The sequence below is a fragment of the Manis pentadactyla genome, chromosome 4 (genome assembly GCF_030020395.1).
Source record: "Manis pentadactyla isolate mManPen7 chromosome 4, mManPen7.hap1, whole genome shotgun sequence".
Taxonomy (NCBI): domain Eukaryota; kingdom Metazoa; phylum Chordata; class Mammalia; order Pholidota; family Manidae; genus Manis; species Manis pentadactyla.
The window spans coordinates 185678628-185749953 of record NC_080022.1 but is presented as its reverse complement, the minus strand read 5'-3'; the positions used below and the strand labels follow the sequence as shown (position 1 = coordinate 185749953).

General features: G+C 49.5%; 2 long non-coding RNA genes and 1 other non-coding gene across 3 annotated transcripts; 2 read left to right on the top strand and 1 right to left on the bottom strand.

Moving 5' to 3' along the window:
* Nucleotides 1-25550: 25550 nt before the first annotated feature.
* Nucleotides 25551-25736, bottom strand: LOC118919916 (small Cajal body-specific RNA 16). Its single transcript, XR_005027716.2, has one exon. It is a non-coding gene; the product is annotated as a small Cajal body-specific RNA 16 (non-coding RNA).
* Nucleotides 25737-40538: 14802 nt separating this feature from the next.
* Nucleotides 40539-46645, top strand: LOC130683616 (uncharacterized). The gene is made up of 3 exons (XR_008997474.1): nt 40539-41268; nt 43237-43325; nt 43998-46645. It is a non-coding gene; the product is annotated as an uncharacterized LOC130683616 (long non-coding RNA).
* Nucleotides 46646-50783: 4138 nt separating this feature from the next.
* Nucleotides 50784-58503, top strand: LOC118919826 (uncharacterized). The gene is made up of 3 exons (XR_005027675.2): nt 50784-51048; nt 56530-56692; nt 56800-58503. It is a non-coding gene; the product is annotated as an uncharacterized LOC118919826 (long non-coding RNA).
* The last annotated feature ends 12823 nt before the right edge of the window (nt 58504-71326 follow it).

Sequence of the window (71326 nt, the reverse complement as noted above, 5' to 3'; positions counted from 1 at the left end):
AATACAGACAAGTAATAAAGGGGTGGGAGTAAGACGCCACCACTTAGAATCAGCATTCCTAACTTTTTCTTGTATGCCTGTGGTTGGCAGAATGACAGTCGCAAAGGTGCCCATGTCAGAAACCTGGCGCCTGTAAATGTTAGGTCACAGGATAAAGGGGATTAAGGTAGCAGATGGAATTAGGGTGCTGTCCCTAAAATAGGGAGAATAACCTGGAAGAACTAGGTGCCCAGTGGAACCACAAAGGTCCTGCCTGCACCTTGACTCCAGCTCAGTGAGACCCAGTCACACTTCTGACCTCCAGATCTCTAAGACAAGATATTTGTGTTGTTTTAGACCAGTAAGTGTGTGGTCATTTGTTACAGCAGCCCCAGGAGACTAATACAATGCCATTCCAGGTCTTTTTCTTTGCATATGCATTTTCAGCCAAAACAACAGGACCACACTGTAATTATTTTTTAATAATCTTTTATTGAAGTACAGCATCCAATCAGAAAATCACAAATCCTCAGCAGACCGCTGGACTACCACAAAGAGAATACACCTCTGTGACCACAGCCCTGACCATGACCTCAGCATGACTGCCGCCAGAAGCCCCCTTATTCTATTCCCAGCCACCCACGCCAAGAGGGAACCACTGGGCTTCTGCATTAGAGCCTAGTTTTCCTGCTCATGAACTTTATAAATGAAATCACACAATAGGTTTTCTTTTTCATTGAGGTATAGTTTACATATAGTGAAGAGCACAGATTTTAGGGGTGCTTTCACATTTGCATGTACTCCATCAACTGCCCTAAGGCACGAGACAAGGCCCCCTCATCCCATACCACCTTCCCCAAGTCAGTTTTCTGACCTCTGTCACCATAGAATTACTTTCGCCTGATTTTGGACTTTGTATAAATAGGATCATACATTAAGCTGAAGCCTGTTTTTTTCTCACTTGATCCAAGTCTCCTGTGCAGCTTTCAGCTATACAGTTTGCTTAATCAGTTTCCCCTTTGTCTCTGGTTGCTTGCAGGTTTTGGCTAATTTTGAGAATCAAGTATTAGAGACGTACCAGGCCTCTTTGCCTCACAGAGGCAGGTCCGTCACGGGTGAGAAACTATGTCCACACAGCCTCTGGCTGCAGCCTCACACTCCAGTATCACCCTGGGGACAAGGGGCTCTTCCAGAGTCACTTCCGAAACCGAGCAGCACCAAGGCTTCTGGAGGGCAGACTGAGGGCCACCCCTGCTGAAACAATTGTTCTCTTACGGTCCCAGGACACAGGCCACTTCCTTCCCATGAAGCCCAGCAACCAAGAAGGCATTTCCTCTTGGAGCACTTTTAGCTAGACAAGTCCCTGCACAGAGCTACGCGTTCCAAGACGGGAACTCTTCTCGTGTATTCCTTGGAAGACAAAGAATGTTCCTCAGTGAGAACCAAGTAAACAAGTCCACACCTCTATTCTGGATAACATGTCAAAAATTAAAAAGAAAGCAGTTTGCCTGCAGTTGGCTCCAACTATTGCGTTTTTGCACAGAGAGTACAGAATTAAGAAGCACAGGGGAGCCCTGGGTACTCCAAGGAAACTGCTTGCAAGCTGGCAAATTATGATGAATTACGACACCACTTTCAAGAGATGTGCATATTAGGGTTATCATTTTGTGCATTTAGTTAATGAAGTGGGGAACAGTCTGCTAAACTGAAGTGAAACAGGGGACTTACGGTTGGAAATGAGTAGATGCTAAGTACTTGTGGGTTATTTTGTTCCCTTTAGAATATGTGGGACTGTCTATACTTTCAATGCCAGATACAAAAAATAAATGCTACAGAAAGTAAATAGAAAGCATACCTTTGAACAGTTGGTTTCAGTTTATTCTTTCTGAGGGAGGCAGTTAAAAAATCTGATGGAACATCCTTTATTGCCGTGTCATAAGCATTTTTTTCTTGGGATGACCACAATTTTAACAACTGAGACAAGAAATCATTGAGAACACGAAATGACATGGGCAGACCCAGTAGTCTTATCAAACTGGGGTTCCCTGCCTATGGCCGTTTCATCTTATGTACCCAGGGGAGGAGCTGAGAGCAGCTCAGGGTCAGGCTGACCCCAGCCCAGGACACACACTGAGGACCCCCGTCTAGGCCTCGGGCTGTGACGACCATTTATCTCGGAAGCACAGTGGGTGGATGACAGTGCTGAAAGAGCTCAGCGGGGTTGCCTGTCACCAGGAGATTTTAGTGAAAACATTTATGTTGCCCCCACTACACACGTATGCAGCGAGCTGGAGGGAAGCTGCTTAAGTGGGGGAAACGTGTGTGTGCATGTGGAAGAGCGTGGCGGGGAGGGGGGCTGAACACAATTACGGAAATGCCAACCTCACGTTGTTGTGTTCAGAAATTGTGGAATGAAATCCATCAGCCAAGGCTCTTAGCCAAAGGGACTTTCTGGTGCTGCTGATGGAGCTGGCAACCTCCAAGGTGAAGCGTAAAAACCAACTTAACTGCTGGCCTGTGAAAACCCTGTAGGGCCCCTGGAAAATAAGCCTGCTGCTGGTGCTGGTAGCAAGACAGTCGAGGACAGACCCTGTCGTCACTAGGGACCATCCCAGGCCCTCAACCTGTCCACAGTGGGTGTGGGGTGGCCCTCTGGCCTGCCTACAGAGTGCTCTTCTCTTTCTGCTCCCTTGGACCCCGTCAACCTCCCTCTCTCTCCTTCTGTTGTCAGGCAGCTGCATCTGGGGAGGTCGCTCCCTGCACACTAGGTGAAACCTCAACCCAGACAGGGGAGGATTCTTGACTCTGATTGAGAAAGAATTCTCAACCAGGTCGGACAGGTGTAGGTAAGGAATTCATTAAAGTGAGAGAAGCGGCGAATGGCAGCATTGTGCAGGCAGCAGAGAGCAAGGAAGGACAGAGGGAAGAAAGGGAAGCTCACTGAACTCCTGCTTAGGGCAGGGCAGATCGCTTGCCAACTCCTGGAGCCAGGGCCACCGGGCGTCCACTTGAATCTGCACAGTGTGGGAACTAAGCCACTACCCCTCAGGATTCGGAGAAGCTGCAGAGCACTACAAGTAAGACTATGTTGGAGAACTTCCCAAAGGCAAAGAAAGGAGATTTCCAGGCAGGCTACTAAAGAGCATGATGGTGCAGCTGCGGTCCTGTCCGGGTCACCCAGGTGATGGGACCTTGCAAGCCTAAATCCGAGATCTCAGTGGCCCTTCCCTACTTGTCTGATATAGGACAGAGACGGTGAAGACTTATGCTAAAGCCTGGAAAATTGAATGAGATAACGAAGTAACAAAGATGCTTAGCACTGCAGGAGTTCAGAGACAAAATGCAGTTAAGTAGAGCAGTGAGAAGTCCTTGAGGCAAAGCACACACTTGAAGAAAGGGGAGGGTGGGCAGCCTCAGAGGAGGTGTGCTTAATGTTATAGGGCCTTTTGGGTGTTATGCCCAAAGTCGCGAATCCCAGAAAACCACTGAGGAGCCAACACCGATGCAAAAGCAAAGAGCCTTTATTCCAGCCAGTTTGAGCTCAATCTCCCATCTGCTACCGACACAGCGGCGGCGAGATGCCAGAGACGGAGAGGGAGTTTCAAAAACACAAAGGTTTTATGGGGCTCTAAGGGCGGTTGGTGGGGTGAGGGGTGCAGTCTTCGCTGATTGGCTGGGTCTAGGGGTAGTCGGTGGGGTGATGGTCGTGGCTCTGGTGGATTGGCTGGGGAGTTGGCGGGCATCTTGCTGACTGGTGTGGGGAGAGCCCGAGCCCCGATTGGCTGAAATAGGATCTGGGAGCTTGCCCTTTCATTTCCCCCTTTCTCTGGATCCTAAGAAGGGATCCAATCATGGGTCTAATGAGGTTTCCCAGTTGTGAGTGGATAAAGGCTGATACTGTTGTCTTAGTACCATTAGCTGGACTGTATTAATTCTATCTTTGACAAAAGTCATCAGTCTATTGAGGATACATGGTCCAAAGGTCAAAATTATTATTAGCACTACTAAGGGTCCTAGCAGGGTGGAGATTAGGGTAGTTAGCCAGGGTGAGCTATTGAACCAGGATTCGAACCAGCTTTGTTGCTGCCCTTTTTCTTTGTCAGACCTTCTCTGACTTTTTCCATATTTTCTCTGACTACCCCGCTGTGATTAACATAAAAGCAACATTCTTCTTTTAAGGCTGCACAGGGACCCCCCTGCTGTAGGAACAGTAAGTCTAACCCTCTTTTATTCTGTAAGACCACTTCAGATAGTGAGACTAGAGATTTCTCTAGACTGGTGATGGAGGCTTCTATTCTTTCTGTATCTTCATCTACAGCAGCCCTTAGGCTTGCCAGGTGTCGGTTATTGGTGACCAGGGAAGCAGTTCTGGTTCCTAGTCTGGCTACCCCTAGTCCAAATAAGGTAGCAATAGTTATGGCAGTGAGAGGTTCTCGCTTTTTCCTGTGCCTATTTGCATCTGACAATCCTTTTTATAAGTAGGTATATACTTCTTCTTCAGGATGGTACAAAATCCTGAGAAAGACATACACTAAGACACAATATTCCTTAGCTAAATCAGAGACAGCACTATTTACACATGGGGTCAACCCAGACTCAGAGTAGACTCACCATCCGTTTTCAGGGGGAACATACCAGGAAGAAGAATTGGTTAAACTTTTATCTGTCTGCTGACTGCAAAGCCTTTGTTGGGTAGAAGGCACTTCCCCTATATAAGTGCTGGTGCCTTCCACTGACTGTAGAGTGAGGCCTTTCTGACCAGATCCCCATTTACTGTTACTGTATAGGTCCCATTGAAGTCTACTGCCTCATAAAAAGGGGGTTTTATATCATAACAGAGCCAGCAGGCGTTGGTAACATTTGGGTTGGTAGCATTTAAAGTCTGATATGAAGCAAGAAGTAGTTCTCATAAAGGGTCTTCATTTTTAGGATGTGGAGGTGTATATGTATTTACCATCCCTGGCCTGGGTGTCCCACTGGACGGTGGAGGTGCTATGATTTTGGGTTCCTTAGGGCTCTCTTCTGTTAATATCTTATTTGGACCTACGGCCGCCTTAACTATTGGCTCAGCTTTTAATTTGATCTGGATAACAGTTCCAAAAATAGGTCTCTGATAGAGATATAGGCCCCAAGTTAACCCTGACAGCCATCGCTTATCTCTTTTTCCCTTCTCCGTGAACTGGAGCCTGATTAGATTGCAGTTATAATTGTACCAAGTTCGGGTGCACGGCCTAATAAATGAGAGAGTGATGAGCTGGGGAGTCACTTGCCACTTCCACTCTCCATCATTGGTGGTAACACAACTCCACTGTGCACAGTAAAGGGACTCAACTCCTCCGCACTGAAGTCTCTCTGATCCTTTTCGAAACCCAGGGCACGCATAAAACCCATTTCGACTCACGGAGACCCGGCGCTGTACTTTACGCCAGTTTCCCCCTTCCATTCTTTCAATGTCTGCCACCTTGTCTAGGTTAAAGTACAAGTCAGGGAACCATGTGTTTACTGGGGCTTCTTGGGAAGTGCTGTTATATACTTCATGCGTTTCCCAGTTCACCACCTCCCATGTGAGTTGATAGGGGGTATGGGGCTTAGGGTTGCTGGTTTTGATATGAGGAAGGCATAGTATAAGTAACATTAGTGGGATAAGTGAGAACGGTGCAGTCTTAGCTTTAGAGGATTGTCTTTGTCCGGCTGACTTTTCCATTTTGGAACAAAGTTCTTGAGAATGGCGTATGGGTCAGCTGGTCGGATGTGGGTGCAGTGGACCCAGGGAGTAATTCCGTTGACCTTGAGAGTGGTGGGAGTGGTCAGGATCACGATGTAGGGTCCCTTCTAGCGTGGTTGAAGTGTCTGGTTTTGGTGTCTTCGGACGTACACCCAGTCACCTGGACGATAGCAGTGTGGTTCTGGAGGGGGTCCAGTCTCATAAAGAGCTTTCAGCTTAGGCCAGACCTGCTCATGGGTTCGTTGCAACATTTGGAGGGAAAAAAGGAATTGGTGATCATCAAGTTCAGCAAGTACTTTGGGTTTGAGAGTGGGAATAATAGGTGGAGGAATGCCATACATGATGTCAAAGGGAGTAAGTCCCATCTTATATGGGGAGTTATGCACCCGATAAAGGGCAAAGAGGAGGAGAGTCACCCAGTCTCCGCCAGTCTCTAAGGCTAATTTAGTCAAGGTCTCTTTTAAAGTTCTGTTCATTCTTTCTACCTGTCCTGAACTTTGGGGCCTATACGCACAATGTAATTTCCAATCTGCCCCAAAAACCTGTGCTACTCCCTGTGTTACCTTGGAAGCAAATCCTGGTCCACTGTCTGAGCTTATCCTGGCAGGAAAACCATACCTTGGCAGGATGTCTTCTAACAGTTTCTTGGCCACGGTCTGCGCTGTCTCATGCTTGGTGGGAAACGCCTTGATCCAACATGAAAAAGTGCCTACAAACACTAGCAAATACCTGTACCCATATTTTCCGGGCTTTACCTACATGAAGTCCACTTCCTAGTAGGCGCTTGGCCTGTCTCCTTGGAGTCTGGCACCAGGGTTGGGCACATGGGCAGTTGCATTTGTCAGTTGGCAAGCCTTGCAGCTTGCTACAATCTGTCCAATTTTTGATTGAGAGTCCTTGATAGTGATGCAAGCATGTCGTACCAAGTCTTCCATTTTTCTCGTCCCCATGTGCGTAGCCCAATGCATTTTGGTTAGGACGCATTGTCCTAACTCTTCCGGTAGAATGATGCAGTCGGCGGCTCTCCATCACTCATCTAGGTAGTTGGTCATGGGCAGCTGCTTGATCCATTTTGTCTTCATCAGTGTAGGAGGGGGTGTCTGGCAGATTGGGAGCCCCTAGGTCTGGCAATGTGGTCACTAGGGCATGGTCCACAGAAAGGGCTGCCTGTTCGGTACATTGGTCAGCCAATTTATTTCCTTTGGCAACCGGGTGTCAGACTTTTGATGGCCTGGGCAATGAATTATTGCCAGTGCTTTGGGTAGCCAAAGGGCAGGTAGGAGGTCAAGAATTTCTTCTTTATTTTTTATGGTTTTTCCTTTGGCAGTCAATAGCCTCCTCTCTCTACAGATGGCTCCATGTATGTGGGCAGTGGCAAATGCATACCTACTGTCCGTATAGACATTAAGGCGTTTGTCTTTGGCCATAGTCAATGCTCTGGTCAGCACGATCAGCTCTGCCTGCTGTGCTGAAGTCCCTGGAGCCAGTGGCTCAGCCCAGACAGTTTCTATCTCGGCCCTGCATATCTTACTCCGTCTTGCATGAAGTTGCTTCCATCGGTGTACCAGGTGGCATCTGCTTCTGCCAGTGGCTGATCTCACAGGTCAGTTCTGACTCTGTGAACATGAGCCAGGACCTCCCCACAGTCATGGAATGGTGCCTCCCAGTCCAGGTCGGGGAGGAGGGTGGCTGGGTTCAGCGACGCGGGTGTCTGGAACAGAATTCTGGCAGGATTTAAGAGCAGTCCTTGGTAATGCATTAGTCGGGCATTACTTATCCATCTGTCTGGTGGCTGTTTGAGCACCCCTTCAATTGCGTGTGGGGTGATAACATTTAATTCTTGTCCTAGTGTTAGTTTGTCTGCATTTTTTACCATGGTAGCTACCGCAGTGATGATTTGCAGACAGGGGGGCCATCCAGTGGCAACAGTGTCTAGCAGCTTGGAGAAATAAGCTATGGGCCTTTTCCATGGGCCAATGTACTGTATTAGCACCCCTGTATCTGCTCCCTTACTTTCATCTACGTATAGGTAGAAAGGTTTGGTTAAATCAGGGAGCCCCAGTGCAGGTGCAGAGAGTAAGGCCTGCTTAAGACTAGTGAATGAGTTCTCCATGGTCTCTGTCCATGTAAACTCCTGTTTTTCTTTGGTGGCTCCATGAAGGGGTCTAGCTATTTCCACAAAACCTGGGATCCACAATCGGCAGTATCCTGCAGATCCCAGGAATTCATGCACTTGGCAGACATTTTGTGGGCGTGGCATTCTTAAGACAGTCTCTTTTCTTGCTTCCGTGAGCCATCTCTGTCCCCCTTTTAATTTATAACCTAAATAGCTTACCTCTATCTTGCAGATTTGGGCCTTTCTGGCCGAGGCTCGGTAACCCAAGGCTTCTAGTGTAGAAAGCATGTCCTTGGTGCCTCGCAGGCATATCTCCTGGTCTTCAGTGGCTACCAGGATATCATATATGTACTGTAAAAGAGTTAATTCTGGGTGGTTAGATCAGAACTCACTTAGATCTTCATGTAGGGCCTCAATGAAGATGGTGAGTTCTTAAATCCTTGGGGGAGCCTGGTCCAGGTGAGCTGGCTGCTAATTCCTTTTTCGGGTCTGTCCACTTGAAGGCAAAGATGTTCTGGCTCTTAGGTGCCAGGGGCAAGCTGAAAAAGGCATCTTTTAAATCTAGGACTATATACCAGGTTCAGGTAGGAGGCAATGACCTGAGGAGGGTGTACATCTGTCACCCGCTTCTTTACCTCACGCAAGTCTTGGACTGGTCAGTAGTCAGTTGAATTTGGTTTTCGGACTGGTAATGGGGGGTATTCCATGCAGACTGGCAAGGTCTCAGCATGCCTAACTCGAGTAATCTTCTAATGTGTGGAGTGATTCCAGCTTTTGCCTCGAGTGGCATCAGGTATTGCTGGACCCTGACTGGATCTGCACCTGATTTCAGTTCTATAAATATTTCTGGCCTATGTTGAGCTAATCCCACTCCCCCTGTCTCGGCCCAGGCTTGGGGAAATGTCTGTAGCCAGTATTTTAAGTCATGCATTGGTGATAAGAGTACCTGGTGCAGGTGGTACTCATCCTTGAGGCTTATAGTGAGCACCTGTATTGGATGTCCTTCTTTGTTTAGAATTTTTGTCCCTTCGGGGTATAAGCTCATTTGTGCCCCCACCTTGGTGAGCAAATCTCAGCCTAATAAGGGGTAGGGGCATTCTGGGATGACCATGAACAAGTGGGATACCCGGCCCACGCTGAGGTCCACCGTTCTTCGGGTAGTCCATGAATATTGTTTCACCCCCGTAGCTCCCTACACCCACGAGGTTTTATCTGCCAATTTTCCTTGGGGTTGTAATAGGATGGAGTGTTGAGCTCCGGTGTCCACAAGGAATTCTATAGGTTGCCCCTCCACTTTTAGAGTTACCCTGGGCTCGGGGAGGGGTGCCAAACACAGTCACCCCTAGTCATCAATGCTTTCGGTACCCAGGATAGCAATGAGGGTCTTTTTGGGTCTCCTGTTAGGACAGTCCTTGATCCAGTGGCCTTCCTCTTTGCAATATGCACACTGGTTCTTATTTAACTTAGGGCAGTTCCCTCGGGTGGGGTCTTCCTTACCTTGTCCAGTGGCCAGTTTCTTAAGGTGTCTCTGTCACTCCTGAGGGCTATCTGCAGTCGTAGCCAGCAGTATTTTAGCTAAGTTTCATGTCTGGCGGTTGTTTATTCTTGGCTGTTGTTCCTCTGGGCTCTCTCGATTATTAAAAACTCTTTCTGCCACAACTACCAGGTCCTGCAAGCTCCTTTCTCCTAATCTCTCTACTCTGTAATTTTCTCTTTATGTCTGGAGCGGCTTGGTTAACAACAGCCATAACTATAGCGGCTCTATTCTCTGGAGCTTCAGGATCCATGGGGATGTACTGTCTAAAGGCCTTCATGATCCTTTCTAGAAATGCCGCTGGGCTTTTGTCCCTGCCTTGTTGAACATTATATACCTTAGCCAAATTAGTGGGCTTTCGTGCAGCCGCCCTGAGACCTGACAACAGAGTCTGGCGATAGACCCGGAGTCTCTCCTTACCTTCTGCTGAATTGTAGTCCCAGTTTGGACGAGAGAGAGGAAAAGCAGCATTTATGAGATCTGGGTTCTGGGTGGGCTATCTGCTGTCACCCAGAACCAACTTCTGGGCTTCCACCTGGCTTTCTCTCTCCTCAGTGGTAAAAAGAACCTGTAAGAGCTGTTGGCAATCATCCCAAGTGGGCTGATGGGTAAAAAGAACGGTGTCTAAAAGGTTAAGAAGATCTCTGGGGTTTTCTGAAAACTTAGCATTCTGAGTTCTCCAGTTATAGAGGTCGCTAGTGGAGAATGGCCAATAGTGCATTGGCTGTCCTCCTGTTTCATCAGGGGGGGCCCTGCGGCATGCAGGGGGAGGACAGTTGAGTCAGCGGGTCCTTGGCTGAGGGCTGCCGATTGACTCACCCCATGTCCCCGCCACAGGTCCGCGCGTGGGCATTCCTCCTTCAGGAACAGGAACTGGTTCTCCTCCACCAGGTTCTACTGGCTCTGCCAGGCGGGGCTGTTGGGAGGGACTGATAGGGTGGTGGAAAGAGTAACTCCTCTGAGATGGTGTCCTGCAGGACCAGGTAAAGGGAGGGTTTGGTTTCTTTAAGTTCTGAGTCTCTGAGACTTTGGGACCGGATCCTGTAGGGCCAAGACTTTGGGCGTGGAACCTGTCCTAGATGGAAGGAAAGGTTTAAGCCATGAGGGAGAATTCTCAATCAGGTCCTGCCAGACTAAGATGTAGGGAATTTGGCCTGGGCGGCCCTGGGCTCCTTTCCTGAAGATAACATCTTTAACCTGTAAAAGAGTGGTTAGATCAAAAGTTCCCTCCAGCGGCCAGCCAACATTAAAGGACAGCCACTCGGAGGTGCAGAAAACACGAAGTTTTCCCTTTTTGACATCCGTGCTCAAATTGTGAGCTCTCTCTCCCTAACGTCTGAAAAATGGTCTGTCATGAGAGACAAGGAGGTCATCTGCATCTGTCCCATTTCTTCTGTCAACAAGACTAAGATAGACACAACAACTAACAAACAGGCACCTACAGAGAAGACTCTGCCGCAGCCGCGGAGGCAAAGCCGAAAGTGAGTTGAGGGTCTGTCAGACTGCAGCGGCAGCTGACTTTCCTCACAGATGAGGACTTTGTCCTCCAGACGGGGGCAAGGGACATCTCCCAAGACCCCCAGTCGGCGACCTGCCAGCGCGTCCACCCAAGTCAATGCCGACCCGGATACAGATTGGAGCTCCTACAGGCTTATACAGGCTTGTTGGAGAACAAAAACAGTGAGACACAAACACAGACAGATATCTGAGTGCACTCACCAGCAGGCACTGGGCCCTCCGGGTCGGGGGTCTTGGGGGCCTCTGGGATCCCGGACCAGCCCCCAAATGTTATGTCCAAAGTCGCGAATCCCAGAAGACCACCGAGGAGCCAACACCAATGCAAAAGCAAAGAGCCTGTATTCTAGCCAGTTCGAGCTCAATCTCCCATCTGCTACCGACGCAGTGGCGAGATGCCAGAAAGAGAGCGCAAGTTTCAAAAACAGAAAGGTTTTATGGGGCTCTAAGGGCAGTTGGTGGGGCGAGGGGCGCGGTCTTGGCTGATAGGCTGGGTCTAGGGGTAGCCGGTGGGGTGATGGTCGTGGCTCTGGTGGATTGGCTGGGGAGTTGGCGGACATCTTGCTGACTGGTGTGGGAGAGCCCGAGCCCCGATGGGTTGAAATAGGATCTAGGCCCTGATTGGCTGAAATAGGATCTGGGAGCTTGCCCTTTCATTGGGTAGGGGTCAGCATAAGGCATAATGTATACAGGTGATTCATAATTCCTTTGAAGTTTTGTCTTAAGATTAGGGTTATTTAGGGGACTGTATTGATCTAGATCTTGACATTCTTTATCCATATAGGTTCATTTACACTTTGGAGGTCTTGTCCTGGTTACAAAGTTACTTAAGGGAATGGAGAAAGAGGAACAGCATATAGATTAAGTTAAAGAATAAATTGGGCTTTTTTTGCAGGCTAAGCAGACTTCACAGTGGCATGACCCTTGTACCATTTTCCTGCTCTCTCTCACTTCCATGTCTTCAATAAATGTACATGATAACAGGGAATGGAAATATATCACAGACAATTGTATTTAAAATATTTCCGATAATTTTGTATTTTGTTAGCTTAAAAAAAGATGAATGAGACGACTCCTCACATCACATCACTGTGAGGGTCAGGCCCTGCCCATGTTCAAATCCTAGCACTTGCTAGATGTAGGATTCTGTCCCTGCACCTCTCTCCCACTTTCTGTAAGGGGGAGAAAAGATCTGGCCTCAGAAACCAGGTCAAAGGAGCAGACAGACAGTGAAGCACCAGCCTCTGCCTGACAGCCGGCCCAGGTGAGCAGGCCTCAGGCTGCAGCTATTATCTGTTTGCTCGTTCCCTGTGGGTCTACAGCGTGGTTGGCCAAATAAGTACAATTCTTCCCTGCCCCAGAATCTGAAGTCATTAAACTCCACAATGAGCTGCTGTTTTACTCCAGGACAGAAGCAATTCCTTGATTGGAAATTACACGCCGGGGGCGGGGGCAGAACCGAGCTTTTGAAGGTGATGTGCAAACTAATGCCCTTGTGGGCAGATAGGACACACACATTCAGGGGAAGTTGGCGGGGCGGGGAGGGGTACTGGCGCCTGCCCAGGACCGGAGGCCAGAGCCTGCTTTTCTCCAGACTAGGGCGGATCTGAGCAATTTCAACTTCCCCTCACTCTGGAGGCAGGAAGTAGAGGTGATTTCCTTGATTCACAGCAGAATAAAATTTTAAAAAGGCAGGTGAAGGGATCCAGAATAAGTTTTGCTGTTGTTTCCTTGATTTTCTCAACTCCCCTTATCTGCCTAAAAGCAGAGCCTCCCCAAAGAATTCCACTGTTACAAATCCCCTCCCCAGAGGCGAGGCTGTCTGGAAGGTGGCTCTTTTCCCTGGAGAAGGCCCACACCCAGATAAGCAGCTGACAATAGTTACAGCTACCCTGCCTCCTATGTATTCTAAAGGTTCCTTTTCTTTCCTAAAAGTCCTTTGTTTCTCTTAAGTGTCCTCTCCTCCTTCCCTTATTCAGATGTTATGTAAGCTCCAAATTCAGCTTGGCAAGTCACATTTTTCTGTGAACTCCTACGTCCCTCCTTTCTCTTGCCCCTGTTGTCAGTTTAATACGCAGGCCAAAAAGCATACATGAGGAGGTAGGGGAAATTTTTTCCTCCCTGACACAGGAGTTTGCATCGCTTTACCGTGATTGCTGAAGATGAATTCAGTGACACTATTCAAGACACTAAGGCCGCCTTGGGTATAGGAACCACTGCAGTGGGATTCCACAATTGGCAGGGGAGAACAGTCTCCCTTGGGAGCACAGGTGGGGATTTACAGCCTAGGAACAGGGTGGTTAAGGTAGCAGATGGAACATCACTGGGAGGAAACCTCAAGAGTAAAGGGGGGTCTGGCTAAATCCACCAAACAGGGTTCTTGCTGACAGCAGGCCAGCATGGTCAGACCTCCCCTGGCAGGTGGAGGATTAGGAGCCTGACAAGACGTCCAGAGGGGTGGGTGGGGGTTCTGTTTAAACTGACCTAGCAGGGTTCTTGCCAAAACTGGATTTTACCAGGATAGGCATAGATGGGCCTGGCAGAAGGTCCAGGAGGCTGACTAAAGTTTGGTCAAGCAAAGAATCTTTGTCATAATCTTACCTTCATTTAATCCTTTTGAGGTTAATTTGAAACTTCTCTAAAAGTTAGGAGAAATGGAAATATATAGTGGAAAAAGGATGGTAAGCAAAATTTATTACAGGCCTAGAAGGTGTCAAGTAACTTGCAAATGCTACCTCCTTGAACCTCCCATTTTATAAGGGGAATGGGCTCACAATCACAGGCTAGCATCCACTTTCTAGTCACAGACATGGGCTGCACACTTGGGCACTATGCTAGGCACCGGGGACATGCGGGAGCAAGACAGTCACCACAGCCCTGGAGCCAACCTTCTAGTTGACAGAAGACCTCACCCAAGAAAGTAAAACACACAGAAGATGCCAGGGAAAGTCCCGGCTGTGAGCGCTGATAGGCTTCCTGCTTGGCTTGGAGGGAAGGCCTCGGCCTGGTATCTGCACTGAGAGCTGAATCACAAGAGGCAGTGAGGCCAGAAGGATGAGGGAAGGGCACGGGAGGTGGCAGGAACAGCAAATGCAAAGGTCACATGGCTGGGCAGAACCAGTGGTGGCATCAGGACCCAAACCCGATGCTGCCCAACTCCCAAGTCCCTGCTGCTGTCGGGAAATCCAATCTGGAGGGATCTCCCTATGCGCTGAGACCTCAGTCCGGGCGGGAGAGGGTTCTTGGTTCTGAGGGAGAAAGAATTCACCATCAAGTTTAGCAGGCACAGGCAGAAGAGTTAAATAAGACAGGACACACTCAAGAGGGCCATGCCAGAGGTGAACAGCACAGTGGGGTCTTATAGCTGGACACCACAGTGGGTGGTCTTAGAGCTAGAGTTTAAGCAGGGGTGGAATATTCATCAGGATAGGTAGGTTTTCTTGGAATTACGAGGGGATTTCCAGGAAATAGGGTGACACCCTCTTTTTGTCCTTAGATGGTCGGCCTCGGGAATGTGATGGTGCCAAGGGGTGTGACTTTCAGTATGCTAGTGAGCGTGTAATGCATTTGGAGGTGAAGCCAGGGTCAGCTTCTCCTCCCTGCTGGAACCAGCCAGTTTTGGCAGGTCTGGTATCTATATCCTCCACCCCTACATCCCCTGAGAACAGTCTACAGGGAATGTTGAGAATATAAACAAGCATCAAACCTAATGTTAACACCTGCCAAAGTACCCAACCCCCTCCCTGCTCACGTCTGGCTATCTACCTACTGTAACATCCCCACCAAGACCCTGCATACCTGAAACCCCAGAACCGGGCCTTTGTGCTGCCCAGCATCAGACAGACAACAAATCCAGACTTAGGAAATAGAGACCTTAATGGAAAGGATGCTTGTCAGGGAGGTGGGGGTGGGGGGGCCAGCTGCAGGGGGGAGAGGCTGGGCGCACAGTCTGCGTGGAGGGTGTGGGGGGGTGTGGACCAGAGACAGTTCAGCTACGTCAACCTGTTCTTGGGGCAGGGGTGGGAAAGCGCTTTCTCCCCAGCCAGGTTCTCTTGCTGGTCTAATAATTAAACTGATATAAGACAGATTAACTGGAGAAAAACAAACAAAAATTTAGTGACATACATGCATGCCTCCAGTACACATGGGAGAGACCCAGGAAAACTCTTAACTCCCCATACGGGGAATCCACCACCTTCAACACACTCTAGGGCTAAAGACAAAAGCAGATGTTGGGGTGAGGAGTCCGTTATGGGGGGGGCAACCAGGACAGCCCAATAACCGGGGTCAAGTTGCTGTGCGGACTTCAGTCCATGTTTCCTCCACTGATAAGAGTTTCTAGAGATTTCGGTAACCCCTCTCCCTGGCACGAGGGAGACACCCTTACAAAAGGAGATTTCCCCTGTAAATGTAAATGTCTCTCACAAAAGGGTGACTTCTGTTTTCAGAGTTTCTCCTGTGTCTGCAGGTTCTCCAAAATAACCAGCTTAAAATAATAAAACAAAGAGGCATATTTTGGGGTGGCATACTTTGCTCCCCTTCACAGCCACTTCAACTCAAGGCAATACATGTTCCTGAGCCAAGGCTGGGCCCACAGGGACAAACGAGGCAGGCAGGCTCTGAGGACAGGTGCCTCCTTGCTACTGGGAACAACTTCAAGTTACCAATTAGTTGATTAGCATACCGAGTATGTGGTGCCCCATGCCCTCTGGCAGATGTCGCACATATCTGATCCATCTTAGTTCTCAGCAGTAACTGCAGAAGGCAGAGGTTGAGCCCAGTGCAAAATGAGGAAAATGGAGATGCAAACTCATTAACTGCTTAAGGTCTCTTACCTGGTTCTCTGGCAATACCAAGATTTGACTTCTGTACTTAAGATTGCAGTCATAATTTGGTAGAATTGACATATGGACGGGCTTTGCAAAGTCGCTGTCCTTTTCCTGGCTGAGGAACTATGTGTGCAGGCTCAGCAAGCTGCCCTCCTTCCTACCAGGGTATACTTAGACATATCTGATCTACAGCCTTGATGCCAGAGGCATCACATTTGGGAACTGAACTTCCCAGGGGAAAGCATCTTTCCAGAGTCCCAGCCTTCAAGGTACTTAGGTCACTTCTGGGTGGCCAGGCACCCCAGCAAGGTTTGGGAATCTCAAGAAAAGAGGGGCAGCTCCCTACACTGCCCCCCTGCCAACCCCCAAGCTGGGCACTGCAGGAAAAACCTGGTGGGGGCGGTTTAGATGGTCCTCTGTCCTGTGATCTCAGAGACAATGGGTGCTTAAATGCAGTTGGAAAAGAAGAATTCTAGGACATTGTTCTAGTTTTTTGACTCTCCACAGAAATTAACTTTGGCTTTAGTAATCATCTGCCGTAAGGGCAAACACAAATGAAAAATCAGAGGCTAGTTTTCCCTGTTGAAGGCAAGGTAAGAGTGACGGATGTTAACTGGACTTACTGTGTTCATTTTGCAGTACATACAAAGATCCAGTCATTACGGTGCACACCTGAAACTAATGTGATGTGGTATGTCAATTATATCTCAATAAAACAGTGGATCTGAAATCTCGTAAAAATCAACAAGCTGTTGTTTAAAAGTAAATAAATAAAAAAGGGGACACCCCCATCTTTTCTTTCTTTCAGAATTCCTTTCTCTGTCCTTCTCAGGGGCATGTAAATCTCTTTACCAGCTAGGTCTCTGGCAGGTCTCACGACTCGGGGTGTACCTGCCCAGGACATGAGAGCCATCTCTTTGAAGTGGGGGGCTATGAAGCTCTCAGCTTCCTGGGCAGAAGTGGTCTGAATCAGTAGTCACTTTATCGACGGCAAACCCACACGAGGACTGGGTTGGGGTCACTTAGCTTTCTGTCTCTGCAACTCCTTTAGCAGCTGCCCTTGATGATCCTCACATGCTGGTTTAATGCTCAGTCAGCAAAAACATTGTTTTCTTTCGTTTCTACCTTTGTATTGAGGTTTTCTGGGTTATAACAAAGATTCTTTGCTTAACCAAACTTTAGTCAGGCTCCTGGACCTTCTCCAGTTTTGGCAAGAACCCTGCTAGGTCAGCTTGAACCCCAATCCTGGACGTCTGGTCAGGCTCCTGATCCTCCACCCCCCAGGTGAGGTCTGACCACACTGGCCTGCCTTCAGCAAGAACCCTGTTTGAGGGGTTTGGCCAGAATCCCCCCCTTACTCCTGAGGTTTCCTCACCATAAAGCCCCACTTGTCCATGCTGGATTTGGATCTGAACCAAAGGTCTCTTTTCCTCTAGTGTAAGTTCTGAATAAAATCTATTTTTACCACTCTATCCAGCTCTGATTTTTCTTTGACAGGTGGGAGGTTTGTCTTTTTTGTTGTATTTCCTCAATTTACGACTTGAGTTTTATTAAACAAACCGCAAGGAAGAATTTATCATTCCCTCTTGCTGCACCTACGTAAGAGGCATCACAGAACCCAGTTCACATAATGCAGAGGCTTAGGTGCTGACTACAAGACATTGTTGCTGTGACGGGCTGTGCTAGGAAATGGTAGTGTCATGGTGTAACACTTTGTATGTGAGTCCTTTTCACAGAAGACAGAAAATAAGCTTAGGGTAAGACAAGATGGACTCACAGTTGCCAATGCGAACCCCTGCTGCTAGTTGTTTGTCAATGTCTGAAGTAGGACATCGAGTGAGCCCCTATAGACAAGCTGTGTGACATGAGTAAAACTTGTTTGGAAATGTCTGCAGACTCCAGTGAGATCAAGAGGACTGAGCCAATATGGGAAGGTTCCTTGGTATAACCACTACAGACCCTTAAGAGGGGCTAACAGTGACTCGAAGGCTGACTGATCCCCCGTGCTACATGTGTCAGAGGCTGCTCCAGATGGAGGCTGCTGAGGCTGTTGGCACAGAAGGCATCCTGACAGAACCCCAGGCCAGAGCCTGTTGTGGAACCAATGACCAGGCCGCACTCATGCTGAGGGGTCTCCTTCCTGGATCCTCTTCGGAGGGGTTCATTAACTGTCCTTCTAACCTTGTGTGACCAACTTGTGTGATAGGCTGTGCAATAAACCGAGTGATTCGGGAACTGAACATTGGCTACTTTGGCCGTTTGAAATGTGCCTCAATCCCTTGACTCCTATCTGGCCTTGCCATTCACATAGACATATAAGACACGGGCTCAAAGGAGTACCATCAATGTGGATTACTGTTCGTAATCACAACTGTGCACATGTCATACAAATTAAGCCTACACCCAAATCTACCACCTGCAAAAAATGTACAAAGCAACTGACAAAGCCCTCGCCCCTCCTCAAAGTGTGGCCCCCAGACCAGCAGCACCTCTGAACTGGTGAGAAATGCAGAGTCCCAGGTCCCACCCCAAGCCTGCTGCACAGAACCTGCATTCGACAAACCCCCAGGGCATTTGTGCACACTTTGTTTGGGAAGCACTGAACTAGAAAACACTTTTATCTATGTTCTTAGAACCAAAAGGCAACAAGATGGGCCTTCTTGGGCAAGTCAGATATTTAACCAAGACACATATGATATGTATATCAAAAAGAGGAACTATAAAAAAAAAATCGGCCTAAACCAGGCTTGGGACAGAGCCTTTTTTGTGTGACTTAATTCATAACTTCCTTGGGAAGAGATTGTGTTGGCAGGGGGGAGTTTTCTGCTGCCTTCAGGGTTCTCCCTGGCCTAAGAATTAAATTGATACGAGGCAGATTAACAGGACACAATTAATTTAATTTGGTATTTATGGGAACCCTGCACACATGAGAGGTTCAAAGACAGAAAGGAAAAGGAGGTATATGTCATCTGGAGCTAAGGAATGGGCTGGGGCCTGGGCTTCATGAAGAGGGGAGGAGGGCAAGTCACAGGGCAGTAAGTAGGGGATGTGTGATGACTATGTTCCCTTGCCATATGGAGAAGCCACTCAGATAAAATGTACTTCCAGTACGAACTCTCATTCTGGGAAAGACCCCCCAGTTCAGATTCTTCTAGGTAGTTAAGGGAGGAACAAAAGCTTCTCTTGAGCCCATGGGATGATTTGGGGATCCCCTTCAACTAGTATTCCTGATACAATTTCTAAGGAGTTTGCTAGGAAGGCAGTTACCCACCATCCAGCTGACTGTCAGGATCTTTAGCCAGAGATTTTTTGTATTTAGCCTAAAAATGACAACGCAACCTTTCCACTCCCTATAAAGTATCTCTACCTAAAAATGAACTTCTGAACTGGTCTACTGGGCTCTGCATACAAGATTCTAACAAAACTTTAACATATACTCATAACTAAGCTGTCTGAAAAGTCTTCTTTCACTCACCTAAGAAAAAAATTGGAATGGACAGATTACTTTCTGTGGTTGACATTGTAAAGTTACGTGGACAGCTACTGGGACAGGTGGGAAAAACAGCCATCAGAGAAAGCTCCACCAAAGAAACAGTAAGACGAGCAAGGGAAACAAGAGGGGATGCACAGGGCAGCGCAAAGCCCGGGGGAGAGAAATCTCTGCTGGTGTGCGGAAACATAAACACAGACTGTGATTTGACTACATTCTATAGGATGACTGTATCAGGACGATGGGGAACAGGAAGCAGAGGCCGACTGGGGAGAGCTCTGCCTGAATTCACCAGAAAGGAAGTCAGCAGGCAAGGACCAAGACGATGAGTCAAAAGGGGCAAAGCACTTTACTCAGACACAGGCAGGGAGTGAACTTGGAAGAAAGCTCAGCAGACTAACACGATTGCCCTTGGGGAGGACCCAGGCCAGAGTGGCCAGATGGGGGCAGGGAACTGCTGTTCAGTACCTTTTAATCCTGTGAGCTTTCAAAACTAACGGAATTAGAAAATATTTAAAAATACAAACACCAAGCAGTGTTCACACGTCCAAAACGACCAGAAGCAGCGGAGACCTTTGACTTCTTAGTATCTTCTTTTTATCTCCCCCATTAACTTTCAAAGGGGAGAAGTAATTTGGAACAAAGATGGCACATTAGTGAAGGGGATTTATGGGAGCGTCACCCGTAACTCCTCATAGAAGATGACAAGTCAAGTTTTCAAATGGGCACGCGTCGCAAGTTTGACTTAAGTAAGTGTCCTCCTGGGGCAGCCAGCATGGGTGGAATACGGCTTACGGAGCCTCTGGTGGAAGTCAGTATTAATAACCCAAGTCTCGGGCTTTGTTAACAAAGAATTTCTTGTTCAGTCTTACTTTAATTCCATACAATAATCTAAATGTCTGCTGACAGTGGCTGCCACAGTGTGGTACAACCATTACACAACTGCACGCCTGACAGGCCAGACACGTGACCTTCCAACAACTCACTAGGCACCACTCTTAATTCAATGTGCAATAAAAAACTAGTTTTCTTCTGTAGCTGCAAAGGTGATTTGAAAAAAATATCAGAATGAATAGTTTCAAATGCATTCATTATGTGTAACTGTAAAACCAAAACAGGCCTCTAACCTTGTAAAGATTATAAAATGTGTTTTTGTAGTCTGGATTCTTGATTTAAATGAAACTTACTTGCTCTTTGTTGAAAAAACACGGAAGTACATGTGCAAACAGGCAGGAAAACAATGGGTAATGGGTGAATTCTATGACAGAGGCATGCACAGGCCAGTGGGGGCAGAGGGATTTATGGGATTATGTCTCCCCTTGCCACTGGGAGACAGGCAGACATTTGGGCAGCCTCTGGCTTCATCAGCAAGGTGAGTGTACAAGGTGGGCTGTCTCAAGAGCTTTGTCATAGCCACGTCTTTTTCCCTGTCACTCATCTTGGGACATTGCAGTTAGGATTCAACAGAGCGAGAGTGGACCGCCTCCATCTGCCACGGGAGACAGCACACTTCCTGTGCCCAGGTCTGGGATCCTCTCAGGAGGCAAATTTGTTAGTGCAAGAACAAGACACGTGTCTAATGTAAAGTAGTCAGGGGAAACAATGGTCCCTAAAAAGTGACAGAAGAGGAAAACGTGAGCTAATGACACTACTCAGAGTAAACAGTAGAATTTCCTATAAGGCCCTGCAAGACTGGCTCACAGTCCCCTTCCACCCACCTTACAAACCCTCCTGTTCACGCTCCATCTTACCGGCGGGGCTGGCTGCCTGCCTGACTTTGCACTGCCTACTCCCTCTGCCTCAGCTGCTCGTTCAGGCTGTCATGTGATCTACTCCCTTACTTAGGCCTTGGGGCTTGCCCTGACTACCCAGGATAAATTGCAAACTCCACTGCCTACTCCATCTTAGCCCTGTTTTCCTTCTTTCTTTCTTTCCCAGAGCACTCATATTTTCCCACTGCTCTAGTGATTTCTTTCCCGTTTCCCCTCCATTGGAATGGAGGCAGGGATTTGCTTCTGATTTGCTCTCCAACCCAGCCTAAGGTGGCCAGCAGTGAGTGCTCAATTCAACATTTGTTTAATCCATCAGAAAGCTGTCAACTAGGTTCATAAACCACAACAGTTAGTACTCTACTTAAAATTACACTTCAGAGTTGTAACTTTATTTTGAATTCAACAGCACTTTTCTAATGGACACCAATCAGCAATCTAAACCACACTGGCTTTGTACAAACCTTGTGCAGTTCTTGGTATGTACCTTTCAAGTATGAGCAATGTACTGGCCAGAGACACTTTTAAACCCTCTACACGGTTTGGAACTTCAAATACTGGTACATGTTGCACTAAATTACTTGTCAAAGAAAATCTTTCACATTGAGAAAAAGTTACCTGCTGTCACCAAGAAGGAATCTGGGCAGAGTTGCATTAGAACATGCTCTTACCCCCAAGTGCGTGGCCATGTCCTGTGACCAGGTCTGGTTCAGCTGGTCCATGACATGATGAACTTCCCAGGAATTGTGCACAACAGGGACACCCCAGTAGATTCCTAAGAAAGAGCCCAACCCTGCAGATCAACCTTCTGCATAATTTCCTGGTGAAATAAGGTCTTGGCTAAGTTACAAAAACACAAGCCACCCTTTGTACCAAGCTACAAAAGGGAAGTCGTGTAGGATTGCATCCTCTAGTGGACGAAGAGAGAAGTTCAAAATCTTGACTTGGCTATACCCAATTTTTAGTGCAATTTTTAAGTTTCCTGCTGCAGGCCTTTTGTGTTCCAGAGCAATTACTAACATTAGAAGTGACTTAGAGACTACACATTTCATCATCCACTGTTACTATTAAAGTACCATCTCTCTGAAAGACTAGACTCCTGCCTGCCCCAACCTTCTTTTACATAATCCTGAGGAACAAAAATCATAAATGCTAAGGTCCATCCATGATACACCGCAGCCTATGTGTTCTTTGTGGAAAACTATTATGCTGTCGCTATGCCTAGGCCAGTGAGAGCCAATCCTATGAAGGAGCTGTAACTGAGTGACAGAGCAGGAGAGACATGGGGAATATTCCAGGAGCCACATGGGTGTGGCATTAGTCATAAAACCTTCTCAAGGGTCTCCTCCCATGGGTTCTAGGCTCTATCCCCACCACCTACAAACGCCCCCAGCGCACTGCATTAATGCGCAGGATTAATGAACACTGCTATGTCATGCCCATAGAGAAGATGGGGTTCAATGCTAAGAACTCACATCAGGGTAGCATTTCAGCACTGAATCAGGACAGGAATAAAGACAGGCAGGCATGGGTGGAGATGCTTTCAGGGAAGGTTCTAGTATCTTAGCTAGGCCCCTGAGCATTAGCATCATCACTGTCTTCTCATCCTACTTCCCTGTTCTTGGCAGGCTCTTCTGCCCTGAGTTTCCAGACCAACCTAAGTGGACCCACCGAGGACACTCAAGCACCCTCCTTGTTTATGTCAGTGCAAAATGGGAACATAAGGCAGGCACTTGAAAATCACAAATGGCTCCATCAGTAAGAACTGCATCCACTTTATTATTTTCCATAAGATATTACTGCTCAGAGGAACCCAGGATCTGATTAACTCGCTAAACCAACTTCCCACCCAAGTCTGCAGACAGCCCTACTGCTGCTCGACCAGACTGATCCCGAGGACAGACAGACAAGGCCCTACCCACAGCACTGTGAGGAAGCAGACAGCTGCGCTCAAGGAAAACACCACAGGAGATCGAGGCAACAACCAGGCGTCTAACTTTATTCCAGAAATATCCACATGGACTCTTTCTCCCACACTGTTGACAATGTGTTAACGAAGGCAATGATTACACCCTCTTCCTCTCAGGACTAGGATGTAGAGGAGTGTAGGTAGCTGTACTGTGAGCTCTAGGCTCTTGTGAAACGGGAAGGGTCAGAGCCAGGAGCCCACGACAAACCCCACCTCAGCTCCCTGGGCCCTCTGCTCACCTGCAGCGGGCAGGCATCTTTCCGCTGCACACCACACCTGAAACCCCAGAGCTCTCCCTGCAGGACCCCGAAAGTTCACAGCTGAAAGCCTGTGGAAACACTCTCAAGAGTCCAAGGAAAATGTAAATGACAGTGACAGGGGTCAGCGACCATGTCTGAAGGCCCCAGTCCGCTCCTGGGCACTTTACACAGTTGCTTCCTCACTGAACTCTCCCAAGTGCCTGACAGGAGTCACTGTATCACTGCCATCCCCAATTTACTGAATAAACTGAGGCATAAACAGGGACGTGGTCACACAGAGGCCAGCGATAAGACGGGATCAGGCCACCTACCATGGAGAATTTGGATATCACTGCCCACTGGTGCTGAGATGGTACTTTCTGGGTGATTCAAACTCCCCATGGTGGCTGTGCCTTCCCTCTGCACCTGCAGCTTTTAGAGTACTGGTCCCTTACAGAAACCACAAAGTGTATGACGTCTCTCTGGGGTCTAACTCCATTTACTTATTTATATCCATACAAAACAGGGTCTTAGGCAGGTCAGCATTTGAAAATGGGTAAAAATGAAACCAAAGAAACCTGGGAAGTCCTTACCAAAACAATTAAATTTCAGGCACACAGAAGCAGGCAGGAAAGAAATGGGGAGGTGTCCATCCAGCACACACACAAATATTCCAGCAAACTCACCTGCAAAGAAAACACACTTCATCAGTTTTTATTCTTTCAGCAAGTCTGAATGTTCAGAGAATTAAAAACTAGCAGCACAACAAAACATCCTCCGAAATCTATCATCTGCCTTCTGCCCAGAAAGGATGTGGAAAGTGCCTTGTGGTGTCCCTGCTTCCATCAGCCCCTCCTCCTTCCTGGTCCGCCAGCCCCATCCGAGGGCTGGTCACCTCCTCCTCGGCGGTCAGGGACCTCCTAACTCACCCCTCCCCAGGCTGTGACCTGCACACCACCCCCTGGGGCCTGGCCCAGCTTAGACCATCTCGCTGCCCTCCTCAGAAATCTGCCTTTAAGAAAGCCACAGGTTTGTTACAAAGCCCCCTATAACCCACACGAACTAATCTATCCCTACATTTTTCTTCCTTTCTTCTAGTCACTATTTCCCCAGTTTGGCCCTTTCTCAGGAGCTTCCCACATCCTCTCAAGCGTTTACTGCTTCCTTCCTTTTGTCACATTCCATCAGCTGGACACAGCAAGTCCTTGCTCAGGGTCACACCCTGACGAGGCCCACTGTTCCACAGCTCTTACCAGCATCTACCTCCCTAGACTGTAAGCCCCTGAACACGTTACCACTTTCCCTTTCACCCCTCCAAAGCAGATGTAATGCTTTGGCCGCTACAGGCACTCAAATGTGTTGAAGACATCACTCTTCAATCTGTGTGCTGGCATCAGAGCAGCCAAAAACAGAAGAGGGAGGAACACCACTTCACGGGGACCAGGCTAAACCACAGCCAAGAACGTAAAAACGTCAAGTCCACCAGCAGTTACTGTCGATGTGTGAAATCCTCGAGAAGCCAACACCAGGACTCACCCCAAAGTGGAATCCAGTCCCCCTTTACCCAGAGGGTGGTACAGGAGCTGTAAAAGGGGCACTTCGGTGTCACAGTTCCAATAAAAGTGTCACCGCTTCCTCCAATATATCTGGACCTGCACCGTATACTCTGGTGGCCACATGTGGTTGTTTTCCCTTAAATGAAAGCTCCAGTTCCTCAGATGCACCAGCCACACTGCAAATACTTAACAGCTTATGGCTGCTCCACTGCACAGCACAGACACAGACCATGACCCTCATCACAGAAAGTTCTATGGGACAGCACTGTTCCATACAGTATTTCTTTGAAATTACAGATTTTAGCATATCATCCTCCTGTTAAAACCCATGATCACCTCCCATGGTCTTAGGAAAGACGGAGATACTAACATGAGCCACAGGCCCTGCCTGGTCTGGCCCTTCCCAACCCTTCAGCCTCATTTCACAGCATTCCCCTCTGGCTTTCTGAACTATAATGGCTTTATTTCAGTTCCTCCGCTAGCCACATTTGTTAGGCCACTAGGCCTTCTCACCGAACTCCTACTCAACCTTCAGAGTCCAGCCCAAGGACTTCATCCTCAGGAATACTTCTAGTCTCCATCAGGCTCATTGTGATGTACGTTCTAATAGGACTGTGCTTTCTTCAGAGCTCAACTCAGCTTGAATTTCATCCTCTTTAGCAAGATCGCTTATCTTGTCTAACAGGGCTGTAGCTCTCTGAGAATAAGGGCCATGGCTGCTTTGTTCATCTCTGTAAGTAACCACGAATGTTAAACAAACGCTGTCCACATGTTTTTTACACTATCTGCTCTCTGGTACTAACCAGAGGTTTTCTTCTTTCAGCGTAAGTCCTGTTTGCAGTATCATACATGATCATCAAACTGCTGCTAGAATGTTCACACCTGTTACTGCAAATTTAAAACCCAGAAAAAACTTCTCCTGGGATTTACTTTAGGTCAGGGTCAGGCTGTCTGGTACAAGGCTGAACCCACAACTGCGCAGGTTCAACAACGCAGGAGCCTTTCCCCAGACCATCGGCCTTAGGGCGCTTCCTCCCCACGCTTCACGTACCTGGACCCCCCAAACCGAGGTCGCCCGACACGACCTCACCAACGAGACGGAGAAGGAAATAACCACCGCATGCCTTCGTCCAACAGCCGGGGGCTGGAGAGAGCTCTTTTCTGAGGAAAGCCTGGGGAAAGAGAGTAACAGACGTGCTGTTCACCCTGAAGATGTGCTCACCCCACGTTCGCTCTCCCGGAAACCCGCGCTGGGTACCCGCCGGGGACCCCACGGCCTCTGCCAGCGGCTGCGCCCACGAGGCCCCACCCGGCGCTGGTGGCCGTATTCAGACCCGGCTGCCTCCGCCTCCTCCGTCGGAGTCCCAGCTGCCCTGTAGGGAGCGGCCCCGGGGGTCCGCAGGCTGGGCCGGTGGCAGCTGAAGCCCCGCGTCACCCCCGCGGGCCGAGGCCAGCGACCAGCCCGCGGCGAGGGGACATCGGCTCTCGGACACACAGGGAACGCGACTACGTACGCCTCCTACCTCGCGGGCCAAAGCCGCTCCGCACACGCACTTCCGCCCGGAAGTGTCGGCTTATCACAGAGGCGGCTGCTAGCGGGTCGCCCTCGGCTGGGAAACTAGGTCCTCCGAGGATATCTTAAAGGGGCCGGAGCCAGGGGAATGGGAACTAACGGGAATGAGCACCCTAACGGGCGCGGAGGGCCCTAGGTCAAGGGAAGCAGAAGGGACATTCCGTCTCTCAGGAGCCTGGGGCCATGCGCGCATTGTCCCTTTACTCTTCAGGCAGCCCTTTGAAGGGGTGGGGACAAAGTCGCTGCTTTCTCCGGGGAGAAAGCTCCCGCGATGAGTGACTTCCCAGGGCTCTGCCAGCCGGGAAGTTGGGTTCCGCTCCAAATCCAGCGCTCTTTGAGCCACCCCAGGTGGCAGGAAGGACAAAGCTGGGAGAAGGGGGCTTACGAAGATGGACGCTGCCTTTTCCTATTGAGACATAGCTGGAAGTCGTCCTCCACCAAAAACTGAGCATCTGATAAATTCCCTACAGTTCAGCGGTTCAATGGGCAGAGGAAGTAGCAAGCAGAATTGCTATGGTGAGACTGTGGGACCCCCGGAAAGTTAGCCTGACCCAACCTACTCCATTTTGTGTTAAAACCTTAGTCCTAAGCAACATCGGTGAAATCCCAGTCCTAAGCAAAATAAGAGGGAGGAAATACCCCATCCCTGGAAAAACCACAAGCTAGAAATACCGAGAAAAACCACAATAAGTAAATATCCATTTTGCTGAAACTGCCCCTTGGAAAGCCCCTAACCATTTTGCTGCGTCTGCTAAACTGGTTATTGCTTTCAAAAGGAGTATAAAAGCAAAAAGGGAACTTTGTTCAGGGTCTCAGATTATGTCCTGTGTTCTGACGGGCTGCTGAGACCCTAGTTCGAACTAGCAATAAAGACTTGTTTTGCTTTTGCATCTCGCGTCTGAACTTGGCGGCTGCGACTCCACACGAGGGACTCAAGGAAACGGGGCACAACAAGACTAATCGCACAACCAAGGAACAAGTGCTGGAGCTGTGGAAGTGACAGACCCTGGGGAGATACCAGGCCACCACCTTCCTTAAACACCTGCATAGGCCCTCTCCTTGCTGTCGCAGGTCACAGACCAGCAGCCTTGCGTTCTGCCTTTCGGAAGGACAGGCACTCTGGTTAGTCGCAGGCCACCTCTACTCCCTATTAAGCTACACCCACTGTTCACCACATTTATAGTACGGGCGGTCCAGGGAAGATGTGTGAATTTGTGACATGGGGTCTCCTGGCTAAAAAGGCCAACTTCCGGGCATTCAGATCCTTCAGAATCTAGCCTCATTTGCCACCACTCTCTCCCTTCCTCAGTATCGCCAACCAAGCACCCACCATGCCCCACCCCCCAGCCCCCAGCCCCCAGCCTCATCTTCCCACAGGAATGACTGTTGAACTGAGTCCTGAAGGATGGGATTTGTCTTCGCACTTGCTATTCCTCCAGCTTGGCATCCCCTCTACCTGTGCTGTCTCCCTTCCTGGCCTGAAATGGAGCAGAACGGGATTCGGACTTGTTGACCCGGGGTCTCAGCACCTCACAGGGAGTCTGCAGCTGGTCCACAGTCACTCCAGGGGTTGAGTGAACGTGGCCAGAGGAGGTGAGGCAATCTGTCAGGCCTAGTCTCTGTTTTGCTGCGCCCTTGACTTCACATCCCTCTGTTTCTCCCTATGTGGGTTGAAGAAACTAGACAGGTCCCAACCTTCATTTACCAGTGAAACTCTTTTTCAGATGCAACATTTTCCAGAAATTTAGTAATTAAAACAGATGCAACTTTGTAAAACCTGACAACAAAAAGACAACAACAAAAAAACATTAAAAATTGGCAAAACACTTGAATAGGCATTTATCCAGTGAAGATATACAAATGGCTGATAATCATATGAGAAATGCTCAATGTCATTAAGCACTGCAGAAATGCAAATCAAAACCACAACATGCGATACCATTTCAAACCCATAAGGATGGTTATAATATTTTTTAAAATCTCAAAATAAGTTTTGGGGGGATGTGGTGAAATTGGGAACCTTGGACATCACTGGTGAGAATGTAAAATTGTGTTGCCACTCTGGAAAATAATTTGGCAGTTCCTCAAATAGTTAAACGTAGAGTTACCATGTGATCCCTCAATTCCACTCTTACGTGTATTTCCCAAAAACTGAAAATAGAGATTCAAACAGATACTTGTGTACTCATGTTCATACCAGCATTATTTACAATCACCGAAAGGTGGAAACAACCCGAGTGTCCATCAACCAATGAAGAGATAAACAAAATCTGATCTACACGTACACTGGATTGGTATTCAGCCCTAAAAGGAAGGAAGTTCTGACATATGCCACAGGGTTGGTGAGCCTTGAAAACATTATGCTCAGTGAGATAAGCCAGTCATAAAGGCCACATGTTGTATGATTCTATTCTTATGAGATGTCTTAGAGTAGGCAGATTTGTAGATTAGAGGCAACCAGTGCTTGGGGGAATGGTGAATGAGGAGTCAGTGCTTAACTGGGCTGATGTTTGCACATCATTATACGTGTACTTACAGCCATAGACCAGCATTCAAAAATGGTTAAAATGTTAAGTTTTGTGTTATGCATATTTCGCCACAATACATTTTTTCTGATCTAAAAAAAGGTTGAAATGGCAATTTTTATGTTATACCTATTGTAGCACAATAAAAAAAATGAGAAAGTGGATAGATGGAGCTCCAAAATACATTTTTAAGTGAAGAGAAAAGCAAGGTGCAAGACGATATGTTTGGTATGCTACCATTTATTTTTAAAAATAATATAAAATACTATTCATGTCGATAAAAGCCCCAGATAAACTGGGAGATACTCTGGGAAACAGCTCAGGGCCCTGAGGCTTTGTGTGCCCCTTGTCCCAGGTCTCCCAGAGGCTGCCAGCAGCAGGACCCCCTCTGAAGCTCTTTGCAGCTCTCATGTCCTAGGATCGCAGAGTGAAGACGGCCCCAAAGGGAACCCTGGATGGAGTCAGACACCTCTTCTGCCTTGGGGCAGAAGAGGTTTGTGAGAGAGAGTGGTATCAAACCCAGAGCTAGAAATGCCACAGGGGAATACAGTTCACAGGGAGCTGTTACAAAAATGTTACTGTCCAGAGAGTTCTATTGTTATTCCCAGTGAGGAAGGGCATGGACTCTGCATGCAGCCTTCTCTACGTGACTGGACATTAGAGAAATATGCCAAAGATGGAAAGAGGCACATGTGCAGAGAGAGAATCAGAAAAGCAGGTCAAATTTATAAAAATTCACAGTTACAGCTCAGAACAAGTTGAAAGGTGCAATTAATTTTGAGGACAACAGACAGGACTTTTTTTCTTTGTAAAAATGGCATGATGTAACACTTGCCACATTGACCATTTTACGTGTACAATTCAGTGTTTTAGTACATTTCCTACGCTGTGCAGCCTTCAAAACATTTTTATATTCTTTCTAGTTCCAAAACTTTTTCATCAACCCACAGGAAGCCTGGATCTGTTATGGTCACAGCTGCACCCCTTCCCCAGCCCCTGGTTACCATTCATGTGTTTTCTGTCTCTGGATTTGCCTATTCCAGACATGTCATATAAATAAAACCTTGCCATATGTGGTCATCTGTGTCTGGCTTCTTTCACTCAGCACACCATTTTCAAGGTTTGCCCATGTTGTAGCATGTGTCAGACCTTCACTGTTTGTGGCTGAATAATATGCCACTCACAGACCCGTGTCCAAATCAGAGAGGACTATGGAAGTGCCACATGCCCTACTTGGCACAAATGGTGACTTGTTCAAGTTGGCATAAAGAAGGCAAAAAATACTTGGTTTCTGCTTTCTTACTGGCCTCTCCAGCAAAGAGAATGGCCCGAGCAGCCAGACAGGGACTGCATTTCTCCGGAATCTCCTACTCTTTGGAGCTGCTGGCCAGACGTTCAGCGAGGACTCCCTCCTCACCGCAGGCTGGGCTGCCCAACCACAAGATGCCGTCAGACCTCCTGAGCAATGGCTCCCCCAGCCTCTCTCCTCTCTAAGTGGGGGAGTGAGGGTGGGGCGGGGACAGTTCCCAAAGGAAGCAGGAGGAATTTCACCAGAGAAGGAGGGTATAATGGGCAGGCAGCAATGAGGGGCATCTGCTCATGGCCCTGTATCCCCCTGGTGGCAGCTTGGTAAGGTCAGAAACAAACTCACCCTGGGCCTGGCAGTATTACTGTTCGAATGCCCACACTGCCTCTCTGTGAGGTGACCGGAATGATAAAATCCACATGATTGTTTTTCCTCCTCCTTTTCTCTTTTGACTTGATTAGATTAAGCAAAACAGAACAAAATGCACATACACACAAATCCCAAGTGGCTCAGGAAGATTTAAACAGGAGAGGTATATAAAAGGAGCTAATAATCCTCTTTCCCACCCCAGTCCAGGCCAAGCTAACCAGTGGCCTGTGTTTGCACCTTTCTCCAGGCTCAGGCAAGCACATGAGATGCCCGTGTGATGTTTTATTTTAGGGTTAACTTGGCGTTCGAGGCCTCCAAATTCTGGCTCCTCTGCCCATGAATCTGACCTCCTGCTTCATCCCCTTTATGTCCCCCACATCCTGCTCTAGCCAGGCTGGCCTGCCAAGCTTGCACTCTTATGCAGAGCCCACCTGTCCTTCCTGGCCAGCTCAGGTCCCAGCTTCCTCTCTGCTGCTCTGTAGTGCCAAGTCCCTGTCCTGCTTGCTGACCCACCTGGGGCTAATTGTCACTACCTTCTGATGAGCACATCTGGTTTCCTGCTGAATGGCACTGGGCCAGCTACCCTGCATCTGGCTTCTCTCTTTCTCTTTCTCAAGACAGAGGCAGAACATTGTCACTGTCCTTGGACTTACTGGGATGATGAGGTTCGCATGCAGTGACAGCCTTTGCTCCCTGCTCCCCACCAAGCCAGGAGAGGGGCGTGCCCCAGGAGAACCCCCTGGAGTTGGGGAAGGGATGCAGGAAGCCGGGATGACATCTCATTTCCAGCCAGATGTCTGCTAACCTGTAACCCTGCTGCCTATCCTGGTGCTGCAGCCAGAGAGCGTGTGGTGGGAAAGTGGACAGGTGCCCCCTGAAGGCAGGATGTACTTGAGCACAGAGGCTGGTACTTGCTCTCAACTGGGAAATCCCTAGACCAAGGCTTCTGCAGTCACCCTCAGCTGTGAGGCCAAAAGGGACAGAATAGTGAGTCTGGGATGAAAGAAAATTGCTGGCCGCTAAACGGTGACTCCCAAAGCTGTCCATGCCCTAGTCCCTGGAACCTGTGAATATGTCACCTTACAGTGCAAAAGAAACTGCAGAGGTGATGACGTGAAGAGCCCTGAGCTGGGAGATTACCCTGCACTATACAGGTGGACCCATGTCATCACAACGGTCCTCATAAGAGGGAGGCAGGCAGGTCTGAGACAGGAGACATGAAAATGGAAGCTTCTAGATTTGAAGGTGGGAGGGGGGCCAGGAACCAAGCAATGTGCAGACTTAGAAGCTCAAAAGGGCAAGGAAAGGATTGTACCCTGGAGCCTCCAGCTGTGATGTGTGACGGTTAGCCACAAGGGAATTTGGAAAGTACAGCCTCTTACCGGGATGCTCCTGGGAGAGTGGCTGTGGGGAAGTGACTCTGTCTCTGCTCCCCCGTGCCTTGCAGGGTGTTTAGAGAGCTGGAGGATGAAGGGGCCCAGGAGTCAGATGGGCTTCTCTGTGTTTTTCTTTTCAAAATGTCCTGTCTGAATGCTGAGCACATGAATACCTGCAACAGGAACTTTGCAGATTGTCAGTGATTACTGGTTTATGGGATCCTTCACTTTGATTTGACAAACGACCCTCTTGGTGCACTGACATATCTTGCAGGTCATGACTGAGCGGAGGGGCTCAGAGAAGTTAAGTAACCCCTGTGCTTGGAGTGCTGCCTAATAGTCGGCTGAGTACTTCTGCTCATCCTAGTGAGAATTCTTCAACCCCTTCCAGTCCAGTGGCTCACTGAGGCCCAGGAGGACCTGGCTAAGTCCTGTCACCACTCTGACTGTCCTGACGCTGGAACAAGCCCAGGATTTGGCGACAAAGGCTGCCTTCCGGCTCACCTGGCCAGAAACTTCCCACTGGGGCCCAGGGAATCCTGGGGTTTGAATACCGTGGTATCACAGGGAATGAGTGCCTCTGTACCTGATGCCCCATTGCACCCACTTCCTGGGGAGGTGAGTGTGCTGTCCTGCTTTGTCAGCCTGGGCCTGGCCCCCTGCTGCTTTGCGTCTTTCTTATCAATGTCAGGTAGGGGGGCACTTCCAATGCACGATCTCATCCACACAACAGTCACACGAAGCAGGTACAATTACCGTCATCCTGTCAAGAATGGTCTGCTGGCTTTCTGGATAAAGCTGCTTTCCTTGCCTACACCTTGTCTCTTGACTAATTGGCAGGTCGCGCAGCAAGTGCCACGAGCCCGGAGTTGGGAACACAGCACCATGGGAGGATGTGGCTGTAGGACTGGGAAGGTTCCGGCCTGATGTGATATTCAGGGTGGATGGCCAGGACTTTCTGAGTCCCTGTGGCTGGGAAAGCCAATCAGAGAACAGGCGTATCAGTCCCCAGGGCCAACCACAGCTCTCCCCAAGCAAAGGCTGGGTAGCAGCTCCTGGTGAATTGCTCGCATGCTCAGACGGTGGCTTTAGGGATGCTCAGAGGGGAGGCAGAGGAGACAAGGCATGTTGGATTCGAGTGTGTGATGCCTACTGGACCACTGGGCTTAAAAGAGCCAGCAGGGGGCCCTGCAGCCATGGCAGCGAGCCTCCCACTGCGGCCCTGACGGCTCCAGGTGGCTGCAGCTGTGTCTCCAGTTAAGCAGGCAGGCAGTGGGCCTCTCAGGAGCACCTGTGTGCTCTAACCACTGACCTCATCAAATCCTCACAGAACCGGAGGTGCCTGCCATTACTAGTTCTATTTTATAAACTGAGACCTGGGGGGCTCAGAGAAGTTAAGTAACTTGGCTGAGATCGCCAAGCCAGTGAGTGGCAGAGCTGGGGTTTGACACCCCACCCCATCTCTAAGCACTTGTGTTTAACTACTGCAAAATATACCATTCTTCTTCACAAGGCTGGGGTACCTGAGAGACAGAGCTTCAAAGTGGGGCGACAGAACATCCATCTGCACTGAATACGTGTTCCTGCCTGGTGCCTGAATGAGTCCCCTTCTCGCAGACGCACATCTCAGGATAAACTAAGGAATACAATCGCTCAGCTGGCTTCAGCTTACGTGCTAGATAGACAAATGGAATTTAACAAGGGGGCCCATCGGCCCACTGACTGCACTTTCCAGGAACTCCTGGCCTCCCCTCGCTGAGGGAAGAGGGTCTGTCTGCCTAGAGGACCCGTGGTGAGGAAGGTGGAATACAGGGAAGACAGGGAGGGACATGAGCAACACCACCGGCTAGCTCAGTGCCTGGCTGTATGATAGCTGCTTTTCTGTGCACAGTGTCTTAACCTTCAGAGCATTCTCAGGAGCTAAGTACTATTGTGCACATTTTTTAGAGGCTCAGACTTGCCTGAGGTCACCCAAAAGACCCTGCTCACTGGCCCCCAACCACCTGACTGCCCTCACAGTCTGCCTGAATCTGTGATGTCCTCACGGTCATCCCAGGGGCTGCACTCCAAACCCTTCAGCCTTCTGGCCGGTCAGCCTGCTCAGAGTTTTGGCCACCAGGAAAGCTGGCCAGTTCGCGTCATCGCCAGCCCAGTCCTCCCAAACCATCTCCCCAGGACGCTCGCTAGGGTGGGTGCCAGGCCTGGAGAGCCCAGCGTTGAGCTTTCTCCAGGCTGAAAGTGGGTCTGGAGGCTGAAAGTAGACATGTTCTGTCACCTTCTGTGAAAGGAGCCACTGGGAGCTGCACCCCCCCATGTGCTCGGATTTATGTCCCTGCCAAGCAGATCCGGGTAGCCCCACTGCCCACCCACCTCGGATACATGCTTCCCTGTGGCAGCTGGTGTCCTACTATTAAACCTATTCATTTAGCTGGGCACTTGAAGGGCCCCTGCGATTACTGTCACTCTATGGGGAGAATGGAACCAGTTCCCTGAGGATGATAGATTTCTCCTCATTTGCTGCTGCCAAGCTGTGGGTTCCTTCTGTGACCCGGAGCAAAACTTTCAAAGGATGCTTTCTCCCCAGACTACCCCCCCCCCACAGGGGAGGGGCTTCAGAATGGCATTGTCCTGGGCTGCTCCACACCTACCCTTCTGCACAATAGTAGGGAAGCTTCAGGAACTCAGAGGGCTACAGGACTACCCCCCAACCCTAGGCACAGTGGAAGCTGTGGGTAAGAAGGGTGGGAGGGTGGGCAGCTGGCCTATAGCTTCTGCGTGGATGTGCTCAGAGCAGTGGCTCTCAACTTCGGTTGCACATCAGAATCAGCTGGAGCTTTAAAGAGCCAGACCCCAGGCACCACCAGAAAACTGATTTTATGGGTTTGGGGTGTAGCCTGGAATCAAGATGTTTAGAAGCTCCCTGGGTTATTCTCATGTGCTAGCTTGAGACATTCTAACTGGTCTTGCAGGTGTGAACAGACTGAGATAGCCCCCCCGTCAAGAGAAATTGTCCAAGACTTGAAAATGGTCAGAGAGATTCTGGGTATGCCCTCAGGGAAGTGTGGGGTGCAGCCCCCTCCCCAGCAGCTGTCTGGGGCTGGACTGTGCACCTTTGTCTTTCTACTTCCTACTTTACAGCTCTGATGGGGGAGAAGCTAAGTCATAGAAAAGTGAAATAATTTTTGTTCATAACAATGCAAATTGATTTTTTTCCCCATAGAAAATTGGTTTCTGTCCTTTGGAAAAGATGGCCACAAACATTACATTTTATTGCCCTATAAGACATTGACCAGTTTTGCACCTATTAGCAAATTCATTCTAGCATAGCTGACTGCCTACATACATGGCTGATTTTTAAATTCTCCTTTCAACTGATCGTAACGTCTTTTGGTTCCTTCATTAATTAACAAATCAGAAAAGTTACTTACATATACTCATTTTATATATGAAAGTCACATTTTCAACTTTTTGACCATTATAGTTTAGCTCCCCTCAGGGGTGCTCTTCCTCCCTGCTACCTCAGCATCCTATACACCCCTACTATGGCTCCATCCCACGGCGGTGCTTGCCTCCCCAACTATATCAGGGCCGAAAGGGCCTGCATTTTTCCCTGCTCATTAGATCTTATGATATTGCATACCCTGCACCTGGTACAGCATTGGGTAAAAAGTGGGCACTCAATAAATGTTTCTGGAGAGCCTCTATCTAGAGCTTACCATGATAGAATACCCGACTCACTCCACCAGTGCCCAGCTTGCCCAGACATCTCAAGGCCACGGTCACTGTGAATGTGATCCTGACTTAGTCCTTGGTCAGTGTCCCAAAGGCGAACCCCAAAGGAGCTGTCTCTCTTCACTGCTGCTCCTGTTCCCTTCCATTCCACTCTGTACTTTCTCTTCCCTTCCTTTTGTTCTTCTTCCTTCCAGAAATCTTAACTGTAACTTCTGGAGCCTTTGTTCCATAATAAAATAACCCCCATCCCCAATTTCCTCCATCACTTTATGGAATACCAACCGGGGTTAAAGTAGATAGGGACATACGGACTGTAAAGGTGAAACTCCTGTCTTTGGTAAGAAAAGATCCTATCTGTCCAGTCTGCCTCTGTCCTTGAAGGCAGGCTGAACCCTCCTAACCATATGTGAACAAAGCCCTGGGGAAGGACCCACAAAAACGAGGGGCCAGCACCAGCTCTCATTCTGGACAGACATGAACACCGCTTACTGTTCTGTTTCTTCAAAATGTCTTGATTGATTTCATTTGGTCTTTTGCCTTTCCCTATGAATTTGATAATCACCTTGCCAAGTTCATGAAAAACTGTTGGATTTTTTATTAGGATTGCACTGAATTTTTGTATTAGTATGGCGAGAATTGACTTCTACATAACGTTGAGTCTTCCCATGCATGAATATGTGGAATATCTCTATTTATTTTTGTCCTTCAAAAAATTGTTTTCTGTTCTCTATATAGGTATAGCATATATCTTCTATGAGTTTGATTGTAAATATTTAATTTTGTTGTCTTGTTGTTTTTTAATAGAATCTTATTTTTTCATTTAAAATTTCCATTTGTTCTATTGGTTATTACTGTATCTAGTATTTTGCATATTGTGTTTGTTCTATTGGTTATTATTACTATATAGAGATGCTACTGATTTTTATATTGATCTTAAACCTAGCAATCTTGCCAGATTCTCATATTAATTCTGATAGTTTGTATATTCTCTTCAATTATTTATGTATCCAGTCATGTCATCTGCAAAGGACTATTTGTCTTTTCAAATTCTTAAGCCTCATTTCTTTTTCTTGTTTTACTGTATTGGCTAGTATATTCAATACAATTTTTTAACTGAATGGGGCCATCCTTGTCTTATCTAGGACTTTATTGTAACTGTTTCTAAAATGTCACTATTAAGTATATTTTTTATAGGCTTTTGATGAATCCTGTTTATCAGGAAAGAAAGTTACTTTCTAATTCTAGTTAGAGTATTTTTAAACCAAGAGTGACTGTGATTTTTGTTAGTTTTTTTTACCACTGACCATTAACCTGAATGACATGAAGAGATTTTATGGTGTATTATTTTTATATTCCTAGAATAAAGCTTGATAAATTTTGTTTGATGTTTGCAAAGTTAAAGTTGCATCTACCTTTATAAGTGAGCTTGGTCTTTATTTTCCTTTCTCTTCATTGCCTTTGGTTTTGGTTTTCGATTAGATTGAGTGGTCCTGCTCCCCTCCTCTTCCTCTTTTTTTCTGAAACAAGTATGTTTTAAGATAATGATTATCTGTTTCTTGGTGTTTTGGGAGTGGGAGGCAGAGAGACATGAATACTGATTCCATTTCCTTAATGTTAATTGTTTTATTCAAATTTTCCACCCTTAAGTCAATGTTGATCATTTACAGTCTTCCAGAAAATTATCCATTTCATCTAAAATTTCAAATATATTGACATAAAGTTGTTCATAGTATTTATACATAATGTTAAAAATCTCGACCAACCACATCTGACAGTAGGTCCCCTTTCCCATTCCTGATATTGTTGATTTGTCTTTTAATCTTTTTTCTTGCTTCACTTGGCTACAGTTTTTCATTTTAATTAGTTTTTCAAAGAAAAACACTTGTTTTATTGATGCCTCCTATTGTTTGTTTTCTGTTTTTTGACTTTTTTTGTTTCTTTTATTCTATCTTCTTGAACTTTACTCAGCTGCCTTTTTTTCTAGCGTCTTGAGTTGCATGCTAGACTCATATTTTCCATCTTTCTATTTTTAACACGCAGATCCAGGCATTTTTAGCGACCCCCTGGGCACCATGGCGGCTGCACCTCCCATGCGTTGGCGTGGTACTGGACAGCTCTCACGCGGACAGACCCTCATGGCCCTGCTTCTTACTCCAGCGACCACCGGCACTTCTGCCTTTGCCGCTCCCAAGAGGAGGCTTCCCAGCCAAGAATGCAGAAGCTGCAGGTTTCTTAAGTCACAGCTGTGGAAATCACATCACTTCCGCAACATTCTACAATCTGACAACTGTAACCTGTTGTCAAAACAGGTTACAGGGCCAGCTCAGCTTCAAGAGAAAGAGCGATAGACTCCACCTCTTACTAGAGGGTGACAAAGAATTTTCAGCCATCTTTCATCCACCACCACAATGAAAATACTGCATACCTATTTATACAAAGTTCAAAAGCAGATACAACGAATCTACAGGAATAAATATCTGAATAGTGGTTGCGTTGGCAGGGTGTGGACAGACTAAGAAAACAACGCAAGGGAATTTTCTAGGGTGCTGGCAAATTGATATTGCCTGGGGGTGTCAGTTACATGGGTGCATATGTATTTGTCAAAACTCACCAAACTATACATTTTAGAGCTGTGCATTTTACTGTATATAATTATAAATAAATAAATAAATAGCCAACAACGAATACCACATAGCTGTGTTGCCTAGTTCTCCTCCCTGTTAACACACCCATGCACACACAAACACATCAACCAGAGCCAGAGACAAAGGCTTGTGTGTTTACTTGGGAAGTATCCCAGTGAGGGGCTGGGAGAGTGGGCCAGGGGAGGAAGGAGAACCAACACAAGAAGGCGCCATCCCCTTTGCCACTGCCTTTGCTGATTGGTGCTTGATTTCACCAGATGCCTTATGAAATGCATCTCAGAAATGGCTGCATGGAAGAGCAGAAAGGAAACATTTTACTATTGTCTCATGCCCCCCATGGGTCTGAGCTGACTTCTTAGGCATTAACTGGCTGGTACTTCTGGGTTGCCCACAGGTGTGACAGCCAGCCTCACGGGCGTTCCCAGTGACTTGCTGCTGGTATTCCCAGCCCTGTGTAGTACCAGTGTGGAGACCTAGCACCACATATGGGCTGTCAATCTAGTGTACCTACTGCTTCCTAGAGGACAGGACACCTGTGCTTATCAGGTGCCTTTGATGAGCCTTTAATGAGCCACTGTGCTCATTAAAGTCCAGAAGTTTCCAGATGAGGGAGTATATGGGAAGACCAGTGGATCTCAAAGTCATGTGCACATTTCCAATGCTCCTTTGCCTCTGGCAGTTGGGAGTGACAATTGATTGGGACAGGAGGGAAATTTCTGGGATGATAGTAATGCTGTAAATAGTGATAGAAGACCTTGAGATATGCAGTGTATGAATTTGTCAAAACTCAGCAAATATACACTTAAGATCTGGGCATTTCATTATGTGTAAATTTTACCTCAAAAGAAAAAAATAAATATAGAGCTCTAGTTAATGATAGGCATGTTGAAATATTTAAGGGAAGGGTACCAATGATGGCAATTTACTTTGAAATGCAAAGATGCATTGATGGATGGATGGAAGGAAGGATGGATAGATGGACAAATAAAGCAAGAGCAGTAAACGTTAATGGTAGAATCTAGGTGACAGATGTATGAATATTCACTGTATAATTTTCTCAACTTTGTTGTGTATTTGAAAATGTTCGTAACAAAATGTGTGGAGAAAGAATGGGAGGTGGCTAGAGGGAGAACTCACTGGGTGTGGGCCACGGAGGCTCACTCTCCTCCAGAGAGCCTCCACCTAGTGATAAGGCGAGCTGGACAGTCTGGGCTTGGTTTAGTTTGCTTCTGGTCTCCCCCAGGGCTTGATATGCAGGTGAGTCAGGGCTTCAGGGAGCTCATAATAAGGAGGAGGACCTTGTAAAACAATTTTGCAGCAATATAAATTGCCTCCATCATGTCCACTTGGAGGTAAAGTGTTTTTACCCATTCTTTTGGGAGACTGTATAGAATGAAAAACACTGGTTTGGACTCAGACAAATCCAATTTTCAACATAGCTCTATTACTTAGGAGCTGGGCTGCCTTAAGCAAGTCACTGAACCTCTCTGTTTCAGTCTCCGTTTCCTCAGGCATAGTGTGGGCATAGTCATACCTGCCTCATAAGTAGGGTAATAAAGAAAATCCTGTCTATAAGACATTTTGTGCCTGGCACAAATAAATTCTCCACGAATGGTAGTTTTCTTTCCTCTACATACGTAAGGGAAGACGCTTGCCCCAAAGTACTTGATTTTAACTGCACCACAGTTCAGGACAGCATGTGCAGGGATCTGCACCCAGAAGACGTCTCGTCAAGCACAATATTTCTGACATGTAGTTATGCAAGCTCCTCTGCGGCCACTGTTTTTTAGCTTCTTTGGTTGTCAGTGAAGTTTGAAAAGAAAACTACCTCATCACACCATGTTCTACAATATGTCAGTGTCACCCTATTATTCGCCAGGTTTCTTTTCTTCTCACGTCTTTCTATCAGAACAGCAGCTACAGAATGGGTAGGCTGCGTGTGTTTTATTTCTCTCGCCCTCTTGCCGCTTTCTGGGCAAGCGTCCTATTCCGTTAGGACGCGGAGAATCAAATTCGGCCGGCGGGGGAGGCTCACCGGGCTGCGGGAGTGCCGGGTGTTTATTCGCCACCCTCTCCCACGCGGGTTCCAGCCTCGTCCCTCTGCTCAACGGACACTGAGCGGCTCCCGGCCTCCGCGCAGCTTCGCCTTCCACGACCAGGGGGCTCTTGCGGGTCTGCTCCTTGGCTTTAGTGAAAAGCTGGCGGGGGGGGGGGTAACAGTAAAGTTTTGTGCTGTCATCTCATTGCTAAGGGCTTCAGGGACACGTGACTTATTTACATTCCGACTCTGAAAGAAGCTGGCGCCGAGAATACCCGCTGGGTCATTGACGCGATGGCCCTCGGGTCCCTCACTGTCCTGTCGGTGTGCGTGCAGCTGTCCCCAGCGGCCCTCCTGAAGGCTGTACTGCCCCTGCAAATGCTCGCTGAGGCTTCCCGGGGTCCGCAGAAGCCCCTGGGAGTGGGTTTACAGTTGCTGGCTCTTTTGGCTCCTGGAGCTGGTGATGAGCTGGGAGGCGCCCAGGGACAGCCCTTGGGGGGAGAGCGGGATGGGAAAAGCTTTCTGCATTCTTTCCCTCATGGTTTTCCGGTTCTTTGTTCATTATTGCACCTATGACGGTTTGCTTGGGACGGAAGTCAGTGTAGCGGAGGGACAAGCGCTCAGGGGTTCTTGAGCAGCTGGTCCTGAGTACACATCCCGGATCCCCAACTGCGGCCGATGAGATCTTTACCTCCAACTGTTTACTCACTTCCTGTTATCCGAGTTAGAAATTTGTCGCCCTGTGGCATGTGCCTCTGCAGTCCCTCCCACTAGAAGGGGCAGAGTACTGGGATGCGGGAGGAAGTGGCCCGGTGGGTGGTCCCTGCGGAGGCCTCCAGGCTGCCAGACGCTTCTGCTCGTACTTCCTCCATCTCCACGAGCAGAACTTGTCTTGAGTGGCTGCTCATCCCGGAATGATGCCGGGGGAGCCCCCCTGAACCCAGCCTGCAGCCTCGAGACAATCTCGGCCGACCCCAAGGACCGTGAGTAAGGAAAATAAACGTTGGCAGGGTTTGGCTAACTTTGTCTTTAAAGGACAGGTTAGTAATTGTTTTAGGCGGTGAGGGCCAGACAGTCTGCTGCAACTCTGCCCTTGTGGTGCAAGAGCAGCCACAGACATTTGGTAAGCAAATGAATGTGGCTGTGTCTAATCAAATCCTATTTATGGATGCTGAGATTTGAATGTCACACAAGTCTCTCAGGTCATGAAATATTCCTCTTTAAAAAACTTTTTTTTCCCCCCATTTAAAAACACAACTATTCTTAGCTTGTGAGCCACAGAAAACCAGGTGGTGGTCTAGGTTTGGCCGCTGGCCATTGTTTGCCCACCCCTTGCAGTAAGTCACTGACATCTGTCGGATTTCTTTGTTAAACAGCAAAACTGATTAATGCACCCTTCTCATGGCACAGTCTTGGACAAAACCCTTATCCCCCCTAAATCTCAATTTTTTTTAACATAAGATGGAGGTAAAAATATATTTCTCTCAGGGTAAATGATATAATGTATAGGAATTGCTCTGATGACAAGTGTTCAGTCTGTTATGATTTTATTCTATGATTCCCATAGAATGTGGGGCTCTTTGGCTCCCGGGCAACCAAAAAATAGGCTCCAAGAAGAGGCCTCTTACAGAAGGACGGGCCCACAGGGAGAGGCCCAGCTGCCCACCCAGCTGGTGTGTGCTGGGAGCTGTCCTGTCCTCTCCTAGGACAGACGGGGTGGGTGTGAGGCGGGCAGGGAGAAGGTGTACCTGGAGAGTTTGGCCTGGGTGCTCTCAGTAGGGTGCATTACGAACACAGAAACTGGTGTCTGCTTCCCACCTGGCACTCTGAGGGCAGGAATCTGGCCAGAGCAGCTGGTAGCTGGAAAAGTGGGGACTGTGATGTAATTGCCCTGGAAGAAAGGATAGGGACCCCCAACCCCATGTCTTCCAATACTTGGGAGGCGTTGTAGAGGCCTCACTGACGCTGTGGCTCTGTGCGAATGACCTGACACAGAGGAGAGGCGGGAGCTGTGGACTGTGAGGACTGCCCTCAAGCGAGGGGACGCCCCACCAGGGGTCAGGGGCTTGAGCCACTCGCAGGGCCTGAGGGAGACACGGGCATTCCTTTCCGAGAGGTTCCTCCATGGTGGAAATGTCCAGCGCAAGTCGGAACATCACCCCAGGGAACTGGGAGGGCAATGGCCTGGCATCTCCACGGAGGCCAGATGGACGCAGACCAAGCCAGCGAGAGATGGGCGGCGTGCCGTCCCACGTCCAGCTCAGAGCCCCAGCGGGGCCGGGGTGGGAGACTGAGGCCTGAGAGCTTCGAGCCGGACACGAGGCAGCAGGTTAAAACCAGAATGGCTTCTAATAACTGAAAGTGATGGGAAAATAGTGAGACCTGCCTGAGACATTGGTAGGAGATGGAAAGTGACATGTGGCAGAGCGCGGCAGAAGGCATCGGTCAGAGAAAACAGAAAGCCAGTTCCATGTACGGCGCCTGGGTGTGAGACTGCCCGGCGACCCGGCGAGGTTCCTTGTCCTCAGGCCCTCCCCTCCACCCCATCTCCCCTGCCAGTGGGGACGTGTTACAAGCTGGTTCCACCCTTCTGCTGAAGGAAGGAAGGAAAAGGGGCGAGGGGCGAGGAGAGAGAAAGAAAACCTTTCCTGAATGGCTTGATGGCTGCTTGCAAGGACTCATGGAGGCCCAGCGAGCACCGGCCATGGCCAGGACCCCCCTGAGTTAGGTGTGACTGTGGCTTTCTTCCCTAGAAGGTGATTTTACTTCAGGTCATGATCTCTGTGGGTTATAAAACCATGGAAACTCAGCCAAGAGGGCAGTTTACACTTCTGAGAACAAATGAACCAGATGCATGCTTCCTTTCTGGGCCCTTTCCTGGCTTTGCACTTTAAAATTTCCTGCATGGCACTTGAGACCCAGTTTGAAATTCACCTCCTCCGGCCACACAGTTTCCCAGGGACTGAGGCACAGCCCCTACCTCCTGGGGGTGAGGCCCCCCCACCCACTGCCACCACCACCAGCCTGCTTGAAATGCACAGTAAGTTACACAAAGCAAAGACCTATTCTTGCCTTCCTAAATCTGTTGACTTGGATTTATACCCACCACACTCAGAAAGCGTTGGCAACTTCAAGAATCTAAAAATAGCCATCCAGGTTTGCTTCCCGTGCTTTCATGGTTTCGTTTTTCACATTGACGTCTGTGGTGCAATGCAATGAACTTTGGTGTAAGGAGGGAGGCATGAGGCATGATTTGGAAACACACTGTGTTTCCCCTCCATCGGGGAAGGCCAACGTTCTCAGCTTTCTCCATTCTGCACCCTCCAGAGCGGGTTCGCGTGGGTGATACGTCGTGCGGGCCCAAGAGGGGGACACAGTGGGAGGGAGGTTGTCCTCACAAACAGTGGAGTGGGCTGGAGGCGCGGCAGTTCCAAGGCAGTAGCAGAAAGAGAAGACCAGGAGTTAAGAACTGAACTCAGGGTGCTGCCTAATGTAGGAAGTAGACATGGGGGGGCCTTCATGATAGCAGGCGGGTTAGTGAGAGAGCCAGGGGAAGACTTGAGAAGACTGTAGAGGCAGTTTGGCCAAATAGTCCTTAGGAGGACAGCCCGATGAGCTGGAATTGTTTCTGCTGCACCATCAACATTTTGGGGGCAGTCCATTGTGGAAGCGAGAGCGAGGGCTTGGGGTCTGACACCCTGCTTCGTCCTAGCCTCGCTGCGTGACCTTCCTCCGAAGCCTCCATTCCTTCCTTTGTAAAGAGAAACAGCCTCACATCTCCTGGTTGTTCCAAGGACCTTGTGAGACCATCTGTGAAGGTCCCTGCACAGCGGCCAGGGCCTGGCAGAGGCTAATATGTTAATTCTTCTTCCCTGCCCTCTTCCTTCGATTCTGTAAGACGGAAGCAGTGACTGAGGACCCAAGGGTGTGCATGTTTCTTCAGGTGAAAAAGGTTAGAAGGCATGTGGGTGGGTTGCTTTGGAGGTTGGAGACAGCATGGCGAGACTGGTGGCAGGGGGTGTTGGGCTCTAAAGCAGGGGCCCTGTGCCACCCACCCGGAGGGTGACGGAGGCCAGCCGGACCCCACTGCCCCCCCTTCTCGGAGCGTCGTGTGTCTGTAGCTGGCCTGTATTTGTCTGCTGGCTTCCAGACGCCTGGTGACAGCAGGGAAGGACAGTGGGGGCCCAAAACCCTTCCTCCAGTGCCATGGGGACTTTAGGAGGCACCTTGGCACCAGAATAATTCCTATATGGACCCACCACCCCAACTGCAAAATATAAACACACCAGCAAAGCCTGTGTGTAGAGGTTTATGTGTGAGCCTGGCTTATTGGAGACCGCATCTCTCAACAGGGTCGCTCAGCAGTAAAATGTGAATCTGAGTCACCAAGAGCCCATATTAACACCCATAGGTGTCTAAGAGCCAGGTCTTGAAATCACCTTGGTACACAACAAGGACAGAAGTTGCCCCTTCTTTGACGTTATTTTGTCATTAGTGTTAGAGAGACGGAGATAGGGACAGAGAAAAGGAAAGAGGCTGACGGACGGGGTGGGGAGAGAGAGGGAAAGAGGCAGAGACACAGCACCAAGGAAAGACTTGGCGTAATGAAGTAATTTAAAGTCCAATTTTTGTCTCTTTAGAGGTTCTTATTTTTCAAGCTGCCACAGGGCTGTCGGTGGATGTCAGTGCTCACATGCAAGCGCGGTGCTCCATAATCCAGCAGCGCCTGTGCCCGTGACAGCCCGAGTACGGTGACACGGCACCCACTTGTTCTTCTGACTGGGTGCCTGCCACACATCATCCATCAGCCCCGGTTGCAGGGAGCAGTGTTTAAGCCCTGCACTCCCTGCACACGCCATCTCTCCTACCTGCTGGAAAAGCCCTCGTAGATGGGATGCGGTGGGCTGGGGACAAAGGGAATAGGCGGCCCTGGGCACGTGCTCATTAGATGGATATTGTCCCTCCCCAGACAGGGGCTCTCTGCACGAGTGCCCCGCAAGGGGGTGTGTCGCCAGGAGGCGACTGGGGAGACTTTTCAGTGTGCGCTCTGGCAAGCCCTCCTGAAGATTGTCCCATGCCAGCCACGGTCACACTGATATTCTGGCTCTAACAGAGGGTTCCTAGAGTAATGACACTGGATGACTGTGTGACCCAGGGAGACAACCAGCTGGACTTAGAGGGAAGAGGTGCCAGCCCCAGAGGGTCTGTGTCTCCTTGGCGTGGCCGTGGCCAGGCAGGACACACTTCTAATCCACACCTGGCTGATGGGGCACCAAGTGCAATCAGTGTGAATGTTTCTGTCTGCTGTCCATTCACCCCCACAGTTTTAAAAAATTATTATATCCTCAGTAAGGAGAGCAGGGCCTGGCACAGAGGAGCACCACGGATACCTGCTGAGTGAAGGAAGGAGGGAGCAACGATGCCCCTGAGTGTCCCCAAAGGTGCCCCCACGTGCTCACTCCGTGTTCCTCTGCAGGTGCCCATGCCTGAGACTGCTTCTCCACAGGCCATGGCCCCGGGGGTGCCTTTCTCTCACCGCCCGCAGGGCCTGAGTGGTGCCTGGGTCCCTGGAGCTCAGACCGTCCTGAGGCAGACAGCCTGAGACTAACCTCTCCATCGCTGTCAGCCTGTCCTGGAAATTGTTATTTGGCTTTACGGGGCAGAGATGAGGAAGACAGGGAAAGTTCAGCCTCCAGAGCGTCTGATTCTGGGCAAAAGGGTTCAAAGAAAAGGTCTTCCACCAGAAGGGTAAGGCTGGCTTGGCGACTGTGTTGGCTGCAGTAAATGAGAGTGCACGCAGGCCCCGGCGTTGAGGAAGCCAGTGGCGCCTGGGCAAGGGCAGTGCACTTGGGGCCCCCAGTTACTGGCCCGCCCCTCGGCGCCTTGGCTTTCTGGATGTGGGAGGCATGGGGGCAAACAGGCCCTCTGCTGCACATGTCTGCACCTCCCTCTGATGCTGCCAAGCCATGCAGGCTCCCCAACGGGCTGCTTAGGGGCCACAACATGATCCTGGAGCCAGAGGGTGGGCGGGAAAGGGCTTATCAGCCCAACACACTCCAGCCGTTGGCGTGTCATATGGGATCCCAAAGCCATGGTGAGTCGAGGAGTGTTCTACCCCTGAGCCTCCCTCAGGGGAGAGAGAGGGAGAGAGAATAAAGAGGAATGGGAGAGATGAAAAGGCCTTTTTTCTTCCAAAAATTGGAACCACACTTCAGATGAAAATACTGCATCTTGAAGGTTGTGATAAGATAGAAGAGAAAATTGCTCTAAAAGCGTTTAAGACAGTGTCCCCTGCTTATCTCCCTGTGCCGCTGACAATAGCAGACAGTGTTATCTGCTGATTAAGAAAACCGAGAATATGGAACAAAAGCTGTCTTTAAATCATGTCTCTGAAAATATTAGCCCATTTTTAAAAGTGTTTAATTTCATGGTTTCAACACCTACTTTAAAAAAGTGAATCCATAAAAAATAAAAAATAAAAAAAGTGAATCCATGAGGCAATCGTGGGGAGAAAGTAAAATGTGGTGACGAATTAGTGTGGGTCCTGCCCACTTGCCCAACCACTCCATCTTTTCTTAAGCTGTAAATGCAGTTTTCCAAGCCACCTGACTTCTTGGATGCTGTATATTTAATTTGCGTGGAACTTTCTTACAGATCGGGTGCTTTTAAACCAGGATTTCATAAGAGCCAGTGTAATGATCACCCAGGAAGGGTGCAAGCCCACCCCCTGGTCGGGCGGCTCAGTGCTCAGCTTAACGGGCAGCTGCCCTGACTGTTTCTCATCAGAGCAAATGCATCACTTGCTGTTGGGAGTTGACTTGTGTCCCCCCAGATCCATATGGGAGAGTCCTAACTATCTCAGAATGTAACCTTATTTGGAAGTAGGGTTGTTATAGATGTAATTAGTTAAGATGCGGTCAGTAGGGGAGCCCTTGTCTGATATGGCAGGTGTCCTTATAAGAAGGGGAGATTTGGACACAGAGACGCACACTGAGGGAGACAGTGCGAGGACCCAGGGAGAAGATGGTCGTCTGTGAGCCAAGGAGAGAGGCCTGGCCAGATGCTGCCCCACGGCCTCAGGAGGAGCCAGCCCTGCCTGCCCACACTTTGATGTCAGACTTCTGACTTCTGGAACTGTAAGGGAATAAGTTTCCACTGTTTAAGCCACCCAGCTTTTGATACCTTGTTATGGCATCCAGAAACTCATACGTTGTTGCAAAAGCCCCTACATCTACAGATGCAGGAGGCTGCCTCAGTCTCCCCAGTGTGGGGCAGGGTTAGCTTTACCCAGCCCTTCCCTCGCACCTCTCCCTGCCAGCCCTCACCCACCTGACTCTCACCTGGAAACACAGTGCAGGAGACAGGTGGGGTGAGAGCCGCCTGCCGTCTGCACAGCTCCTCCAGACCACCAGGCCCTGCTCTGGCCACCACAGCGGAGCTGATGTCCCAAACATCGTCCCCTGGTGGGCACATCCCCAGCTGCTAGGCGGGTGTCTTCCCCAAGACTCTTGGACCAGCCTGGGTAAAACATTTATTCACCTTACTAAAAGGCTGACCGCTTGACCCAGGAAAGCCTGGCTTTCTAGAACATCCCTTTATGCTCAGAACGGTTGTCTGGACACTTGCCCCTCAGAGGCCTGCCTGGACCAGCCAGGCAGTGAGAGCGTATTCTGAGCACTGCTGTCCCCGAGAAGCCTCAGCTTGGCTCAGGGCCTGAGCTCGAGCGCGCAGACCCGAAGACTCACTTGACACGGCTGCCCATGTCATTGCTGCCATTGTCTGAGTGCCCGCAGGGCCGGGGGCTGGTGGGGGGGTGGGGGGAGCCGGGGCCTGATCAGCAGACACCTCACGGGAACGATGGGAGGTGATTCTGGTGTGAACAGGCCGGGTAGGACCGACATTCTGAGGCGGGAGCAGCAAAGCCCACTTGGCATGAATGACAGAGGACTGGGCAGCATGAGGCTGGGAGAGAGGTTGTGTGGCTTTAAGCCACCCCAGGTGGGCATTTGTCAGGGCAGCCACAGGAAACAATACAGGGCCTACTGTGTGCCAAGGCCTCACATGCATCTCCGTCAGATCCTAACAACACCCCAGAGGCGGGGGGCGGCTAGGTTTCCCAGCTAAGGAAGTCTGCTCCGGTGGCTGCAGGGCAGGAGCTGGACCCTCCTCAGAGGGTTAGCCCTAGGGAGGGATACCTCGGTGCCCCTCCGCCCACCAGGACACAAATCCCTCAGTGCCTCCCTGGTGACACCTTCTCCCTCCGGGCGGGGCTGGTCTCCCCTCTGCATCCCTGTTTCACTCTGGCCACACTCTGCCCCCTCTGGCCCCTGGTGGGCCGAGGGGTGGAGTCTGGATGCCTGCAGGAAGGCTGAGCTCACCAACAGAGGTAGGAAAACCTTCTAGGGACAGGACCAGGCCCCCAGCAGGGTACCCAGGACCCGGCCCTTGGCAGGATGCACAGCTGCAGCCATTTGCTCCCCTGCAGGTCACCCGGGGCCCATGCCAAGCCTATTGCTTTCCAGAGGGCTGGCCCCTGGCTTTTCCCAGAGCGGCGTCTGAGACCAGCTCAAGCTATACCTACAGTGTCCTCCTAAAGTTGCGCAGAACCCTGGTTCATGTTCTGGAACTGCGGTGATCCTGGGGGCCACTAGATGGCAGTGAAGACTGAGTCTGGGCCAGTCTAACCATGAGGGGCTGGAAAGGTGGGGGACCCAGAAGACCCAGGGCCAGAGAAAGGGGGACACTTGAGCCTCCTGCGTTCATGGGGGGCCCAGGAATGGAGACCAAAGGGTCAGCCTGTGGTGAGGATGGGCTGGGCGCCCGATGGTTTGATGCACAGGAGCCTCTTGGAAGGAGGTTCTTTGGGAGTCCGCCTGTGTCCTCCATTTTGAAGCGGGTGGCTTCCCAGAGCCCCAGGTGCTCCTCACGGGGTTCCAGGGCCAGAGGCTGCCTGGCCAGACGGTGCCCACCGGCATGTCAGGCCAAGCAGGCCCAGATGGGGGGGCACCACAGTGGGGCAGAGACTCCTAGGGGCACACAGGCCACTACGTACCAGCTGACATCCCAAATGGTTCGCTTAACCTTTCCTTACCTGTGAACTGGGGGCAATGACAGTATCTTCCTGGTAGGGGTGCACGAGCCGGTGTGAGGAAAGGATGCGCGGTGCCTGGCACCCAGCCCCGCCCAGAGCACACGCCGTCGTCAGCCCTGCCAACTTCATCCTCCTCCTTGTTCTTAGTGGTAGAGGCAGGTCCCAGAAAGGTGGGTCAGCTGTGAAAAAACAGCACCAAACCTGATGTGACTCTTGCACCAGCTCGGGTGGCAGTGTGCTTGTCTGGCCTCTCCCTAGACGCAGCCCCTTGCCGTAGGTTGTTCAGCATTGCCTGTAGATGTATCCAAGCCCCCTCCCTGACCACCAGGGAGGGCCCTCGGCCTGCCTTTATCTGTGATGATGGCAGGCCATACAGAGTGGTGTCCTGGAGGGGCCCCAAGGACAAGAGAACAAGGCCAGTCCAAACATCAGCCCAAGGGCCAGGCTGAGAGCAGGGCCCACTGTACAGAACCAGAGGGGAAGGGAATGAGGTGGGCAGAAGGGCAAGAGGTGTGGAGGCCTGGGGGCAACAGGCAGGGGAGGAACTCTGGGGAGAAAACACGGGAGGGTGGGAGCCTTGTAGGGCATTCGGCAGCTGGCTTGGCTGGCTGGTTATTGAGGTGAGCTGCGCTGAGCAGGGGAGGGTACAGCCTGGGGCACCCTTGCTGGGCTTGTTGGGGAGTTTTGTTTGGTTCTCTGGAGGGACATAGGTGATGGTCATGGGTTAATTCAGGGGCCCGCGTATCCCTCCCATGAGTAGCTCTGTGCAAAGTAAAAGCTGCAAGTAAAAGCATGAGGCCTCCTGGTCACTTTGAGCACCCTGCCCTCTATTCACGTCACGTACACTAGACACGATCCTTCCAGATTAGCTAGTACGTCCAAATCTTTGGGGACCTTAGGAGAAGCGTCAATGATCAATTGCCAGCAAGCCTGGCCAAGTTCAGTTTCCCTGAGCTGAGGTCACAACTTTCCTGTAAGATGCTTCACAGCCTCTTTGGATTTGGGGCTAACAGTGATGTAAAGGCAACAGGGAAGGTTAATGAAGACATTTTAACTCTTAAAAAATAAGTATTATAGTAATAGGTAGCATTTATCAAGTGCATACAGTCAACCAAGCATTTTGTGTGCATTACCTTATTTAATTCATGGTAGCCCCCTGAGATAGGTCCCCCACCCTTCATCTTACAGATGAAGAGACTGAGGTTCCAAGAGGCTCAGAGACATATGTAGTGTCCCAAATCAGGAAGTCTTGGGATTGGGGTTCCAAGCAGGCCCTGGCTCTGTTGAGCCCACTCTGTACAAGATGTTCACCAAATGTGCAAAAAAGTTCAACACCACAATGAAAGATGAGGAGCTGAACTTATCGTGAGAAAAGGATTAGAGGAAAGGCTTTGGGTTGCTGATTGCTTACCGTAAAATTCCATGTTCCTCAAAATCACTTTTGTAGAACCTCATGAAAGATTACATGGAAAGAAGGCTCTGTGGAAAAAATGGTTTGGGCAATGCTGGTTGACGTGTTCCTCGCATGGTGTCGCACACCATCATGGGGAGAAGCTGGGAGATGATGTCTCCCTTCTGGACCAGGAAGCCCAGACCTGGTCCCTCCAGGACTGGAGGCCCCTTCCCACTGCTGTTTTTAGTCTGTGTCCTCTCACTGTGATAAACCATAACTGTGAGTATAACAGATTATTTTTTTCTGAGTTCTGTGAGTCTTTCTAGGGAATTACCAGATCTGAGGGTGGTCACGGGGACTCCCAAATTTTGCACATGGCAAAAGGGACTTTGCAGGTATAATTAAAGTTACAGATCTTAAAACAGGGAGATTATTTTGGATTATTGGCAGGGAGTGGGAGGATCTAATCACGTGAGCCCTTAAAAATCGAGAACTTTTTTCCAGCAGAAGTCAGAAGAGGAGGCAGAGAAGTGTGCAGTAATAGAGTGGGACAGGGACGTGACCTGCCTTTGTTGCAGAGGGGCACATGGGAAGCATAAGGAACATCAGCATCCTCCAGAAGAAGACACTGGCCGCAGCTGACAGGCAGCAAGGAAGGGGGAACCTCAGTCCAACTGAACTTGATTACCCAAAAAGCCTTGGAAAGGAATCCTTCCCAGAGTTTTCTGATCAGAGCCCAGCCTGGCTGACACCTTGATTTTGCCCTTGTAAAACCTGGAGCAGAGAAGCCAGCAGAACCAACCTGTGAGCTAATAAATTTGTGTTGCTTTAAGCTGCTGAGTTACAGCAATTTGTTACAGCAGCAAGAGGAAATTAATACACTCGCCCATCATGGATTCTTTGCATTCCTGTTTTCTAGACCAAATCGCATCATCTCAGGCCCCCGTCCAACAGTATCCCCTTCCTGGCTGTCTCTGTCAGTCGCTGTCGGTCCTCTCTGCTCCAGCTGCAAGGGTAAACCCTGAGTGCTAAAACCTAGAGGTCCTTTTGAAGTACTCTGTATAAAACAGGGTCTTTGAAGCTTGGAGGGAGAGGAGGGCAGATGTGAACGGCCCAGCAAAAACCATTTTGAATTCCAACACAAAGATTCCAAACCAGAAGCCTTCTTCAGCACACAGATGGCATGGAAAATTAAAGTTGCTTCAACATTATTATCTAGCTTTATGCTGAGTTAAAGAAGCCAGACACAAAAGAGTTCATTCTGTGTGATTCCATTTCTGTCAAGTTCTAGAATAGGCAAAACTAATCTATGGTGACAGAAATCAGAATAGCGGTTGCCTGCCAGCAGGATTTGGGGGGTCGGGGTGGAGGTGGGGATTGCCTGGGAAAGGTGTAAAGGAACTTCCTGCAGGGAGAGAGATGTTCTATATTTGATAGGAGTGTGGGGGTACACTGGGATATGCACTTGTCAAAAGTCACCCAGCTGTATACTTAAGACATATACTTCTCAATGTGTTGCATGTAAATTATACTTCAATTAGAAATTAGGAAAATAATTGCTTAGAAAAAAATAATTGCATATCATGAACTTGTAGAGGAGGGTGCTGCAGCTTTACAGGCAAAGGGAACCGATGTCTCTCCCGCATCCAAAGAGCGTGCGTGTCAGCAGGTAGGATTGGCTGTGGGGCTCAAGGGCGGCGGACAGACACTGTTCTGCTTCACCTGCTCTCCGAACCCCGTGGGTCCTGACTGTGTAGGGTGATCATCTGTGTGTCGAGGACTGAGAAAGGATGGGAAGCTCTGGTATGGGTTAGGTCTGCCAAAGCAGGGCCTGGAGCACAGGCCATCTAAGGGGACAGCATTGGGTTTGGGGCACCCTGGGCTGCTCCGCCCACCAGTCACATGCAGGAGAGGCTGTGAGGGTGTTAAGTGCTCAGAGGGCCACCCAAGTGAACAGCAAACACTTCCTCAAGCACAGAGGCGTTAGAGCCTCAGAGGATCCTGCAGAGGTTAGTGGTTGGTCATAGTTGGCCATGTCTGCTGGGGGCAGGGGCCGTCTCTCAGAGTGGGGACTGTGGGGCAGGGAGCTCTGTCAGCCCCGCCTGCGGCTCCCTGGAGCACCAGGTAAAGTGGGAGGGATACATCTGACCCACCCCCTCGCCAGGCAGACAGGGCCTGGGCTCTGGCTTTGTGTACAGATGCCAGGGAACCTGTGTCAAGGCTGCAGGCTGTGGTGCCTATGGGAAGCCCAGGCCCCAGGGCAGACCAGCAGGACAGGGCCGTTCCCATCATCAGGCCTAAGGGATGGATGGACAGAAGACAGCGTGGAGTTCAAAAAGGTGCAATGTCCTAAAAACAAGCACAATGGAGGCAGGAACTTGAGGTGCCGAGGCCGGACAGGTCCTGAACCCATGGAGCCTTTAAGATGTGCTGGCAGCGGCCTGTGGGTGGACTGCGGGGGAGAAGGTGGGTCATCTATCCAAATGCAAGTTTCCTACTGAGAGGAGCTGGTTTCAACACAGACTCTAAGAAGCCCAGAGCTGGCATTCGACTTTAATCTATTTTAACTTCTAGATGTAGGGGTGCATGGGTAAATTTTAACAACTGACTCTCTGGACCAACAAAAAAAGGCCGTGATTTATAGTATTAACCAATTTTTATGGTATAAATACTGCCACTGTGGCTGATTTCAATTTATCAGCACCAAGACAGAGTTCTGCCATGTCATTATTGAGTATTTCTACCATATAAATGCAATAGACATAAATAACCTCGAGACCATAGATAATAGTAAAGCAATTAGGAGGTGATGAATTTGAGTATTCATTATCTTCTTATATAATCTCTGTCACTGTAAGTTTACATAACTTACTTTTTAAAGAACGGCTGTTCAACAATTGCCAAAGTCCTGAAAATTTCACCGTCTCGTGAGCCAGGATGAGCTGGTTCCAGAAACCCACTGTTTAGACCAAATCCAAGAGAAACAAAAGCTGAGTGGGGAGTTTGGCCAGCAGCCAAGCCATCGAGAAGTCCACTTGGAAGATTAGGGCTTTTCTAAGCAATGCTCTCCACGGAGATAACGCGGCCCCTGGGAGCATCCTGAGCAGAATCGGCCCTCGGTCAGCAGGCGCCCAAGAGGCAGGCTCTCATCTTCCCTCAATCCCACCCCACTGGTTCCCTGGGTGTGACTGGAGTACCTGGGATCTTCAGGCCTTAATTTACAGTTTCTGCCGATTTTCATGCCCTTCTAGACAGTTCTTAGTTTCATGTCCTCTGCGTGGATTTCAGGGCCTACATGTTAGTCAGAAGTTTGAGCTCCTCCATGTCTACTTCTGTTTGTCAGTCGTTCTCAATCGAACCCTGAGGTCACCTGGGAGGCTTTTAAAATTTCAGAGACCTGGGTTCCACACCACCCCCAGCTTTGGGATTAATTGCACTTGGGGGCAGCCAACAACAGGCAGTTTAGAAACTCCCCAGGTGGTTCTAATGTGCAGCCAAACTCAAGACATGGTTCACTTTAGTTAATTCCTTTAAACATTCATTCATCAAACGCTGACTTCCTCCCATGTGCCAAGTCCCTGATATAATGCAGGCACTGGGGAAGTAGGTGCCAAAGCCACATCCCAGGCTTTGAGGGGCTTAGAGTGAAAGTCTGGTGGGGAAAACAGGCCACCAAGTAGAGTCGTGATGTCTTTCCCCCAGCACCCACGGCGTCTGTAGTAGATTGCAGAAAGTGACCACAAGTTCCTCCCACCCCTGCAGGAGGTCCCTTTGCAATGTGACTTCGCTGATCCCTGCATCCCAAGGCCACATCTGCTCTCCATCTCCCTGACTGGCTCTGGCCCTGTGATTTCCTAGGCCAATAGCTGTGACAGGAGGAGCGTGGAATAGAGTCAGGCAACCTATGCATTTGCAGGTATCGTCCTTCACATGACTGCCCTCCATTCAGACACCAGCCATAGATCGAGGGGTCCCAGGACCACCCTCACTTGAGATCAGCCAACTGCAAATCTGGGGGTCCACACAACCACCCACCGGTTGGACAATTTACTTAGAATGACTCACAGAGCTCCGGAAGGTGCTATACTTACTCTTGCAGTTTTATTACAGCAAAGAGATTCAAATTAGAACCAGGCAAAGGGCCAGGTGAAGGGCAGGTAGGGGTCCAAACAGGAAGCTTCCTGTCATCCTACTCCTGGGGCCCTGGACCGTGTCCCCTCCTCCTGGCTACGATACGTGATGATACTCAAGCATCGCCAACCAGGGAAGGCCCCTGAGCCTTGGTATCCACAGTCCTCCTGGGGCTTGATCCCACACTGACTGCCACATGCTGCCCTTCATGCTCCTCTAGAGGTGGTGACTGATACGGCACGTCCCAAAGCCCATCATGAGTCACACTGTTAGAATGCCATCCGACAGGACATTGCAGGGACCTAGAGACCACCTCCTGGTAGCTGAGGGCAGAAGCCAATCCTCTCTCTGGGAAGGTTAATTGTTTGCTCAGATGCCTGAGCTTAGACCTCAAGAGGCCTCGAAGTTTCTGTTCATACCTTCCAGGAATGTTCCTGCCGCCTTGTGAAAAAGCCCAGGCTGACCTCCCTGGGGGTAGATGTCACCCGACAGCCAGACAGTCAGTAAAGCTATCAGACTGTCCACGTCGGCGGACCCACCAGATGACCACAGCCATGTAAGCAACCCTAGACTAGGGTGCCGGATGAGATACAGGAATGCCCATTAAATTTGGACTACATATAAACCATGAATACTATTTTAGCATAAATTTTTGCCTGGGACATACTTATACCAAAAAATTATTTGTTGTTTCTTGGGCACCACTTGTTTTTATCTGCTAAATGTGGCAGTCCTACCAGAGATGAGACTATAGAAGGCCCGGTCAGTGCAGCCCCACTGGGACTATTGACCCCTGGAGTCATGAACAGATAAAATAGTTGTTGTTTTAAGTTACTAAGTTTTGGGGTGGTTTGTTCCACAGCAATAGATAAGGGATGCAGCACCCCAGATGGTCAGTCTAACCCAGGGATTCCCAAACTTTACTGTGCATTAGAGTCTCCTGGAGGGCTTATTTAAAGGCTTGTTTGAAAAAAATTAATAGTATTTCAGGCTTAACCTAGAAAAATGTTTTTATATGAAATCCTGTGCTTTTTATTTTATAAAATCTTAGGAATTTTTATTTAGGAAATTTCATTTCCTTAGGAAATTACATGAGGTATTAAGTTCATATTCTGTTGAACAGTGTTTAAAGCATGGTAATTACACTAGCCAATAAAATACAGTTTAAAAAAAAACAGTTTGCTGAGGTCCACCCCTAGAGTTTCTGGTTCAGTGGCTCTGGGATGGGGTCCAAGAATCTGCATTTCCAGTAAGTTCTCTGGTAAGGCTGATGCTGCTGGCCTGGGGGCCACACTCTGAGAACCACTGGTCAGTGTGATCCCGGGAATCCTGTTTCCATGGCCAGTGACTGGTTCAGGAATGAGCACGTGGCCCTGCACTGACCAGTGGGGGCTGAGGACGTCTGCTGGAGGGCTTCCAGACAGGGTCTCAGTGGCTCTTTTCTTCCTTTGGAGGCCGTTCTGTGGATTGCAGGCCTCGGGTGGCCTCAGCCATCTGGCACCCTGAGTGGACCCAGTCTGGGGTCACAGCCAGCACCCTGGGGAAGGTGGGCAGGGAGGGGGGGAAGCTGGGTCCTTGTGACATTGCTGACCAGCTGACCCCAGCCTGCCCCCCATCCTTCCCCCACAGCTCCTCTCTGGAGACAGCAAAGCCCCTCACTGATGAAGCCAAACTGATTCAGGGTCTCTGTTACCAGAGCTAAAAGTACCAAAACTGAACCACCAATAAGTGATGGCCGAAGTGGTGTGACAGATGCTCAGTGGAGACTGGTGCAGCGCCCGGCATAGCTCAGGTAGGTGTTTTAGGAAAGTTTTGTGGACGGAGCTGGTGATGATGCTGGGAGGCAGGGGTCAGCATGTGATGATGGGAGAAAATGCCAAGTTTTCTCCTTGTGCCCAGGTTTCAAGGTCAGAAGGAAGCCTCGAGGACCATTTGGCGGTCAGTACGGGCAGTGCTGTGTGCACCTGCTGCATGCAGCCATCCCACCACTGTGGACTTTGGGTCACCCTAGGAATGGATGCCCTGAGCTGCTGAGAGACTGGAGGGGTGCAGGATGGCCAGGGGTCTCCCCAAGATCTTCTAAGCTCCCATGGAGTGGGTGGAGGAAGTGGGGCTGCTTCCTCACTAATTTCATGTGGGGAGACTGCTTTACAGTCTCAAAAATTAAAAGGGATTTATGCTCCTGGTTAGGGTTTTGGGAGACAAGCCCTCAGTTACTGGATTAGCACCACCGGGCAGAGACTGCCCCGCCTTTCCTTAGGGGGCCTGGGGAGCAGCACAGCAGAATCTCAGAAGCATTTGGCCACTGTCCAAACCCTGCTCTGCGCCTGCTGGGCCTTCGGTTTCTTTTGGACATGGTCTAAAAATAAAAATAAGATCCAAAGTCCTCAGCAAAGGCCATTCAGCTCCCGCATCATGACTGAAGTCCTTTCTCTAAAAAATACGGGTCCTGAACAAAGCAAAGGGGAGGGATGGGAGGCTGACGGAGCCTGGGGCCTCCCTGACTAAAAGTCAGGCATGAAAGGAGTCATTAGTGTGACTTTTTTTTTCAATTGAGATAAAACTCACATAACATAAAACAACTATTTTAAAGTGAACAATTCAGTGGCATTTAGCCCATTCACAATGCGGTGCAACCACCACCTCTAGCTCCCAAACATTCTCATCACTCCAAAAGGAAACGCCGCACCCATCAGGCAGCTGCCAACCTCCGTCTCTACAGTTTTACCTATTCTGGGTATTTTACATAAATGGGATCACGCAACATGTGGCCTTTTCTGCCTGGATCCTTTCACTGAGAATGTTTTCCAGGTTCATTCGTATTATGTTATGTATCAGTGCCTTATTCCTGTTTATAGCCGAGCAATATTCCCTTTTATGGCTGGACCACAGTTAGTTTATCCTTTCATCTGTTGATGGACATTTGGGCTGTTTCCACCTTTGGCTCTTTTGAATAAGGCTGCTTGAACATTCATATGCCCTTATTTATTTGAATACCTGTTTTCGATTTGTTTGTACATATGCCTAAGAAGTATGTCTTCTTAGAAGGTAAGTCTAACAAGTCTACATGAGCTGGAACACACACATGTTCACATGTGCGCCTGCACATGTGTGTAAACACACACACATGTGAGATACCCAGAGTCGGGGGTGTTGGGAAAATGTTACTGCTCGAGCACCCCTAAGATGATATATGAGCAGCTAAGGGGCTGGAGTAAAATGAACCCAGGAGTTGGCATCATGCAGATTCCCACACTCAGAAGGAACACATGGTCCCCCCCACCCAGAATGGTCAAATAAATGATGGTCCGTCCCGAAGATGGAATACAGTGCAGCCGCTAAGAATTTTGCCAAGACTAACGCCCCTGGGTCATGAGACTGTGGGCAATGGAACAGCACAGAGCAGGGGCGTGATGTGCCATGGGACCTCTGTGTGGTGAAACAGCCTTTGCACTGATGAGGAACTGGGAGAAAATGCATGATGAGACCGTAGCCTTTATTTTCCTTCCTTGAAATTTTATGTTTTACAAATGTTCTCTATGGCCAGCATTAGGACTAAATGAATTAATGTATCTGACAGACTTAGAACAGGGCTTGCTGCAGAGGAAGTGCTGCACAGGTATGTGTTTTTGTTACAATGATTTATGCTTCTTTCTGCTCTTCCTCAGGTTTGGAGCTTGTGAGAGGGAGGGCGTCCGGCAAGGCCGGGGAGGGCAGGGGCTGGTCCAAAGGATGCGGCAGGCAAGGCAGCGTTTCCATCCCTGGCAACTGTCGCGGGGTGGGGAGAGAACCCGCCCCTCCCCTCCCCACCCCGCCACCAAGATCCCCGCTGCCTCTAGAAATGCTGCAGGGGGCCTCCGAGTGCTCGCAGCAGATCAAACAGCATTCGGCCAGAGCCCAGGGTGACACCTGAGGATGGCTTTAGTCGCGGAGATACACGGTTTTCAGGTATCCAGGGGGCTCTGCCTGGTGTAAAGCACCTAAATACAGGTCTTTTTCCCCAGTACGTAGGTGCTTGTACCCGCTGCCTCCCACCCACCTTTCAGGTACTGGGAAGGCACCTGGACCCCAAGTGTCCAGACGCTGTACCTGTGAGGCTTTGCCACAAGGGGGAGCTCTGGGCACCTCTAGTTGTTCATGCGCAGCCCGTAAAGAACAAGGAAAATCATTTTCTTCTCCAGGCAAGGGGCGATGTTTTAGACTCAGCGAATCATTCCTAACACAGGGTGGCTCAGACAGGGCTGGGGAGGGGCTGAGGAGCAGGTCTGGAATCATTTCCCTGTCTGGCCTCAGGACAGGACCCAGAGGTGTCAGGAAGGCTTGGCCAGCAGCCCACCTTGCTCTTCCCAGGGGAGCAGCTGGCCTGTGCAGGTGCACAGGGGCTGGGAGGCAGCAGGCTGGAGGCAGACCGTGGGTGCCCATAGGGGCCAAGGGGTTCAGAGCTGGCCCCTCCCAGCCCTGCTGCCCGGCTGCCTGGAAGCTCCCTGGGGGCAAATAGTGGAAAGAGCAGGCTGGGCAGCAGTTTCTGGGATTAACACAAGGGCTTGGGCCTCAAACGTCTGCTCAGAGTTGAGACCTGTCTGCTACAGCTCTCGAGAGCCTCCTACTACACAGCAGCTGAATGCCAAAGTGTGTGCATGAGTGTGTCAGACAGGGCGTGCGAGTGGGTGTGACTCTGGCCAGGCATGCGAGGCAGGTGTTCTGACCGTCCCCAGCATGCCTGGCTGGCGGCTAGCGTGGAGTGTTTCTGCCTTGGGCTGTCTAAGGTGGACCTTGATCTCATCCTGCTATCAGATGCCTGGGCTGATAGCCCAGAGCTTGTGAACAAACATGACATATACATGCACATGCAGACACAGACATGCACATATGCACACACATACATGCACACTCCTGCATAGATGCACGTGCACACATGCCTACCAGGTGGAGATAGGATGCCAAGACAGTCCAGGATTAACACAGAAAAGTAGAGGCTGGTATAAGCCAAAGCTCCAGGCTCCTGGTACCTGTAATAAACTCCACCGAGTCGTGACTGAGACAAAAACCTGGTGATCTGCTGGCTGACATCCTATGGAAGTGCTCCTAATGTCAATTGCTCTTCAATGGCTGTGCTTTTCTGGCAACACAGTGCAGGTGGGGGAGCCTGGTCCTTGGGAGGTCTGGGCACACCTGGGCCTGGTCAGACTAGAAGGTGCTGGAGATTCTGGTACAGCTGTGTGAAATCCAGCTGTCACCTAGGCCTGTGGCAGAGAGGCAGGGTGACGTGCCCCACCTGCTGGCCTGTGGAGTGTGACCTCGGCCTGGCTCTGCTCCATGACCTTTCGACCTTGCAAACAGAGCCGGGAGTTTTCTATTTCCACCCTGGGTGCTGTGGGGCCACCACCCCTGCCCAGGGGAAGCTGCGCTCGCCAGCTGCTTGGCTGGTGGGTCTGGAGGACAAGCTCTGGCTTCGGCGGGAACGCTGCCCAGCCAGCGACCCCACCTTCCCTCCACTTCAGTGCCAGCCCCAAATTCCCTGCAGCGTCCCTCTCAGGCCTTTCTGCCTCTCCCATCCAAAGGCCTGTCCCTTCTTTGCACACTTTATTTTCTAATGAGCCTTTTTTTCCTCATGAAGTTTGCCCTTTCTCCTCTCTCCCCATGCCCACCTCATCCTGGGAGGGCCTTTGGTAGGAGGCATTAGGAGAGGCTTGCTTGGCACGACTGCAGCTTGAGGCCTCCCGGGCAGGAGGGCGACCATCTTTCTGCAGAGGCCTGTAGGACTGAGGCGTCTTTCAGAGTCTGGCTCCAGGGCGGAGCTGGGATCTGGAGTGGAGAGGGAGTGGGGGCAGGAAGGCAGGGAGACAGAGAAAGACAGGGGACCGTGGGGGAGAAACGGAAGGAGGCAGGAGAGAGGAGCTCCAGGCAGACGCAGACAGCCAGGGGAACGGAAGGAGAATCTGCCCTGCCTCTGGACCCTGGGGGCAGGGGGCTGGTGGTGAGACGCAGTCTCCTCGGAGGGTCTTCACGGCACACTGAGCAGGGGAGGGAGGGCTGGCAGGCGGACACCTTATTCCCGTGCCCCTCTCAGCCCAGCACCTTGGGGACTGCATAGCCCTTCTGTAGTGAGAAAAAAATTGATACTTAAAACTACATTAACTAAAACCTGAGGGCACCCACTGTTGTCCATCCCTGGGGAGGTTTGGTGTCTGGCTACAAACTAAAGTCCAGTATTACATGCTTGACATCTGGTGAAACGGGGAGGGCTTGGGATGGCCTTGCCATAAGCCCCTGCGGATCAGTCCAGGAGCCAAAGGACGGGCCTCATCAAGGGGACCAGGAGCAGCTCCTGCACATCCCTGGGGAGTGGGCTTTAGTTTCTTGCCAGTCTGCGGAGTTATTCAAATAAACCAGAGATGTCCTACCAGGGAGCCCGGGGTCAGCCACCCTTTTGATACTACAAAGTCTGTCCCCCAGAGCCCATGGTAGAGTTCGCTCCGTTCGCAAGTGCACACCTTCTGTGGCCCTGCGTGGCATGTAGGGTCCCCCCCAGGCTGTGATTGGTCGTGGCCAGTACCCCGCAGCCAGTCTCATCTGCCCAGGGTTGGGTGTTATGTGCTCACCTTCCCCGTAACCCTGGGGCAGAAATCTCACCAGCAGGGTCCGGAGGAGGTAAATAAAACGGATGTGTTTGGTTTTGCAAGGAAGATGCCTCGGTGGGCCTTGTGAAGGCGCAGGAGGGAACTGTGAGCAGGCAGAGCTGAACAGCCCTGGGAACCTGGCCTGAGCAGGGCCGAAGAGGTGTGGGGAAGGGTCCAGGTTCTCCTGGGTCCCATAGGGACCTGAAGAAGGGGCACTCGGGGGAGAGTTTTTCCTTGACTGGGGGAGACATTTCAGGGATTTAGAGGATATTCATTAGCAATAATGATGGGAGCTATTTGAGTGCATAGACTGTGTGAGGCGTTTGCAGAAAGAGCTGCATCAAATTTTCACCTTTGCCTTCTGAGCCAAATGCCATTGTTCCCATTGTATGGATGAGGAAAATGGGGGTTGGAGAGGCCATCCTTGCCCACAGGCACAGGCTAGTGAGTGCTGGAGTGTGGCTCTAAACCCACGTGTTGGGCTGCAAAAACTCCACACCAAACCACTGGCCCAGCTGCCTGCAGCAGGTGAGGGGAGACAGTGCTGCGTGGCCGGGGCTGGCCCACTCCCAGAGTGCCCCAGGGGTGCTGCATTCTTGTTGTTCACAGATGGGAGAGTAGCCTGGGAGAAGCACCTTATCAGGGGTCCCAGAGGGGGCTCCCTAGAGAGGAGGCCCCTGCCCTGGGCAGCTGGGGGTCCCGATTGTGATGGCATCAGGCCTGGGTCCCTGAGCCCCTGGACTGCCTTCCTGGCTCCTTTGCAGAAACAGTGGACAGTATTCCCAGAGACATTTTAAACCAAGAGGCCTGGCAGGACAAGGAGGCAGCGCGTGGCCCTGCCTGCAAGGTGGCAACTTCTGTTCAGCCCACCTGGTACGTGGGGAGTGAAGGTTGGAAGTCGGCTTCTGTCACTGCCTTTTGGATAAGCTTGGCATTGATGGAGGCTGACTTCAGAGCCCTGTGGGGGTTTTCTATTTGCATGGTCTTCAATTTAGCCTCTGCTGTTTTTTTTCCTAATGCTTTGAAGAGGCTTCAAATGCCCATCAATAATACTTTCCAAATGTTCATAGACATTAAGTAATTGATTGGGGCTGGCACTGGAGCAGGAAAGAGGAGCGTGCCTGAGCAGCGTCCTAAGCGTGGCCAGACCTGCTTTAAACCCTCCTACATCTGCTGCAGTGGAGTTAACCAGGGCCAGAGATGGGGTCCCTGGTGGGGTAGCCTAAGTAACCATTTGCTTGCTCTTCGTTGCCTATTTTTTTAAAAACCAACAATGTTCTCTTTCCCACTTTTCCCGTATTGGAGTGAAATCCAGTGTGAATGTTAATATGCCGATAGTTGAAAACATCTAATAATAACAAACAATTTCAGGAAATACCCAACCCAACTCTCAGTCCTGGGACAGCCACTTACAACCCTTTCAATCTTTCTCTTCTAGGTTTTGCCTCCATGATTCTTAAGTACTAGTCCTACACGTTTTTTTCCTTCATTTATTAAGTTTAAATATTATCTATTTATTTCCTGTTCTGGTAGGTGAGTATTTAACTCTCTTATGCTCTAACTCCAAGCCCCTATTCTTTCCCACAACCCTCTCAGTATGGTTATATTAGTTTTATTTATTTTTTGGTTAAATAGTCTTTACATTATTATACCTACGTAAATATTGTCAGTTCCTTTCTTCTGCAGTTTTTTGTTTTTCCTGGTGTTAATCATTGCCTCAGCTTCTTATTTGCATACTTTTAAATTTAGCCTGTAATATTGTTTTCCCAAACGCTTTGAAAAGGTTTTGGACACCTGTCAATAATGATTTCCAAATGTTTATAGGCCTTAGGTAATATATCTGTTCCAATCTTTTCTTGGAGACTTCGCTTTTTGCTCTGATCTGGAGCCATCCTTTCCATCACCCTTGCCTTCTCCATTATTCTGGAACTTCCTCTCACTGTCTTCCTGTGGCTGGATTTCCTGTTACATGGATCCTGTGTTTTTGTCTAACTTGATTTATGTCCTCATCTTGCTGGAGCACATCCTCCAATAGCTTCCATAGAAGTGACAGGTGGCAGGTAATGTCCTGATGGCTCTGAAATCCTTCCACATAGAGGGTCCTGCTCTGCTCACTCTTCATACTGGCTCCTCCCAGGGTCCAAAGAGACAAAGTCGTCTGGAATAAAATCTTGGGCTAAAGCCAGGTGAGTTCCAGGTGCCACAAGAGGAGGTTGAGCAGTGGGTCGTCAGCCTCCAGAAGAGACTGCCTCCTGCCTCTGCCCAGGGATCACCCCCACCTCCTGCCCTGGTCCAGCCTTGCAGGCAAACCGAGTCTTTCCTCCCAGTCTGCTCAAGTGCCAGCCAGACACCATGATTTGTAATCTCAGCAAGATCATCAGAAGGGGTTCCTGCCTTGGGTGCCAGCTGGTGAGCCTCACATACTCAGCGGCCACAGTTTTCCCCAAACCCTGATGTTCTTTTGAAAGAACACCATCTCCTGCCCCCATGCAGCCTACTTCCCTTCCCAGACCTGTCTCTAGCATGTGTTATAAAGCAGCGCAGGTGAACGGCCCTGAGCTCAGTCAGACGTCTGGATTTGAATCCTAAACCCAGCGACCAGAAGCAAATCTCTCAGCTCCATTCTACAGGTGAGGAAATAGGAGTTCAGGGACCCGTAAATACTTCTCCATGGTCATGTTTGAATCAGAACTTACACAAAAAAGGGTTTATATGGTATTTAAATACCACACAGGGTTTGGGATTATTATTACACTTGAAGGAAATAAAGTCATTCCTGAGGGTTCAGTGTATCAGTTAATTTGCTAACTTGTGAAGATTTTCAGGATCATTTCTACCTGTGGGTAGGTGCTCCTTGGAACTGGGTGAGTTTCTTAAAGCCAGAGGGGCCCAGAGTTTCCAGGGGCTCGTTTGACAGCACAAGGATAAAAGTGTTCAGAGCCATAGCTCAACCTTGGCTGAACATTAGGCTTAGCTGGGGAGCTTTAAGAACCCTGCTGCCCAGGCTGTGCCCCAGACCCATTAAATCAGGATCTCTGCAGCAGGGTCCTGACATCAGCATTGTTTAAAGCTCCCAGAGAATTCCAGTTGCAGCCAGAGTTGAGAAAACCTTGCATCAAAGGTTCCCATAGGGGAGTAAATCTCAACTCTGGCTGGGCATTCTAATGCCCCTCATGGGGGGGATGTTAAAAATGCTGATATGAGAATTTTGCCCCATCCAGCAAGCAGATTAACTTGCTTTGGGGCGATTCAAACATGAAGGCAGGTGGAGGGGCTTTGCTCTTAACCGAGACGCCTGGGAGTTAAATCTCCGAGGCTGGGAGTGGGGATCTTATGATCCCTGGAGGTCTCGGATATAAAACCTTCTCCGCCTGGAGGAGCCAAGGGGAGCTGGTGTTGCCTCCTGGCTGCCTGTTCTGCCTCCACAGCTGCTCCTGGTATTTCTTTCCAAACCATTTCCTCCGTTGGTGCCCCTGCCAGCATACCACACCTTGCAAATCCAGGGTTGAGAAAGTCCAGCCTGCCAGCTCTGCTGGAAATCTCTCCATTGGCAAAGTGGAAAGGGCCAGGGCTTGGGGCGGGGGGGTGCACTTCCCAGATGTGTGGCTGCAGAAGAAACCTGGGGTGGTTCCTTTGCCCATTGTAGTCAGAGGTCAGCCTGGAACCCGGGGAAACTCAGAGGCTGCTCACAGCATGTCTCACCCCTTTGAATATACCATGCTGGGGTGATGGTTCCTTGGGGTGGAAGACATTTTTCCCCTGGAGAGAGAGGAAGGAATCTGGCTTGGTCCTCCCGAAGAGAACGTCCCCATTGTCTGAGGTGGCGCTTGCTGCCTGCCTCCAGGAGGAGCACCGTCCCGAGGGGATTCCACGCAGCCATCTCCTGGCGAGGACGGAGGCTTGCGATTTGGGTTTCACTTCCTGACCATCAAGATGACAATATTGTGGGGTGGTCCTCGTGAACTGTTGGATTTGCCTTCCCTGAATTCCCAGGGTAAGTGCCGGGCCCTGCTGAGCTTCCAGGGTTCCTGGATGAAGACTCCAGTCCTCCCCCTGCTGCCATGCTTGCTGGGGCCTGGACCCAGCTCAGCACAGAGGCAGGTGGATTCCATGTTGGCCTTTTCATTCACTCACTGTTGCCCTCAGACTTCAGACTTTGGCTGTTTTCTCCCCTGTCAAGTGGGGTAATAACTGCTTTACTCAGGATTTTGCAAGGCTCAAACATGATAATGAGAGTGAATTGCCCTTCAAAGGCATTTCCAAGGCATATAAGCACAAGGGCTTCTAGGCGAGGTCCCTCTGGCTCAGTGGTGCTATGAAGCTGTGTGCACAGCCCACGACCCCCAAAGGAATTGGGGACGTGGAATCCATTGCCTTGGGAGTCTCAATTTGCTGTGTGTGCACAACAAAGAGGAACGGTTGGGGGCGGGGCGGAGGATGGCCTTTGCCTTTTACGGCAGTCTGGGGACTTGAAACACTCAAACACATCATTCTCCAAAAGCTTTTTATAGCCCTTCAGAAGCTATGTCCCGGCAGATCCACACATCACAGGCATGCAGCTAGATGGGGCTCATTAAATCATGAGCTAATGCAGGGGCTAATTAAATGTTCCTGACACTTGTTACCATCTGCTGAGGTTGGAGAGAAGTCTGAAAGTTCTGTGTGTTTTATTAAAGCCTTGAGTCACCACCAGCCCCTGAGGTTGAGCTCTCGAGGTTTGAGCCACAGAACCGGGGAAATGATATGAGAAGATGGATTCGATCCTTAACTGATTTCCATTTTAAGACACAAGCTGTGGGGATTATTACAAAATTACTTCAGTTAATTAAAAAAGAGAAAAGCTTTGAAGTAATTTACTAGCGCTTACACATTTTGTCCCAGAGTGGTCTCTATGGATATACCAAATTCCAGGAGTTGTGACTTTCTCTTATCACTGAGCACAACAAGGGGAATTCATGAGATCAATCACCGACATTGATTTTCTTTGACATCGGATGAATCCCTCAGGAACTCTGAAGAATCTTGGTCAGTTGGGCTTGGGAAATTCATCAACTGGTTTCTCCAAAGCAGCCCTTCTCCTCCTCCAGTAAACATGTGGAATGTTTGCCTCCATGGTTGAAGGGAGGTGGATGATTTATCATTGTGTCCCCCCATGTTTCCTCTCTCCCCAGCTGCAGCTTAAGACTTTTCTGTTAATTGATTTTCATGTTTAGAGTCAGTTCTAGGAGAAATGAATTAAAAGCCTTTTGTTCAAAAACAATGGTTTGTCATCCAAGTGGGGTGTCTACCTTTTCCTTAATCATTTGGAAGGGTTCTGGATATATTCCAGACACGACTCAATATATGTCATATATCTCAATATATGTATTGTACTTACGTCCTTCCACTCTGCAGGGTGTTGATCCCTGATAAGCAATCAACACCTGCCAACCTTACAAAAAAGAGAGAGAATCAGGCATCACAGACTACATGAGAAGTAGTGTTACCAGCAGACCCTGGATCTGACTGGCTGCGTGAGCTCCCTACCAGTCTGCAGGAAATATGGAAGGTGGAGGAACGTGGTGAACCACACCACAGGGTGTGAGATTCAGCTTGTGGGAATCTCTACAAGGCGAGCAATTCTTTTCAACAAATAAGCTGCAAGGAAAATTGGTAGATTAAAAGAAATGGAAGGACCATACCAACCAATTGCAATATTCAAAACTTATCTGGATCCTGATTACAATAAAACTAAAAAAAAAAAAAAATCAAGACATTTGGGGACATTTGAACGTGGACTGGATATTTGATGGGAAGGAATTAATATTTTTTCTTAAAAGCCTGAAAACTGTGCTGTGTTTTTTGTTTTTGTTTGTGGGAGTCCCTCCCTTTCAGAGATGCCTACTCAATACCTACAGATGACACTGAGGATTTGCTTAAATATAATCTGTTTGGGGGAGTCATGGGTGAGGGAGGGAATGAAATTGAATTCATGGAGGATTGGTGATTACTGAAGCTGGGTGAGGGGTCCACGGATGTTCATTGTAGTATCTCTTTGTGTAAATACTTGACATTTCTACACTTAAAAAATATTTTTAAGCAAGTGGTTTGCTTCAAGCCAGGGTGTCTGATGGAACATCACTGAAGTCTTGAAAGCAGCAAGTCTGTCTTCACCCCCTGATTTGATTCCCTGCCTCCACATGGTGCTGACCCTCACACACCAGCCCCACAGCGCTGCCCTCCTCTTGCCAGCCTCCTTCATTGCATGAGGATGGTTTGAAAGCTTCCAGTTGCCTAGCAATGGCTGGCAGCAAATCGATCCCCTGCCCTGGAGCACAGTAGTCGAATATTGATTATCTCGGTGATTTGGAGATTTGACTCTCTGGATAAACAAATGTTTTTCCTGGGTCATTGATCAGGGCCATGACAGGTGAGCCAGAGACATGGAATGGAAGGGCTGGAATTGGGTGAAGAGGCTGGCAAAGGAAAAGGTGATCAGGGCAGGAGGTGGAGAGCAGCTGACTGACTTCGGGAGTCAGTGAGGTCCCTGAGTACTCAACCCTCGAGCTCTGCTCTCCAAGACCTTCCAGAAGGGCTTGCTTTCGATTCAGCACCTCCACAGTTGGTCAGCGCCTCAGGGAGGCCACCGTCGGAGTGCTGGCCTCTGCACTGCTCATTCTGAGTGTGCTGGCATGGTCCCTGGGACAGCTGGGGCTCAGCTGGCTAGCACATGATGTTAAGGAGGCCAAGTCCCAGCCTGGAGTCTGCACTGACCAAGTGGCTCAGCCGCTGAGCCAGCTTTGCCCTGCCTATAACCATATTAATAAGCAATAAGGGGTGGCTATTTGCTGGGGAGCCTGTAAGATCATCAGTCTGACTACACATAGTGAGACCCTCACTCCTGGCAAAGCTACTCCAACTTCACACTCTTCTTGGGGCTGATCAGCAATGCCAATTGCTGCCTATTTCATATTCAAAAGAACAGCAAGGGAGAATGTGGAAGGAAAGGAACCTGCTCCTTTGAATTAGTCAGTTATTATTGCTTAACAACCAGTTGCAAAACTCAGTGGCTCACAGCGAGGAGCATTTATTACCCACACATTTGTCTGTGGGTCATGGGGTCTTGGCTGATCTTGAACTCAGCTCCAAGAGGTGAGTGGGGTCAGGACCTGCTCTGTGTGCACTCATCCTCATTAGATCTGGGGTTATGCAGGGCACATATGAGTCACAGGTGGGCATTCACATGAGTATACTTCAACCCATTGCTCATATCATGACCATTTCACTGTCAAAGCAAGTCCCAAGGTCAGCTCAATATCCGTGGGGTAAAGAAGTATGCTCTGCTCACATACTGTGTACATAGTGAATATTTGCTGAACAATAATTTATTTTATCAGACTCCCACACTAAAAGGTGGTCTGTATTATTGCTGGAATAGCCCTGAGACATTAAGGAAGAGGAAAAATCACAGTGTGCATGCCAGTTAGCAACTGCATAGGCAGGGTCTGGCTTTGGCCCTCTGGCCTCCATGGGTTCCTGAAGGTGGTGGGAAGTAGGTGACTGATTTAGGAACTGAGCAGCTGCTGGATGCCATTGTGGGGGCCAAGGGAACCCTGGAGGCTGGGAAAATGTGTCATGTGGTGTATGTGTGTGTGTGTGTGTGTGTGTGTGTGTGTGTGTCTCCCTCTACTTGTAGACTGCTGAGTGGTGCAGGGATAAGGAAGGCCTCTGTCACCACCAGGCAAAAAAGGCAAAGGGATCATCGAGTCTGCCAAAGATGTAGCAAAGATGCAGCCGTGTTTGCACAGAAATCTCTGGCATGTAATAAAGGCTGGGAAGAGCAAAGAGACTGAAATTAAAACACAGGCTGGCTAGTTACTAAATACAATGTTTTCTGGGAGGTGTTAGCAGCTGTTTAAATTCCAGAGCATGGGATGGGATAGCATGTCATTTTATCTTACTTACATCACAACTACACAGGGTTGTGGCTGGGAACTGACACAGTAACTAGGAAGGCAAACGCATTAGCAGCCCGCAGCGCAAATAGCAGGGGGCCCGCCGAGCCGGTGGCTGATCCTATGGCTGACCTCAGAGAGTGGGAGATGTTCTGCTTTCTTCTTCCTGGGAGAAAGTGAGGAAAATGACCTCAGCCCTGGCGCCCAGAGGACACTTGGACCCCTTCTCTGCTCCTACCTGCCATAGTGCTTTTTCTCCAAATGCAGGATCAGAGATAAGATGGCATAATTTCTGGAAACGGTGGAGGCGGTTTCCTGTAAAATGTAATGGCGAGCTAAGTCTTGAAATGTGTTTAGGCTAAGAGGAGTTTAGGCTACGAGGGCCTTCTAAGCAAGAGGAGGCAAGAAGTCAAAAACTGAAACAACAGTGTAGTGTCTGTGTCAGTGAACTATTGCCATTATAACGCTGCATAACAAACATCCTAAAATGTAATGGCTCAGAACAACAAGCATTTATTTTTGCTGTTCTGTGGGTGGCCTGTATTCTACAGGTATTCATTTGGGGACCCAAACACAGCAGCTACCCACAGGGAGCCCTTCTCTGGGCAATGGTGGAAATGCGAGACGCAAGCTCAACTGCATGGTGTGTTTTGTGCCTCTGCTCTGGTCATGCCAAAGCAAGTCAAATGGCTGAGCCTGGAGTCCAGGGCTGGGGAAGTACTCCTTACCTTCGGTGGGAAGAACTGCAAATGCACATCGTGAAAGGTGGGATACGGAAAAAGATGACGAACTGGGGCCAGACCTCCATTTACTGTTCCTCTGAGGGACATTTGCAATCAAACAATTGGCAGGAGTGCTGCATGCAGGTTGGGGTGGGGAGGAGAAGGCATTGCAGAGAAGGCTTTTGGGGGCTGTGCAAGGAGCTGGGGCTTTTCCGATGGGCCACAAGGGGCCTGTCTTAACCTGGGCTACCATAACAAAATCCCCCAGACTGGGCAGTTTCAACAAGACTTCTATTTCTCACAGTTCTGGAGGCCAGGAAGTCTAAGATAAAGGTGCTGCTGATTCAGGCCCTGGTGAGAGCCCTCTTTCTGGCTTGCAGACAGCTGCTTTCTCACTGTGTGATGGACAGGGAGAGCAAGCTCTCTGGTGTCGCTTCTTTTAGGGGCTTTGATCCCATCATGAGCTCATGTCAACCCAATCACCTCCCAGATGCTCCATCTCTAAATACCACCACCCTGGGGGTTAGGGCTTCAGCATGAATTCAGGTGGAGGGATGCGGTAGACACAATTTAGTCCAGAGGCAGAGCCCGTGACGGATTTTGTGCTGCAGTGTGTGACATCACCAGGTCTGTGTTCTGAAATGTTGCCCTGATGAGCGTGCAGGAGAGATTTGAAGGGGCAAGAGTGGTTTTGATACAGTGTGCATGTGTGCATATGCACCTCTCCCTCTGTTTGAATAGCTTTGAACTAGTCTGTGGTTACAAGAGAGGATAAGAAGGCAGAAGACACCGTCGTGAGAAATATGCTGGCAGTAAAAGCAGGAAATGGCAACTGGCGGGGTGCAGTGGTCAGCTGACAGGAGCAGCCGGGCAGATCTCCTGGGGATGGCCCCAGCACCAAACCCCTCCTGAGACTTCAGGAGGAGATGCTGATTGGAGGAGAAGGAGGAGAGTGTGCACTTTCATGCACCAGTATCACAAACATCCTCCTAGCAAGCCGAGCATCAAAGGAAGGCTGTGGGGTAGGTGCCCTCTGGTTTGCTCACTGTTGGACCCTCAGTGCCTCAGACTGTGTTTGGTACCGGGTAGGCACCCCAGATATCAATGGTTGATTGAGATCTGCCTGGGATTCAGGGAGAAACGTGGCCCA